We start from the raw sequence: 71,600 nt of genomic DNA on the forward strand, positions 1-71,600 counted from the left end.
CCCCCTTGGAAAATTCTTGGGAGACCTGCGGAAAAACCGTGCTGACACAAATTTCCGCGTTTTTCGACACCCTGCGCGGAATTTACGAACGGTTGCCGCGGCATCCGTGTTCGCCGGAATTGATTAGAAACGGGCTAAGGTGTTAACGTTCGAAATTAGAGCGAACGAGGGATGAACCGCGATGGTCGATACGATTATCTTCTGATTTTTAATATCTGTTCATTGTTGCTCTCTTTATTTCTTGCGTTAGGCAATGTTGCATCGCTGGTAAGATTTTTGCAATGACTTTGATATTGTGAGAATCTTCGGAGTCGATATTCGGCGCGAACAATTTAATATAATATAATTTAATAATTATAAAATGAAACAATTTTTGTCGCGCGTGCTTCACCTGGCATTCGTCCAAGGGGTGCGCCATCCCCCGCCGACACAGAAATTTTAGCTACAGTGGCGTGTTTCCAATAAGATCGAGAAAAATTAGGGACACGGTTCCTCCATCTCGAAACAACGGTCCCACCTTTTGTTAGGGTCGCGTCGAAGCGCGCCGGAAGCGCGGCGCGGTGAGCATCGCGGTCTCCCATCGGTCTGCATAATGCGTAGATTTGCCACCCGCCGCGACACACTTTTCCCCGCATTAGGGAAAGAGCATTCGCTCGTTTGCTCCGCGGAAAACGATTTGTACGAAACTCGGAAAGAGCGCTCGCTCTCGAGGCCTGTCGATTTTCGAGTGCCTCCCCAAGTGCCTGCGACGACGTCAAACAAACCTCTCGGTTACCGTCGTCTTTTACGCGTTAATTCCGACTAGTTAACCCATTTGCGCGGCTGCGAATGATACGTAACGATCATTCGTTTTCAACCAAATCAACGTCGATGTATTCGACGTTGTTGCAAAAGCGATATTTCGTTATTTTCGTCAGGCTATCTATTTGGAAAATCGAGATTACTTTTCAATATAATTCGATATTATATAATTATTACAGAAATCAAGCGAGGGTTAAATAAATCCAGTGTTGCCATTGTTATGAAACAATATATATTAATCGCTCGTTTGGAGCTCGACAGTTTTAGTTTTGAAATAAAGTATAAGAAATGTATTTCTGACGAGAAGAAAGAGCAAAATCGGAGGAATTCTAAAACTCTGCGAAATACATTCATTCATACAGTAGAGATAAATTAACCCTAGGATGCTTAGGGGAGGCTCGGTAACTGTCCACATAATTTGAAACATGTATTTTTCTTCTTACAATATTCATTCATAATTTTTGTATATCTTATTTTTGCAGATACTTGTATGTATTATTTAACAGTACTGCACAAATAAATAAACCATGAACCTACTAATACCATAAGCGTACTAGGATTAACAGATATTGCTCAAGTTATGCTACAATGCCAAGATATCTCAGCAACAAAGTATGCAAGAAACGAAGTGTCAAGAATGAAAGCCTGTTAAATCGCGAAGGGTTATCGAAGAAGAAGGAATCTGGACGATCATGGCGCACGATGTCCGCCTTGGATCGCCCGGAGGAACGATCCCGAGGCAATGATTCCGTGTGATGAGCATGGTATTCGATGATGCGGGCCGAAAGGATGCAGAGAGGGCACGGTGGACCGTGAAAATGGAGCGTTCGCGACTCGACGCGGAACAGGAGGAACGCGGAACGTCGAAGGGCGGAGATAGGGGGTGTCGAGGGTAAAAGTAGGAGGACGCGGGAGGCTCGGGGGCCGGCGAGGCGGGCAGAAGCGGATTCACGATTTCGCATGAATCGCTAGTTACTGAATAAAGTCCTTTCGGCCGGGTTGGCCGGAGCCTGGCGCGGTGGCTGACTTTACTTTATTATATGTATATTCGCTGCAGCCTCGGATGGAAGAGGGTTTTCGCGGAGTTGAAGGGACCGTCGGGAGGGCGGCAGGGGGGATGCACAGGGGGACAGGCAGGGGGATGGTCGACGGGGAGGCGGTGGGCGGAGGTAGTCATTCAACCGTGCGGTTCTATGAAATCAAAGGCCACATTGTCACCGGAATTACCTCCATTCGGAAACGACGTATTCAGGCTAGCAGGCGCACGTGGAATTAACCCTATTTGTTTGCCGCCTTCGAGTCGCGTGTAACGAAGCCACGATTTATTCGCGTGTGCTCGCGTGTGCACGCGCGAACACGCGAACGGGAGCGCGAGCATCAGCGCGACCTCGCCTCCGCTGAGGGACAACCGCGCGTATCCCCGTGGATGAGGATTCAGAATCGATAGGACGACGGCGGAGGGGGGGCGAGGGGGAGAGAGGCCAGAAGGAAAAGGAGTTTGTTCACCGGCAAGAATCCTGAATCGCGGCTAATGAGTCGTTACCAGTCGTTCGTTCAGCGCGCACGTTCCGCTCGTGAATAAAATACGCGCGCGCGTCGAACGGGACGGCGACGTGACGCCGAGCTACGTCGACGACGGCTACGCGACGATTAAGCGACGTTACGTCGTTATCGGAGATAACTCGCTGACACTGTTGCGTGGAATCGAGGACACGATCGGCACTTCCATGCGATTTTCAGCAGAAAATCCTGAGAACTTTGGTGCCAAATGCATTGCCAGATCGTCTTTGCACCCTTACCAAATCGATCGAGTCTTCCACTTTGTTTCGCGTCTATTCATCCCTTAATCCTATATAGCACGCAATCGGTGTAACTGTGAAGTCGTTGCAAGACTGCGTCTCTATAATCGAAAATCTCTGTCGCGGTTGCAACAAACGCGAGTGGAAGAAAAGTGTGAGTGTTTGATAAGACGAAAATAATTTAACCCTTGCATTTACTTGCATTCGAGACCCCGTGGTGCACCTTCTACAGCACCTTCTTCTTCTCCATGCAAATTGCAAATTTTATAAGCTATCTTTGTAGCAGGTCTTCAAATTTCTAACAGTAGATTAAAAAGCACAATTATCATTTCGTTGACGTCCGATTATTTCCTAAACTAGACTAGAGCTGACGTGTGACAAGAATTTCATCCGGAAGAAAAATGAGAAGACGTGCGTAATCCTCGTGACAAGAATTCGCAATTACAAGGTAACACGACGTTCGAAGGGTGTACACGGTGCTCTCTGTAAACGGCGGGGCTGGGACGGCTTTCAGAAATGTTCTAGCAGCCTAATCGATGGTTGTCCGCCGCCTGACGTATGTATATTCCGCGCGGCGATTTTATTTCGGCCGTGATCGGCGCCTGAATGGAAAACGCGGGGACATATATCGTTTTTCCGATGGAAAGGCGCCAGTCGAATCCCATTGATTAATTTGATCGACGATCCGTCAACGCGGTAGTTTGCCAATAGGGTTATTATAGGCTATCGCGCGTCGTCGAGCCTGTCAGCTGTTGGCGTTACGGTTAAACCCGGCCGAAATTTCACGCCTGCAGATGACACCGCCTAATTCACCGGCTATATATATCCCGCCGCGGTATCGGTTTAGAGATTCGACCGCCGAGTTCTCCCTCGGGAGAACCGGGGACCCGGTGGTGGGAGAACTAGGAGAGCCGGAGAGGCAGGTGTAAATTATAATTATTTCGGTAACATCTGCCTCGGGCTGGCTCCCGGATCTCGCGAGCATTCGGGAATCGGGCGAGTCAAATCGCCGATTAGTTCCCGCGTTAACTGACCCCTACGAAAATTAATTAACGGGAGAATCGACCGCGACTTTCGGCAGCGGGAGCTCACGGAAATTCGGACCCGGCACGGTTCTCCGGAGAAAACAATGAGAAAAGGGCTGCGCAACGATGCACCAGCCACGTGCGGCACGCTCACAGGTGGCTGCAGGACGTGCACGCACGCTCCTGGCGAAGGAGCCCGCAGGGGGAAACGTGCCGCATTATCCCGGCTGCTTTCAGGGGGGCTCGGTCTTGCGACCGCATCGAGAACCACCCCCGAAACCGCCGCCGCCGCCACCGTTCGTTCCAACAATGCGCGGTTTTAATACAGCCCCGCCGGCGAGATGGACGATGGACTGGCGCAGGTCGAAAAGCGTTCGACGTGCGTCGCGCGAACAAAAGTCGGCAGCCGTAGAAAAACCAAGGAAACGAGGACAGAGGCTATTAATCGAACAAGGTGCGAGAGTATCGAAGATGAAGAGCGAAAGGGAGGGAGGAGGGCTGACAACGATGGGGGTTCGACGAAAAGAGACAGACGGAGTCAGAGAGAGAGAATAGGGAAGAGAGAAAGAGAGAGAGAGAATAGGATAGAGAGAGCGACAGAGAGAGAGAGAGAGGGCTAGAATATAAGGGCAGAGGAGCGTGCAAAAAGCGCACGCAAAGAAAAACAAATGAACGCTGCCTAGCCGAAACAATTGAAGCCTGCGTGGAATAGGGGTTGCTGGCCTTTTATGTTGCCCACCCTCCGCGCTCGCCACCCCCGACCAACCACCGCCACCTTCCCCTCTGTGCCTAACCCGCAGCTATACCCGACGCCACCTCCATCGCCTGCTCTCTTCTTCCGTCAACCCCCTACCCCCATTTTTATTTCTCCCCCGCTTTTTGGCCCTCGCTAACCACCCCCTACCACCGGCGGCGCCCTCCGACGGGACTCGAACGAGGATATTCGAGCGATCGTTCTGATGAGGCCTTTATGCGATTCGCGGGAGCCTTTCAGCCGCGCACGCCTCGGATAAGAATTTCAATTTCTCTCTAGCGGCGCGCGATCGTATCGGCTCGCCGCTTATGCATCGCTGATCGCTTCCTCGTTTCCCTCCCTCCCCCCCAACCCTGCCGCCCTCGCGCCGGCAGGACCTCTTCGTTTATTTCTGCCTTCTGTTTCCTCCTGCTCCTGCTCGAATCTGTTTTTTCTCTCTCCTCTCTTTTTTTTTTTAACGGCCCCACCAAGTGGTTCGCAACGAAGTCACGGGACTCGCGGATCGAGGGCTTTCCACGGTCCCCCGGTGATCGGAAACAATGAGTCCGTGGGTTTTACCTGCCCACCCCCATCCCTCGTGCCTCGCGGACCCTCCATCGATCAATCGGAGCAACGACACGTGCGTTTTTTAACGTCCCCGGTCCAAGAGAGCCGCTTTTGTTCCGCGGATTTACCGTTTCGTTTTCGTAGGAACGGAGGTTCGAGGCTCGGCGCGAGCCCGATAGAAACGCAGTTCGCCGATCGCGAAAAATCCGCCGGAGGCAAACACCGGCCTGATAAGACAACGCAAATATACCGTTTCTCGCGGTTATCTAATCTGGATCGCGGGCGAGCCGCGATCGACGCCAACGGCGTAAGCAGATGGCCCACCCACGCATGCTGCAATATGCGTAATACCAGTCCTTCGGGCGCGTCTTAGACGATTTCTAATTCGGAAAACAGACCGACCGGATTACTCGGAAATCCGTTTGTGTCGCGACCATAAATTCTCTTTGACAATCGGCGAGCTTCGAACGCAACAAGGTCTGCAAGCAACAAAGATAAATTGATCGCGTTAACCTTGGTGATGAGGCGAAGTCGGGCCTCCAGTATCCGAACCTCCGCATTATCTATCACCGTGTACAAACCGTTCGAACGGTTCGACTCGATTCAATGATATACCTACACAACTCCGTTATCCGAACACTCGTGTTTCCCCGATCTGTTCGGACTTAGCGAGTGTCAACGGCTGAATTTAGCCTAGAAATAATTGCCATGGAATCGGGATAACGTAGGAAATTTCAAGCGTGCTGTTAACACCGTTTTTAGGATCTCTTCGCCGGTAAAAATTACGAAAGAGTCGTGCAACGTTGGCAAACCCAACGGTTAACGAAGGACCCAACGGTTAACCAATGCGTCAGCATTGTGCAACGTTGTCTAGAACCTTGTTTACCTGACGCGGGTCGTTGCAACTGCAGAAAGGTCGCAGGGAAGAGGACGCTTGACGAACAAGACGGCAAGGTGCACAAGGAAGAATTCGAACTTACCGCGGCCGGTCGCAGGCCGATCGCCGCGCAGCAACATAAATCGAATCCCAGGGTGGCCCTGGATCGAGGCACGGCACTTTAACCGACCACTCAGTCAAAGCCAAACGTCATGGCAATCCGCGAGCACTACATCGAGCCGCGTCGACGCGTGTCACTCGTCGAGGGAAAATTTCAAAACCGAAATTCCGAGCATTGTCCTCGCGTCAGCGGCGTCGTCACTCGCACGCGCAACGATTTCCTCGATCGAGTAACGGCGGATAGATTGTCGCGGCGACGATCCACGGGGCGGACGGGGCACGCGGGAACATCGAGGAACAACAGCTGCGAAACGGACACTATCGAGAAACGGACACCGACACGGGATTCCCGAGACCACACCGGACGAGACGCGCGCGCTCGATCATCGCGATCGAGGATCGACGCCGCCAAGTCCCGCCAATTTTCACGGCGGACACCTGGGCGAAGGGGATCCATGATCCAGCACGGCTCCCATCGGATGTCAGTTCGTTTTTGGAATTGTTTTCTCCCGAGAGAGCGGGCTCGACGACGACACTTGTCACTTCAGGAAACGCGCGGCACTTTGTTGCACTCCGGTACATCCAAACTGAAGAATTGCTGCGGGCACACTTGAAGGGCGCGTAGCGTCGACGATCGTCGATCGAAGCGGGTTTATTGTCACCGATAGATCCCGCGAAAGCACTACTGTTACGAGGAGGAAGGGACGGTCGCACGTGCGCTGTTCACCGTGTCGCGCGCCGCATGGAACTGATCGCTGGCTCCGCGGCCGTTGCGATCCCCACCGTGCTGCAGCCCCACTACCACCCCCGATCTGTTAACGCGCCGCGGTTCAGATATGCTATGGCCAGAGCAAATGGTTAAACAAGTGGGAAATCGTCCGCCTAGGATCCATGACAACCCTTGACACCCTTTACTCCATTTTTCGTTTCACCCCCTCGATCTTTAATATCTCCGATCGAGTTACATTTCTCTACCCTCTATACACGTTTTCCTACCCTCTTTGTCATCCATTTCGAGCATCTATTCGAGCACGAATCTTTTCGAGAAAATCTCGACTGTTCATTTTAACGTTTTCACGAAGGATACAGATTCAAAAGTGCGTCTGTGAATTCTTACGTTCGAATTCTCAAAATGAAAAAAATTACAGGGTCGATCGTTCGTAATACGAACGATTTAACTACAATTTTCTAAATTTATTAACAGAGGAAATGCATTTTTATTCTGTCTATCGCGATCGAAGTGGACGATTTTTATTTTCCGTAGAGATCCCCTGTCCGACGAACGCTATTAGTTTACAAAACATTAAATGTGTTTTCCACGAAAGTATATTTTCTAAAACGGTGACCATGACATCTCAGAATTTACTTAAGCAATCGCCTTCAAAATTTAGATGCACATTCGGTATAAAAGTAAGTAGAATGATCCTGTCTAGATCAGACACTGCCACCTCCAAGCAGAGTCCTCCGCGATAGCATTATTAAAACCGATTCATAATTAAAATTCAGATGCTGGTGGGTGTGCGAGCAATTTTTTATAAGTTCTTGAGACATAGGCGGCTCGGGGTCGGCAGCTACGGGATGCATCTCGGCTCGTATGCACCGTAGCCGACGGCCGGAATGCGATGGAACCGCCACGGGCATTGTCGCGGAATTCCGCGGACGTAATTTCGAGCGGCCTCGCGATAAATTGCTCGCGCGCGATGAAAGAACGTCTCCGAAGAAATACGAGGAGATCGGCGGATTGTCTCTGGCCGCGGAGGAGAGAGAAAGAGAGAGAGAGAGAGGAGGCGACCGGATGCGCCGATCTTCCGACGGAATCTGGGCATCGATCCGCGTTTCCTTGCTGCGAACCGATCGACCATTATCTCATCAAGGCGACGGATTGACGATTATTTCTGCGCAGGCGTTGCCCGGCCGCAGGAAACGGTTATTAAGGGGCCCGTTGTCTTCGCCTTCGAAACGAGACGCAATTTATAATCTGCCGGCGCTGTATCTAATTGCACTTGCCCCGGATATGCACCTAATTGTTCGTAGAACATCGGCCCGGTTCCCTTCCAGCGCGACGATTCCAATCGGGAGCACAAAATTACGGGACTGTTTATACATCGACGCCGAACCTATCGGTAAAAGTGACTGACGGGCAGAACTGATGCTGCATAAGAACGACAGGACTGATTTTACTCGGATATTTCGCGAGCTTTATTTATAACGCGTGCTCGAACGAAGAGATTTATCGAATAATTTGAGAGTAAATTAATGAGCAAATTAATAAGTAAATTAACAGGTAAAAGAGTCTTTATGATTTCAACAGTCCATGTTGCATTTATAGTATAGCATAGTATTATTCTACAATGTCTCAAAAAGTAGTAAATAGAACGAACACGCTTGCAGAAGCTTCCTATTCAATTTCCATTGAAAACAACGTTAAGGACATCGTGCATCGAGCAATTATTTCGAACGAAATAAAAGATTAACGGAAATTTTTGCGGAGCACGGAAATCTCCACTGTGCCGACGGAATTCTAAAACAATGCAGCTTAAATGCAGAGGGATTAAGCAAGTTATGCGAGCGAGGAGAGAGGATAGTCCCTTCGGTCCTGCGGCCAGGTCGATGGAAACTGCACAGCCTCGGCCATCATAAAATCATCATTCTATTTGCCTCAATCAATTGGCCCCGTCCCCCAGCGAGATATCGAGTTACCGTGTTCATTGGATCGTCAATAGAACCAATTGTTATCGGCACTACTTTCTCATGCGGTCCAGATGCAGCGACGAAACGAGCTCCCTTTCCGGTTCGGTTCCTTGCAGGACTTTAATGACTCGTACGACGGAGGACCGCATTTAGCCGGCGCGCTCCCGGAACGATCTATATCGATCATCCCCGGAATTCCTGCCCGCGTCCTTCACTCGTAGAAATGCGACGAGTGCATGGAAATCGTCTTCGTCGTTCTACCGGGAACAAAAGGGTCGCGATTCTTCTGGCGATCGAGCCGGGCCGCTTGTTTTCTTTCGACGGAGGAAATCGCAATTACAGCGCAGCTCGTATCGAGAGCAAGGTAGAGGAGGATTTTATGCACTTTCGAATTTCATTGTAAATCATAATTAGGTCCACTCGACTTAAAAATCAAAATTCGAATCGTAACCATCGGTGCGTGGACGATTATACTCTATAGAATCATATATTATTCGCGAATGTAAATATCAAAAAACGCGAACAACATTTATTCCGATTACGAACGAGCGTTATTGTAGCATCGATGCAATTTTTATTTCGCATAGAAATCCACGGAGAAATGACACACGACAATGCGAAGGGACCATCGACCGAATTAGTTGAAAGGGCAAAGGTCGCTTATTGTTTCCGGTGAAAGAGCTAATTGTCGCCGAAGGAGCCGAGCCCACGGCGCCGTGTGTCTAGTGTCCCGGTCGGCGGGCATCGATTCGCGATTTTTAATCGCCTCGCGGAAAAACGCGTCGCGGACGGCGCACGCGCGGGGCCCCCCGTATCGCCTTAAGAAGACAATTGCCGCGGGAAGAATGGCACCGTAAATGTGATAGCGGGATAAAAGAATACGGAATAAGAACGGCTCGGCTCGGCACGGCGACCAGAGTGTTGGTGCACGTGCACAAAGAGAGAGGCAAGTCGGCGGGGGCGGCGGGGACCGGCGAGAGAGGCCGAGGGGGGCCCTCCTCCTCGCTGGTGGCACCGTGGCACCTATACATTTAAATAAATAGCGTTTCATTATAACTTTTGTGCGCGCGTTACTGTCCGCCTGACAATGCCTGAAACAAAGCGCCCTTCCATTGTTTTCGAAATAAAAGAGCGCCGGCCCCACGGCATGGCCGCCGCCGCCGCCGCCGCCGACGCCAACGACGCCAACGACGACGACGACGAGCACCGACGCCCGAACCGTCTCCAACTTCGAATCTTCGACTTCGCGAGTCTTCCCTGATTTTGACAGCCTCCACGCGCATTTTTCTACTTTAGTAGAATAGTGTCGATGCACTAGAGTAGTGGAGCCGGTTATCGCAGGGTCGCCAATTTTTGTTCCTTTTGTTTAGAATCAGACGTGTGAAATTATTTTATGAAAATAAAGCAAGTAGTCGTCGTACGCCAGGAAATCCAGAGTGACGAGCACGATCGTATCGCATTTAACAATTAAATAAAAGATGGCCAATTGTGATCCCTGTGAAAGGGTTAATTGCAAAATGATTTGCTGAAGGATCAATAAAACCTGCAAAATGGTGGCCGTGAATTAATTTCGAGTCCAAAAAGGTGTGAGATCTACGAAAAGGATTAATTTTTGGTGTAGATTTCCTACGAAATCGCCTGTGTTCGGTTGGAATCACTGAAAATTGATTAATCGAAGCGAACATCCTTGCTCCTCTTTGCTTTCTGCGAGAGACTCGCAGTCGAGTACGAGCAGGTGCGCAAAGAGAATTGAAACTCGACACGTCGGAAATAATTGAGGCACAGCTAGAAAGACGTATGCGAGGAAGAAGCTGGGGATCGCGGATGGCTGGAAACTTAGGCGAACGACCTTGGCGGGGATCGAGGAACTGTGTCACACGCCGAAATGGGAATCCGGGAGTCGCGAGGCAATTTCGCGCGAGTTCCAGCCAGAGGGATATCGCGGGCGAATCCCGAAGCAATAAAAATCGCGGGCGCGCAGGCTCGGTGCATAAAGGCCCCGGCAAATATAGCCCACCCCCGCGATATTGTGCACGCGGGCCACGCTTTCTAAGGAGAGAGCGCAGCTGCCGTCTTAATATCGCGGGGAGGAAGGATTAACCGCGAGACCCGTCTAAGAATGGAAGGATCACGCTGGGATTCTAATTAAACGGAAAACAGCTTCATTAAGTTGGTAACTGCCTCGGGGCGGTGCTCCGTGGTTCCGTGGTTGCTCCGCCATGTTAAGGCGAACCCTTGGATGCATGGACTCTGTAACGATGAGTCATGTATCCCGCCCTAATTACGGAACTATCCTGCTCGTGCATACGTAACCCCGGTAGCCCGGGATCGGTTCGTTTAACCCCGCGTAGAACGCGACTAATCCGCGTCCTGGAAACTTCAACGATCCTTCCTGATCCACCGGTCCATGCCTTGGACGAACACCTGAGACACCCGCTAATCAGCCAGGTTGCAATGATAAATAATCTTGCCAATGCTAAACGATGAATCTTCTAATTTAACTATTCGGTCGGTGTTCGCGCAGTGCTCGTCGGTCTATAGTAAAACTTGCCGAGAGGTAGCTGAATGTTCCATGAATGTTTCTTCGTGGTACGAGATTCGAGCGGCCTTTGAAAATTCATGGAAAATTATTAGCAACGATAAGTAATTTCCATAGGTTTGTTTGACCGATGCTGGACGATCGACCCTCTAATTTAAGTTTGAACTCCGGCCCTATTAGTCGAGTATTAAACTCGACGAGGCGAAAGCGATAGATGAAGTTTCGAAAGATAAATTTTGTCCAAGGTTCGAGATTCGAGAGGCTTTTATAGCTTGATAAGAAAAGATCAACCAGTCTAGATATTAAATCATTTTCGAAGCTTAGAAATTGGATGTGTTTCTCTTTAATTTGCGACTTCGAGACCTACGCGGTGCCCATCGGTGCATCATGCACTGACTCGGCGAGACGACAACGACGGCCGAACTGTCGCGAAATAGCAATTGGTCTTGGCTGGAAAGTGATTCAAAGGTATAACAGAAATATGTTGGAGGAAGGAAGCGGGTGTCGGCGATGAAAGCGGCGCGGACAGAGCCGCCAGATAAATAATCAAGGGGATCGATGGTCCATTTTTAGCGAGCCGATTCAGGCGTCACATTTGAATACAATCCGCGTTCATCGACAGGGGTTTTGCGCAGCATCGATCAACGTCGTTAATTTCCTTTCGATTCAATCGGATCTAGTCGAGCTCATCAGACAGCGGGAGGATCGATACGGCAGGCAACATTCGCCGCGCTGAAACGAGGCTAACTTCGCTCGAGAGAATATCTGCGAAGTCGATGGTCCCTGTACATTCTGTGTTACCGCGATTTCGCGCGTCCACGGGGACTGGGAACAGAGAGAGAGAGCGAGAGAGAGAGGGAGAGAAATAAAGAGAATGAGAGAGAGAGAGAGAGAGAGAGAGAGAAAGTGAGAGAGAGGCGTGGCGGCGGCAGCAGGATCAAAAGCGGCGCGAAGTTGTCGCCCATGGACGCAGTTACAGTGGCTTCGTTACGTGTCGATTTGCCGGCCGGTTGAAAGACACCAATTTATAATTATTGCATTGAATAGACCGTGCACCGTGCGCGGCAACTCCCTACCATTCGATATTACCATCCATTGTGCAGTTTAGATTCTACGCGCCCGCCGCCTTCGCGCTCTCTTCCACCTTTCTCTCGCTCTCTCTCTCTCTCTCTCTCTCTTTCTCTCTCTGTTCCGAACGAGCTTCCCCGTTCCTGCTGCACTAATTCCTTTCAATTCGTTACATCGATATCTTTTCTCTGCTGCAAGTGTGCGGCGCAATAAACCCCGGCGAAACTAACAATGACCGCCGAGATTAAACCACCCCTGCGGATCACTGGACTCCAAACGAATTTCGTAGAAGGAAAGGGGTTCGAGATCGACGTCGAGACGCAGCTAAGAGAATTCGAGGATCGGTGGCATATGAATCGATTACAGCAGCCCTTGTCTTCCCGACGAGTTTAACTTGAGTCGAACAGATCCCACGGAAAGAAAGGGTTCAACGATCAATGGCGAGACGTAAGTGGCATTCCGAGGATCGTCGGCATATTAATTGATTAATCCTGGTTCCGCGCGGGTTTGTCACGGCGCACCTTGGGCAGGTGGGTCGACGGTCTGAATCTTAAAAAGTGTCGACCGCATGCTCGGGGTGCCCGCGTCGGGTCGCGGCCCCTCAATTAACGCTTTCCCGTTCCCGGATCGCGGTGCCAAGGCAGAGCGAAGGGGGCCGGGGAGAGAAGAAAAAAGGAGAACAGAGGAACGGGACAAAGGGCCGGCAGATTGGCGATTGCAATTTGCAGAATGGACCCGCGAGGACGGGCGCAGATCGTGGAGAAGAGGAGAAGAGCTGCGGTGTGTGCCTGGCGCGCGCGTGGCCGCAGAGAGGACGAGCGTAGGAGGCGGGAGGGCGCGAGGGGGTGCGAGCGGGCCGTGCAAGAGGGCGGTGTGCGAGAGGGCGGCGAAAGGCGGAAAGGCAGAGGCAGAATGCAACGAATTCGAAAAGAGCGAAGCCCTGTGCCTGCATACGTAATGCCATCGGGCCATTGTCAACCGGCGCCGGCCCCCTTTTGTCTACCGGCGGGGGGCGGCCGGGGGTTGGGGGCCAGAGGGCGGTGGGGCTGGCTCGAAGGGGCAGAGGGCTGCTGCCCCCGGTAGCGAGCCGCGGGAAAATTCTGATCGCAGAGCCAGGAACCGATATCGATCTTCGGCCGATCATTTGCATGCTCATTGTTCGAGCATCCGACGACGAAAATTCCGGCGACGACGCCCGGCGTCGCCGTCGAGAACAATATTCCCGCAGCCCCTTCCTTTTCACGCCGCGGACTCCCAAGGGTTAGGGGCTGGGCACAGGTGTCCGTGGCAATGAGCATTCGCCGCACCGTCCCCGCGATTGCTCGACAAGTCCCGATCACCCGTGGCCACCCCTCTTCCCGGAGGATACGCTGGATACGCTCTAACGTAAACGCAGACGCTGAGGACCGCTCCTCCCGGCGCCATTTCTGCCGTTTAGGCTTCCGAAACTCTCCGATCCTTTTGCTTCGTCCACTTACAGATCTCCCGTTCCTATTCTTGCGGGGGACAATAGGTAAGTGTCCCCCTGCGATTTTGTTCGCTCTCGCATTTATTTTTAATTTTCCAAAATCTAAGCGACGCGTTGTTCTTTTATATCGACGATAATTCAGTTTAAAGTCAACGAAGAATAAAGACTAAAATATTTGAAGTCAACTGAAACACGATTATCTCTTTGAGAATGGTTTTCAAAGTCACCTCATCGAGTGTCGTGTACCGATCCTACGCTATTTAACCGTTACTTAAGCAACTTTTTACACCGCCAAGGAACTGCTACTTCGTTTAAACAGTATTCTGCAAAACACCGGGCCGAAGAATAATCTATCGCGATACCGAGGCCGATCGTTTACGGCAGTAAACTGGAACCTCGACCGAAGACACCGCCAGGGTCCACGTTGCCCCGCGTCAACATGTTTTCCCCGCGAGCGGAAATCGCCGATCGCATTCGTCTCCTGACAAGCCGAATTAATTCCCGAAACGCCGACAGGCGTTGCCTCTGCCCGTCGAGCACAGAGGGAGGAAGAACGAGGAAGAGGAGCGAATGGCGTGCGAGGGGTTGCCGGAGATGGTAGAGGAGACAAGCGGAAAAGTAACAGATGGAGAGGGAGGCGGGGCCGGCGGAGAGAACCGGAGAAAGAGGGAGAGAGAGAGACGGAGAGAGACACCGGCGCACATATTTTTATGTCATCGCAGTAGAGGCGATGCATTGTTGTCGCGAGACAAAGGCAAATGTGGCGGAAAAATTGCGGAGGAAAGGCGAGGCGCGGGGAACGATGGGCGCTGGGATGGGTGTCGGGCGGCGAAAAAGAGCGGAAGAGGGACGGAGCAACCCCCGGAGGGTGGAGGAGGACGCTACACGCACGCGACAAAGCGGAATAGGTTAATGCCGGATCTCGCGCGATTGCATGACGATCCTTTTCCACGGAATGCTCCGCGAAATGCACGCTTTCTGAATAAATTCGAAGCGCAAACAGGAAGCCGTCCCCGCGCCCCGCCGCGATTGATCGTCCGCCGTGACGCGATTAAAATTTACCGCGCGACGCCTTGCCTGGCTAGTCCATACGAAATACTCTTTTCCAAACGTTATGTTCGACGACTGTAATGAAATCTAAGTACTTGAATCAGCGAATCATCTCCGCGTCTAAGAAACAATGTAATATATTAATTTTTATATTGGTAATTGTTAAATCTCGATATCATCTCCTTGCACAATTAAATTTTCCAAAGATGCTGTTTATGCTCGCAACTGATCTGACCACCTTTCGAGTTTTGTATGTATTTTGCACGATGGTGTGCCGATTAATTTTTGAACACTGAATCGAAGGACCTCTTCCAATAAAGGAGGAACAAAAAAGCTCTGCTTGTGAACAGTAACAATGTATTTAAAATAATAATAGTAAAGGTTGACCGCACCGAAAACTAGGTTGTGTCAAGTTTAGGTCAAGGTTATTTCCTTGCACAATTAAGCATCACAAGGTGCAGTAAAAATCCTTTAAGAAAGAAGGTTATATATTAATTTATACATTGACAATTCGTTGTTGTCCACTTTCGATATTATCTCCTTGCGCGATTAAGCTTTCCCCTATGCAATGGAAATGTTGTACAATGAAATTCTCAGACTCGCAACTTCGGATACGATCGAGAGAAAAATAAGGAACGCAGGGAGAGAGAGAGAGGTTGGGGGAAAGTTCCGAGAACATTTTCCCCAAGAAAGCAGGTCAGACTAGACCGAGCCACTAGAGCACAAATCATCTGTCTTAAATACACATAATTACGAACCACGGAAGATCTCGAATTTCTTCGACGTCCACGCAAAGAAATTCTCACCGAAATTTCTTTGCCGGGAAGGCGCGGAAAACGCCAGACGATTTTCCGAAACGCACGCCGGCCCGAAGAAAACGACCCCGCCGGCGGCGAGTGGGGAAGAGAGGAAAAAAAGCGCGGGATCGGGGCTGGCGGAGGTGGAGGAGGAGGAGGAGGAGGAGACGTAGCAACTACAATTAAGCCAGTCAGTCCGTGGCTGAGTTGTTCCATTGAGAGAATTGGCCTGCACAGGCAGCGAACTATCGAGCAGAATTGAGAGCCGGCGGGGAGATTTCGCAGATTATCAAGCATCAGTTGCCGGGAAGAATAAGCAACCGCCAACCGTCATTTAACTTTAACGCTCGAACTGCCCTCGTCCGCACCCCCGGCAGCCCCCGAGGGCCTCCGTTGGTCCATGCTAATTAAATCTGCCTACGTACCTACCCCCTCCGCGGTATTGCCCTCGACTAGACCTCCTCGACGTTCTTCCGCCCCCTGGCCACCCCTGCGAACCGTTACGATGATGCTACTTTGCGTATGCACCGATTCTGCCATCTTACGACCACCCTATCTCCGTCGTTTCCCTCTTCTCCGCAATCCCGGACGCGAACCAACAGATAAATCCCGTCCAAAAGATCATCGATTGTTCCAGGATCATATACTTCGAGCTTCAATTTCAAAAACAATTGCATACATTCCGCGAAAAGCAGTGGGCGCCTTCGATAATTAAGTAGCCTCAGTAATTAAGAATTAAAAATCTCACAGACAGAGAGAAAAACATTTCCTCGAAGACGGCTTTCCACACGCCAGTGTTCCGCCATGGTTAAGACGATTTTTAAACGCGCCTAGCGACGAGCACCGCGCGATTTTCGATATTTGAAATCGAAAGAATCAAAATCGTCGGCGAGCAACAACTTCGCGAAAGCACGAGCGACGCTGTTCGAAACTGTTCCGCGGAAGAAAATGTGTTCGGGACACCTGAGACGTCGGATTCGTCGGTGCTCCGTTCCCCTTCTGAAAGAGCAATCCCTCGGATGGTCCGAGTGCGTGGGCGGGATCCCCGTGATTAAAACAGTGCATTATCAGCGACGTCGCGGGAAGAATCGCAAAGGGATATCCGCGGAATCTGTGTCACGGAGCGGCGTCGAATAAAGGCCATTGAAACTTCCCCGGAAGAACCGCGCTGCATTCATATTCGTTATTTCCTGAAAACAGGGTGGGACGCGCGATGCCGTCTGACGCATAACCGACCGGAACTACTGTGTTACACGACACGGCATGGCATCCAGCGCAAGTTTCTTCGCGTGTTCCGAATATGCCCGCGATTCGTATGTGGAGCAACGCCGTGGGGGTCTTTGCACGCTATCGCCACCAACTTTCGCGATATCCTAAGTAAACTGTGCTTGTTATGGCGGTGGCCCGCGAGCCGGATCCTGCCGCGCGCCGCTTCCAAGCGTTCATCGATAATTTAACATCGTCGCGCCCCTTGGAAGCCGGCGACGCGTTTGATAACGTTTGAAACGGCCGATCTAGATGGGAATACTGATATAGTTCCGCGATAAGATCTGCGATCGCTCCATGTGGTTTTCCAGTCGGTGTGTTTAACGATTGGCGGTCTGTCGTGCTCCGTTTGCCTCGGTTTGCGCAACGTTTGCATTTCCGAGTTTCACTATTATTAATACCAAACTGACCTCGGCCGATACACATTTATTGTTCTAAAATCGTTGAAATTGTAAAGACTCTTTTGTAGAGAATTTTTAGTGCTCGGTAGATTCAGCGTTAATTGTACGTCGGCGATAGCGATAGAAATTTGATTGTGGCTTGTCTGTTTGAGACCACTGCTTAGACGTAAAAGTGGCATGTTTGCATACGTTTTAATACGTTTGCGACAGTACAGAGAACTCGATGAATATTCTAGACAGCGACAATTTAAAATTGAGGATGCGAGTAGACTTATCGGCACGTAGATTCCCGAAATGCCTGGTTTGCGGCCGTTCGAGCGCGTTCGAACGATCGATAACACCGAGAAATCCGGGGTAAATTTAGAAATTATTGATCGACGTCGTGGTCCCGGCGAATTTTTCCGAATCCGCGTGCAGCTGGAACCGTGTCTTAGCGATGGCACTCCCGTATTCATTTGATTCAGCTATGCAGCTTAGCCCCGACGAGGCGCAGGGTAAAGCGCGGGAGTATGTGTTATTCGTTTCCACAATAGCGTCATTGTTGGAGCATTGTGCTTCCACCCCATTCCGTAGATTCGTCGCGAACACTTTACCTCCTACTCTTTGCCGTTCGCGAGTACACATACACGGTGCTCTACACGCACGAGCACCCTCCTCCTTCGGCTTCGCCTCCGCCGTCTCCTCCGTTTCTCCTCCGAAGTCCTCCTCTTTCCGCTGCCATCGCCATTACCTCCTTACTGGTTCACAACTCGCGCATCTATTCCTCTTGTTATTACGAGGAACGAAGGTGGCGCGATCGATATCGATTCACCGTCGAGAACCCCCACCTCCCCCTCCGGGCCCCGTCTTATCGACGATCGTCTTCGGGCGTCGTCGTTTAAACGATTCTTGAGCGTTTCGAAATATAACTTCTATTATTGCTGACAAGTGGACCGTGCCGCGCGCGAAGATGCAAACGCGCGGGACTTTCATCCCGGCCGAAATTAAAACGGCGCCGGAGTCGATGGAGAAGCTCCGCCTCGCCGCGGCGCTTCCATTAAACCGATCTCGCAAATTTTTGCTCCGCCGGGAGCTCCGCAGCTTTTGTTCGACGGTATGGACCACCGTTTGGCCTTAACGGGGTTGACAGGTTTAAGTATAATTTCCTGCGACGAGTTCACAGATTTAGTGGTTGTATGGACGGTGTATCTTTCCTTACGCAATTATTTGAGGCATAATTTGGCTGTTTCTCGGCTTTCTTAGCTTTGCAACTTCGCATCCCTTCATTAGACAATCTAATTATCAACGTCATCTCCTGCGAGAGGAAACCCACCGCACCCTTTACGGTAAATATAATTGTATCGGCAGAATTATTAGAAACGTAAACTCTTATAACGACATAAATTTGTTCTGCAGTTCTCAAATCTTCCGACGCTATTTTTCCGACTGTACTTTAGCCCGTTCAATTAATTAAGAAACAATGTCCCGGATTGTCTTCGAAGTTTCGTACACGTCCGCGCGTTTTTGCCGCGCGAGTGTGCGCTGTTTGAAAAAAAAAGAAAACAGTGTAGCCAAAGTAACTTCACGGCTCAAGGTAGAAATCTATTAACAGGCAGGAAGGGGCGAGGAGGATCGGCACGAGAGGCGACCTAATGCGTTTTTAAGTGGACGTGGCCGATCGGTCGAGCAGATCCGTCGCGGATCCAGCAATTTTCCATGGAATCCGCCGTGGATAATGGGACGGCCGAGGGAACGGGTCGGCTGTCGCGCGACGAAAAAGTTAACAAACGCCCGGAACGCGGCCGTAAAGCGGCACAATGAGATTCCGAACGTCGAGGATCCGGAACGTCACTCGGACCGTTAAGCCCCGAGTCTATAACTAACGTTATCGAGTTTCCAGTATCGCGTCTAAGCCAGTATCGCCCCCACCCCCCCGCGCCATAGACCGGGCTGTGAATCTAAATGCGTGCTCCGCGAGCATAAACCTCCGCGAATTACTATGTGGCTCGTCCAGGAACGATGCCTGATTAACGACGGCACGATATTGTCCCGGGGTTGCTCGAAAAGGGGGACAAGGGACAGTAATGCGCTCATCTCCCGCGCACAATAGAACAATGCGTTCCATAAGTAAAGCGCCACCACTCCCGCGAAATATGTACACACGCGGCGCGGCCCGCTCCCGCTGTCCGTGTATATGCATCTTCGAATGAACCCCGCGCTTAAATGTCCCGGGCATTCACGGGGAAACCCGCCGCGCGGACAAACCGATCCGACGACCGACCATCGAAACCTTTCGCCGGAAGATACGCCAATGGAATCCCTAGACCGTCGCGAGGGTGCTGTTCCGATGGCTGAAGGATGATCACCGGCGAATTGCATTTGGTTGCTGCATACGAAACGGCGCGCCGCGGGGTCCATAAACCTGGCGGAAGCTCGAGACATGAACGGTCAAGAGTTCGTGATTATCCGTCAGTAAGTTGTAATTAAGAGTATGCTCTTGTAGAATCGGTAGAAAAGAACGATGTTGGAAGCACGAGTTCCAGTTCGAACGTCGCATTTATCTCGAACACTACTTTGACGTTTAACCGTTTGAGTCCCAGGGGTTATTCAGAAAACACTGTCGAAAAGTGGCGAACAGCGTAACAGCGCTTGACTTAATTGATTGCGAAGAGAACCAAGCGGCGCGATAGCGCTCGTCAAGATCGACAAACACAACGAAAAGGAAAGAAATGAGAAAAAGCAGCTATGCGATGTACGTGCGTCACTAAAGTTTGATCGCGACACAAGATCTGAACGGCGCGATCACGCTGCCTTGGACTCAAACGGTTAAATATTGATAAGAAATAGCGTTTGATCTCGACTCGGAAGACGCGAATTACGTCCACATTAATCGGATTGCGTTCAAAATCGTCGCAACGAGTCCTGACACGACATCGTCGGGCAAAGAATCAACGAATACCCCAGCTACGTCAGAAAATTGCAGGAGATCCCGTGCCAGCGGAGAGTTCAAAAGCAGTCCAGCGATCAGAATAGTCCCGTTTGCACGACGTCTTGTCCAGGAGACTGTAGTAAATTTGTTGACCGTGGTATAGCTTATCGGACAGGTATGTAGAGCGATCCGTGTCCCGTTCGACCGCAGTGGTGCAGCCGCAGGACTGGTCGGACACCGGGGAAACGCTTAATTTCCGAAAGTAAGAAACCAGCTCGGAAGTCGCCGGCTGAAGTTCACAATGATCAAGGTAAGAGAACGAAAAGACGGACGGACGCGCAACAACGAGGAAACAATGAGTCGCCGTCGGCCGAGGAGGACTGGCGAGCGAGCTGGCGAGCGAACGAGCGAGAGCGCGAGCCACCATCAAACAATGCGCCGAAACAATGCGGGGAAGGAGGATGCCACCGCGTAACAATGTGGACAATAGACAGATGGGCACAAAGAGCGACAAAGAGAGAGAGGGAGAACGGGAGGAGCGGATCGGGCAGAGAAAGCGAGGGAGAGAGACGGAGATAGGGGACATTTGCGAAAAGCCCGAGCGCAAGGTGGAAAGAAAGACACGGTCACCGACGTGCCAGAGAACCGGAGCGAGCGAGCGAGAGAGACAGAGAGAAAGAGAGAGAAAGAGAGAGAAAGAGAGACAGAGATAGGGAGACAGACGGAGGGAGAGAGAGAGACAGGAAGGTCGTGGCTACTGCGGAATCCGGACAACTAAAGCAGCTCCAACGCGACGTGATTTCGACGTCGGTCGCGATTCCTGGATCCGCGAAGATTAAAATCGATCCTCTTAATCTTGAAGCCGAGCTAGACATACCGGGCCGGTCAACAGCGTCGATAAATCGAATTCGAATCGGCCCATCCGCCTCTGGCTTTTTCTCCGAATTGGGCCAAACATTCGAGCCTGGCGAAGAAGTGCTGCGAATCGACGGCAAGCGGTGGGTGGTCATGTTCGAAAAGAGGACGAGAGAAGTCACGGTAACCCAGTTTGCCGTGAAAAAACGAGGATCGAGCGGCGCGATCGTCCGCGGGCCAGGGAAGACGGCCCTTAAGGCGTGTCCACAAGCGGAATCGCGACGCATGCCGGCCGGTTGCTGCGAGCTTTATGATCGAAAGAGGGGCCGAGGGCGCGGGGACGGCACGGGGATGGGATGGGTTAACAATGCGCGGGAGCGAGAAGGAGAATGTCAAGTGGACATTGTTGACGGTGACAATGCCGCTGAAATTGCCGGAGAACAAAGAGGTCTTATGATGACGCTGCTGGCGAGCGAGCGAGCGAGCGAACAAGCGAATTGAGCGAGTTGTTCGTGGACAGGGACTTCCCCTACACTCTCCTCCACGCTGGTCCGCTCTTCGCGCACCCCTTCGCCCCTCGTCGCTCTCTCTCTCTCACTCTCTCTCTCTCTCTCTCTCTCTCTCGCTCACTCTCCGTTCGACGAATGGTCGAGAGATCGCGTTCCGTCCTCGTCGAGCGAATTCACAGCGCGGCGCACCCCCTGTGTATCGCATGGCATTATAACCGCCGGCTCTATCGCGACGCCTGCGTCGATACTCGTGAATTAAGCACCTTGATCCATTAAGGACCGGTGCGCTCTCGCGTGTGTTCCAAGTTAACGGTGCTGTTTGGCGTTGTTTTAACGCCGCGGACCGACGGTATCTGCGCGTTAACGCGGCCGATGAATAACCCGCCCGTGCCGGCGCGATCCAGACGCTTAACGCGCCGATAAGCCGATGCAATAACCATGGGTTGACGCATTATCGAATCGAAGCCTTTCCACAGCCCCTTCAAATGTAATACACGCTGTCTCGTCTCCGCCATCGTTTCCACGAATTTCGAACATTGTCGTCCGAACGTTAACGATCGTAGAAATAGCAGGACACGATCGTCCGTAAAAAAAAAATAAGTCGAATGCGACGAATGAAATGTTTCCGTACGCGACATTGTCTTCGGAGAAATCAACTTTGTAGATTAGTCGTTCGCGGGAAGTGGATTCGGTCAGCCGTGATGGGACGTGCTTCGACGTCGTTTATCTCGGAAACTAGGCTACGTACAGAAAAACTGTATTCTACGTTTTTCCGTTCGACTCCGTTTCTCGCGTAGTTATGTCAAGTTTAGAGGAAGTAGATCGAGTCGGCCACGATCAGGCACGCTGCATAAATTCTTCCATTCGTCTCCGAAATGAAACGTCGTACGGTCGATTTTATCGTGCGCTTCTAATTCGATTTTTCGCGTAGTTGTCAAGCTTCGATTAAGTGGATTTAGTCGGTCATGATCAGACGTCTAGGAAACTCTTTCTTGATCACGAACACGAAGCCAGATTGCCAGGAGTACAGAAAAACTTCGTATCGTACGATTCTAAATCGGCTTACCCGCGCAGAATCGATCGGCTAATGGGAAACCCTGTGCGAAAGTTAATTTCAGAAGACAACAGCCGAACTTCCAGGGGGTAGCCACGAGAAAAGAAGTCTCCGAATTTTGCAAAAACAATTTTCGCCGATCAATCCTCCCTCCGAGACGGGCAAATATCGCCGAAAAGTTGTACGCGTGTGTGCGACACGCGCGCGCACACACACATTCGACTATACGTATACTTCCGACAGAGGCCGGTCAGGAGAGAGAGATAGAGAGAGAGAGAGAGAGAGAGCGGGAGAGGAGAGAGAGAGAGAGAAAGAGAGAAAGGGAGTTTTATATACGTACATACAGATGTATATACGTGCAGGTATACATCGCCATCGTTCCGTGCTTTCATTCGTTCGCGGAAAGAAGTAAAGAGCTTTGTCGCCGCGGCATCAAAAGCTTGAATGACGCGACGATGAAAGAAGGAAGTATCGGTACAAGAAACTGCACAGTGAATACTGAAAAGAATGTAGTCACGGGAAGAAGCAGAAGGAAGAGAGAGTAGGGGGAGCGAGCCGGGGAAGGAGTTAAAAAGGAAAGGAAAAGATAGCGAAAGCGGGGAAGGGAAAAGGGGGAGAGCGAGAAAGAAAGAGCGAGAGAGAGAGAGAAAGAATCGGGGAGGAGAAAGCCTTCGAGGGAAAGACCGATAAAAGTTTCTGCCTCGAGACGGATATTGGAAATACGTTGCTCGATCGGTCGCCGCGATTTATTAATTAATTCGTCCCCGGGAACCGCGGGCATCCCGCGAAGAAATTTGCTCGAAAATAATTCGGCGTTCCAATTAGAGCAACCCCCGGGCTACCCTCTTCGGGAGCTCGCGAAAACACTGTCCGCGGATTACAGGGTTCCCGGTGGCAGCGGAGTTCTAATAGCTAAGTCAGGTACGCCGGATTACGCGAAACTATTACGAGCCTTCGAAGCTGGACCGAGCCATGTACAGGGTGTCCCGTATCGCCGGCCCGTGGAATCACGGCGGAATGACGCGCAGTCTTTGGCAGAGGGAGGGGACGGGGGGTCCGTGGGGGAGGCCTGAAAAGCCGTACCCGCGGCAGCGTGTGCAGATAATCGGTACAAAGCCTTTCGTCGAATGACAAAGGAGAGCACTGGCCAGCCTCGTGGTTCTCCTGCGTCTATATACCAGCGCGTGCATACACGCTCGCATTCAGCCGGTATTATTATACCGGGTGGCGGCGTGCTACCGTCGCTCCGCGCCGCGACGAGAGAGGCCCAGTTTCGGCGGCTTTATTCCATTCGCGGAAACGAGACGCGGTCTCTCGCTTTGTCGCGAGACCGAACGGGAGGCTCTCTCGCCTCCTGAACCGAGTCTCTGCCCCCTTCGGAGGACGCGGTTCTCCTATTTCAAGGGAGAGATCGATCGGCCGCAGGGGTCGTCGATCGCCGGAAGCCCCCAATTCCGCTCGAAAACCGCGCCGCGAGTTAGAACCTGCAACATCTTACTCCGATAAAAGTCGCGGAAGTCTATTAATCACTGGGGCGCATTGTGACATTCAACCGAGCCGACGTTCGCTGCTCCAATATTATCGATACTCAACAGCGGGGTCGGCATCCGCGTCTATTGAAAGAGAGTTTATCAATAGGGCGCAGGACACTCTTGCTGTATCCGCCTGTAAAGCGTTCTAAGCTAGTCCGCTCCGAGAATAACCTTCCGCTACCGGTTCACGCCCCCGGGGCCGACGGATTTTTCATCCCCGGATCCGCTAATTCGACCGCCGAACAATCGGCGCCGAACCTTGACCCCGGCCGGATTTATCCGCGATCGCGTCCACCAGGATCAGAGCCACGGGCTTTCACTTTTGGGACTCTTTCGTCAACCGAGCACGTACCGAATAAGAGATCCTCCCTACCTCTCGGGAGGATAATGTGAAGATACTACAAGACAGCCTAAAAGCTACCCTTCCTTGCCATTCGCTTCGGTGAGATTAACGTTTCGATGCTAACAGCCGCCTCGAGTTCGTCTAATCTCGGTTAATCGATCGCCGAGCGAGATAGACGGCTGCGAAATTGGCGTAAACATTTTAATTCGGTATTACGCGGATAATCGCAGCGGCATAAAAATTTGACAAAACTGGACATCTTGTATGAAAATACTAGCTATACTACGTCCGACAGAATTCTAGATCTCGGCGATCCAGTTTCAAAAATATGCACGAGGTATAGTAAATTTTCCCCAATTTTCCTTCAGCTGATAATGGACGATTTGGTTTTTGCTTGGCAATTTGGACAAGTTGTGCAAGGCTCCAATAATCGTATCTCCTTTTGGGGGAAGGACAACTGGGAGAAGAAGACACTTTGCATCACTGGCTATTTATATAGTTCTGTCAAAGTCTCGTACTGCGGCCAGTGTTTTTCGTTAATAACTCGTAAACAAAACCGCAGATTGCATTTCCGCAAAGGAAAAAGTTACTTCAAATGACCTCAGCTACCCCTCATTTTCGGCTGTTAAAATAATTGTGGAACACCCTGTATGTTAGGTCGAGAATGAATTACCCTCAAAAATCTACAAAATACATAAAAATCGAATCGAAAATCTACAAAATATATAAAAATCGAATCAGCCCCCGCGGCGATATTCTACAGCTTTAAAATCGGCGCAGGCAGGTCCGCAGGAGATAAGGGCTCTCCTAGTCAGACGTACCTGTAAATTCCGATAGATTCCGTTCGGTGGAACGACTCCGCCTCTCGGATGTAATTAACGCGCCGGTTTCGCGGACAATGGATCAAACTAAGTTGCCGGGCCGTGCATCGACACGTTCGACGCTCTCGGCCCGTAAATCCCGCGCGCGGAAACAGCCGCGAGGTGGAAAAAGGCGACGCGGCCAGGAATTCGCGCAGCTCGGTTTCCTGGCCAACAGACGATTCCCTCCACGGTCCAGTTAGACGATACAGAATTAAGCCGGAACGCGCTCGTCGGGTGGTGCACGCGCGCGGGTGCGGGGGTGGCTGGCCGGGCCTACGGGAGCTATAAACAGCGACAAAAGGATACCGAGTGGTGCGACGAGCATTGAATGTACGAGAAAGGATTGTATGCCGGCGAACGGTGTTCCCGTTGACGATGGTGCAGCCCGACGTCGCTGTTGCTTTCGGCACGCTTCCCTTGTACGGGGCCGCGTGTGTGACGGCCCGCTTTGCCTGTCTGCGGCCTGCTTTTCGGTGTATCCGCGCGCGTGCTGGCGCGAGCGCGCTGCCGTGCCGCCAGAAAAGAGGAGTATTTTAGCCCGCGTCCATACGAACCCGGCGACGAAACAATGTGGCTTTTGTGCCAGAAAGAAACGGAAAAGCCGAGCCAAAGAGAGAGCCCTAAGAGCGATTGAAATGCCCGACCGTCTGTCTCTTGTTCTCCACCCTCCTTGCGCCTGCTCCGTCCCCCCCTGCCCCCCGTCTTTTTGCACTCGGCCCGTGTTGTTTCTGCCTTCGTGGTTCATACTCCGGCTTTGATCGCGGGGATCAACTTCTGAGACGTTCCCGCGGACCTAGATCCTCGCCGTTGATCCTAAAACGATCGGCCGTTCGGCGCGAATACGCTAGAAACGATTCTTCATCGAACTATGGTGTCTGCCGAATTTTTCCAGAGGATCCTCGGCTGATCCTAAAACGTTCGATCCTCGCACGAACCGCGAGGGATCCTCCTCCGAATACCGTCGTTGGCCGCGTTCGATCGCGCATCGGAAGTCCCGGCTTAAGACGACAGAAGTTGGTCCAGCGTCCGACTGAACCGCAATCCCCCCGGCCGCCACCCTCCCGTCGAAAGTCGTTCGATGACAAAGGGATTCTTTTTTCGGCAGAAGCGAGCTTGACAGAATGAGAAAGTAACGACGAGCGCCCGCGCGGCCGCTTCGAGCGGCAACAGAAGAGGGAGGGAGGGTGGTACGTGCAAGAAGGGCCGGAGTATTGGTAGACACAGATGCGCGCGAGGGTGGTTGCAGGTTGATAGTCAAGACTGCCTTCAGATTCCAGAGTGAAGCATTGTGTCCCGAACGCGCATTGTCCTCCCGTCACCGGGAACTCGACAATGCCGAGTCCGTAAGTTAGTAACCCTACCGTAAAAACTTATCTCCACCCCAAACCATCGACCTCCAGCCTCCGTGATTCCGTTCGATTCCCAACCACCCGCCTACTATTCCGCTCTGCCCCGCGACTTCTCTACGCTCTTGGCCCCCTCCCCCCTTCGATCGCGGCATTGGCTGACCCTAACCGGGGACCAGGTCCGACTATCGAGACTGCAACAGAACTTCGTTGGTCGGAGGTGCTACCGCGCTTCTGCTACCGCCGAAGAGAACCTGGCACCTTCTACAGCTGTAGAAAATAGTTTTACACCGAGGTGCTAACTGGAAACCATCAGAATGTTGCAAAACCGCGCTTATGCTACCAGTAAAGAAAACCGGTTATCTTCTACAACCGTAGAAGTCGTCAGTATTTTCCTATAAACTACTAGTTGCAATGAAATCAAGGATCACAATGATAAGAAGAATGGCTGGAAACGTTCGTCGATATTCGATCTCTGATAGACAATGTGGCCCAAACGTGACGCAACGGACACTCGGGATTTAATAGAGAACAGAATCTACAATTTAGTTCGACAGAATCCAGGAAATGAGAATTACGAAGCCGCCTAGCAAATTAACGACCAAAATTGTCGCGAATCAGCGACGTCGTTTCGTCGATTGAAATTAAAAGTAACAACGCTTCGAGGTTGGCTCGACGATCCAAGGGCCCGCCGTCGTTCAAGATGATCGTTAAACCCTCCCGGTTTGTTCCGAAATCGAATTCGAATTAGCTTCGATTGGAACCGTGAAACGTTGGGAGCAGACCGTGGACCGTTGAACGAGCCGAAGAAGTCGTTGGTCAGCAAGCGCAGAGGCACTCACCGGTCGGAAGTGAACGTCCTGGGGACCGGATACAAACATTAGGGGTTGGCGGGCGGTCCTCTCGTTGGGACTCAAGTTGCCGAGCAGCCGGACAACGCGTGGTCGCCGGACAAAGCTCTTCTAATTGTCCCCATCAACGACGAAGAATGGACCGCGGGCCTGCCGCTGACAATTTCATTTGTAATTTGCATAAGGCTTATTAAAATCACAATGGACGTGGACCCACCGGGGATGCTCGATCGAGGTGGCCGCGGGCTTCTTTTTTTGGCCCGCTCGATAGAGAATAATCAACGGTGACCGCTCTCTGCGCCGGTAATTCGTGCTTAATAAGGAGCAGGACTCGTTCGCAATCAATTGCCCGAACAGATTTAAATATCATTGGAAACTGTGTGGTGTACTCACTCATTCGCCGATCCAATAGTCAGTCAGTCTCTCTTTCTCTCTCGCTCGCTCTCTCTTTCTCTCGTATCCATGACAATAATCCACGGGCACACTCGCATTCACTCGCACTTCAAACAACCCGGATCAGAAATGTGAAACGCTCTCCGACGAATTATCCGCGAACGAAAACTGATACCGATGTCCACGGCGAACTAGAAAAGACAACGGGGATTCGTTAAAGAACAAAAAGAATCGGTGAAAGAAGCCGGCCGCGCCGATAAGGACCCCCGTGTTTCCCGAAATGTGTCGCGCACGTGAAAGACGGCGCGGGACTGAGCCATCTCAAAACGCTATCATATCGCGCGCCGCCACATTCCCCCTCCACTTTCTACCAAAATGCGTCTACGCATCTCGCAGGACCAGGATGGGAGTCGTCCTGGAGAACGCGTCGTTTCCGCGCAACGTTTTACAATCACCGAGCTGTTCTTTGCCAAGTGTTTTTATTGAACGCTAAAGAAATGCTACAATTACGGAAAAGAAACGGGAGGCGCGGTTAACGTTGTTGCTGCTTGCCATGGTCGTCGGTTCGGTGTCGGCTCGTCCGATCCTGATATCTTTCAGTGCCTGACCCTCGGACACCGGTTCGCCCAAACGCAAACGCGATTCGCGTCGCGGACGAACCCTTCGCCGCAGACGCATCCCGCGACGCAGTCCGCCCGATGGGTGCATGCGACGGAGTCCCATGTGTCGATGTTGTCGCAGCTCTTCACGCAATCCGGATTTCCGCCGCACGAACTGTAAACCTCGTTCTGACCGCATGTCTTGACGACGATCGCTTCGGGCTCTTCGAAAAAGATCAGAAAGTTGTACTTCGCCGTATCGTTCTGTCGTTTTTTTTCTTTCTTTCTTGGATTTTAAAAAGAAACTTACTGTAGAGAAAGGTCGCCGTGGTCTCCAGTCTCGCGACGATCGCGATGAAAGCGGCCGCGAAAGCGTAGCTCTTCATTTTTCTTGGACGAACGCGTACGAATGCGAATAGGCGAGCGCGGGACGTCCGTTTAAATAGTGGGACGCGAACGCGATATCCGAGTCGCCGACGATATCGATAAACCAGTTCAACACTTTGAAGGCAATGGTCTGGAAATGGCTCGCCGGGAGATAAAAGTCGAATTACAAACAGAACGATACACGCGACGAACGGTTTTTCCATTTCCTTTTTCCCCCCCGAGCGTCGAAGCGTTTCTTCAAAGACGAAGAGAAAAACTCTCTTTGGCTTTGTGGTTTCGTGTTTATGTATTTGCCGATCTCTTTGAATTTTACAGCAACTCGTTTACATACAACATATATAAGTGTCTTACTAGGTAAATTACTCGTATGATACCTTAAAATAAGTATTTGTAATAAACGTGGGAGGAGGGGGGACTTGGTGAACAAGTGTATTCCAGAACAAAACGTTGCGGGAGTAGAATCCGGTGGTGCTGTGGTCTCGTTATTCGATGGACCTGTTTCGTTTCATTTATTTCCCTCGGTTAATTAATGTTCTTCTCTCGAGCCGACGAGTCGCGACTCGAAACGGCTCGATAAATCAAGGTTAATTAAACACGCCTTTTATTCCGCTCGTTTTACTGGCTAGTGTGTCGCGAGGGTGTATCGAGACGGGGGATTCCCGACGAATTGATCGAAAAGGATCTTCACGGGGAAGGTAATTGTGTCCTTAAAAGAGCCATGTATTATCCACTAATCTTGATAATGAATGATAATGAAAAGCCACTCGTGTGTGCGTGAAAAGTCTACCGCAAACGAACGCTTCCCTTCGAAGCTTCTCTATCAATCTCTCACTCACTCTCTCTCTCTCTCTCTCTCTCATTCGTGTTCTATTCTTAATTATTTACGGGACAATCATTAACGTGTAAAAGAAAGAGAACGAGTCTAAGAGTAAGTACCAAGTAATATTCTTTCGCTAACGTTAAATAAAATGAAAAGGAAACGAAGGGTTTCACTGTCTCTCGTGTGGAGCGCACAGTGTCCCTAATGAATATTTACTATTTAACATAGATATTCGCGAGCATGACAATCGAGCGAAACGACGGCTCGTCAACGTATCAGCCTGCTAGATAAAAAGCTAAGGGGATCGTAAAGGAATAAGGTGCATTTCTCTCGACCGTCATGTCTACGGTGTTACAATGTTTCTGTTGTTTTATATGCAATGTTATTCACCTTCTCGTTAGATTCTCCATGTTCCGTTTCCGGCTCGTTTCGAAGTGTATCGAAGCAGTTTCGATATGGTCGCAATTTCAGAAAAGTGTCTCTCTCACGTGAATCCGATCGGTGTCTAAAGTCCGAGAAAAAGTTTGAACTATATCACAGACGAAGGAGAAGAATCGAAGAAGCAGCAACGGCAACCGGGAGGGAGTGTTTCTACCAAATCTTAGCGGCAAGGGCTCTCTGCATTAAAACATTCTTGCTTCGCTGCTTCATGCGCTCAATGAAGTACTCCTTGCCGTCCAGGTTCTCGTTGTCAGGTCCAACCTCCTCATTCTAGCAACAAACGAGAGTTAGTTGGCTCCTAGGTCGGTCGTTCCTTGCACGTGTGGCTCATCACCATCATCACCATCATTTCATCCTCATCTTATTATTCCAGATATCATCGTCATCCAGATTATCATGATCGTCATCACGGAGACAGGCTGTTCTTTCGCGAAAGTCTACGCGGAAGAGACCTAACCAACCTTGTTAGCTGTGTCGCCCCCCTCGCCCTCTCCCCACCTCTCGTAGTCATCGTCGTCCCTCTCTTCTCCCTCGCTCAAAGGTCCGTCTTGCCTCTTGCTCGGTGGTACGTTGGATCCTCCGCCGCCCTGTTGATGCTCCATCACGTCGTCACCGCCCTCGAGCATCTTGTTTATCTTCTCTTTCGCCTCGTCGACCTTCCTCATCGGATCAGGCGAGTAACTGCGATCGCTGTAACGATCGCGCGACGCGGCCCGCCGATCTCTGAAGTCCCGCCTGTCCCTGAAGTCGCGGAAGCCCTGTTTGCCGTGGAAAAATCTGCCGCCACGATTACCGCCGCGTCCCCTGCCGCCACCGCGGTTGTTGAACCCGCCGCCGCGCCTGTTGCCGAACCGATTGTTATGCTGATTGTTGTAGAACCGGTTTCGGTTCTGGAAATTGTTGCCACCGCCGCGATGGTTCGGATTGTTGAAGCTTTGGAAGCGGGGCTTGTAGTAAGTGCCGCGATTGTTGTATGGCCGGAACTGTCTCTTGCGGTAGTAGCTTCTGTCACCGGACCTGCTGCGACTACGACTCCTCGTGTACGATCTGGATCGTGACCTGGACCGGGATCTGCTGTACGTGCCCGACGGCGATCGACTGTATTTTCGTTCGTAACTACCCGATCTTCTGTTCGAGTACGATCGTGATCGACTTCTCCTGGGCGATCGAGATCTGGACGAGCCAGAGCTGGAGGCACTGCGCGATCTGCTGCGCGAACGCTTCGCTGGACGGTCCCTGCTCATTCTCTTGGTCACGCCGCCTCTGCCGGTCGACTCTCGTTTCTTAGGCGTCTGTCTATGCTGCCGTTCCGCTTCGCTATCCGAGTCCGTTCTGGGTCCTTTGGCTTGGTTCTGATTTTTCGTCGGCGGAGGCGGACGAGGTGGTTCGGGCGGATGGCCGCCGCCGCTGTTGCCGCTCTGGCCGATCGGTTGGAACTTGCCGCCCAAGTTATTGCTCGAGCTGAACTTCGTGGGCGTCGTCTGCGGCGCGGATAACGACGGGTCTTTGTACGATTGGAATTTGTTTTGTGGCTGAGGTGTCGGGTACTTCACCGGAGCTTGTTTCGGAATAGGCGGCTCTTTGGGCAACGGCGGAGGTGTAGGCGCGGACATCGGCTGAGCTTGCGCGGCCCTCTTCTCTGCTAGCTCTCGTTGCATCTGTTTGCGGATGTTCATCGACTTCTCCAGGGCGGCGCGCTGCAGCTTCTCCTCCAGCTCGTTATCGTCATCCTCTTCGCTGTCCACGTTCGCCTGCATCTTTTTACCCTCCGGAGGCACGTCTTGCCATTTCTGGGGCATCACGTCCTTTTGTCTAGACACACAAAATTATGGATAAGGTCCGGGTTTCCATAATGATCGTGTACCAGCCGACGATCAACTTACCTAGCAGCCTGCGCAGCCTTCCACTTTGCATTGAGTGCGGCTGTGTCAAGTGTAGGCAACTTTGGCTCCGGGTGTATCAACTGGGACTCTTGTTCGAATATATCGGTGAGAGGTTTCCTTTGAATCTCTGAAAGATCGAAGTCTGCATTAAGTGGAATGTAGCACGTACATTGCAGCCTGGTTCGCGTGGGAATTCATGGTGTTACCTTTACGCTGCTGTGCCGTCATCGGTATTCTAGACTCGCGCTCGTGATACGCCTTCGACGCCTCATCTCTCTCCCTTTCCCTCTCTCTGCGCAGCTCCTCCTCCCTCCGCGAACTCTCAGCGAGCTTCTCCGCGTTGCTAAGAGGGGAAGGTATGTCATTATACTGAGCTACATACCTAGTAAATATAAAAACATAAATAAAATACGACGCGTCAGGGACCGCGTATCCATTAATGTTTCTTTTAACAAAGCTAGACCAAGCGCCGGCGACTTGGCCGATAGCAGACAAACGAAATGCAAAGTATGCTCCTCGACTGAGAAATACGATCATGTAGTAACGAGACGAACAAGAACGAAACGTTTATCGTTAACTGGCTACGATTCCAACCTTTTTAAGACAGCGGTTTCTTTCTCAACCTTCGCGTAGTACGCGTTCAGTTTCGACTCGAGTTGTTCCAAGTCTGGCAACGAGGACTTTTTCAGAGCCTCCAAGTCCCGTTCCAGCTTATCCTTGTTCTTCCGCTTCTTTCTTTCCTCCTTCTTCTTCTTCTTTCGACTTTTCTTGTCCTCTTTCTCTTTGTCTTTCCCCTTCTTCTCTTTCTTCTTCTTTTTCTTCATTTTCTCGCTTTCCGAATGTTTCTTTTCCTTCTCCCTTTCGCGTTTCCATCTGGCGGTCTCTTCCAAGAACTTTCTTACCTGCGCACACACGAAAGACAAAGATCCACGATCGAAGTGAACGAAATAGATATGATCGATCGAACAATAGCGATAAGAATGTGTAACGTAACGGTGGGCTTACCTTATCTTCGTAATCGGAGTCGTCCTTTGTCTGTTCGAGAAACTTTCTCACTTTGATCTCGTAATCGTCCATTTTGTCGCGGGTATTCGACGTGTAAGAAACAGGAGCTATCACGTCGTGAGCTGCAGTCGTCGCTGCTGGTGGATTATTGTACTGAGCCATGCGCTTACTCAGAGGCGACAATGACCCACGATGATCCTTCTTATGTTTCCGCTTGCGACTAGGCGATCTGGACGCTGATCTGGAACTTCCAGAAGAAGAAGAACTGCTGGACTCCGAGCTAGAGGAGCTCGAGGACCCGCTCGACGACGAGCTGGAGCTGGAGCTCCACCTTTGTCTTTTCTTCGATCGCGATTTCCTCTCCTTCTTACGCTTCTTCTTCTCTTTCTTATTCTCACCGACATCGTTCTCTGCTTCGAAGCTTTTGAACGTATCCAATGGGTTCAAAGACGAGGTCAACGTCTTCGACTTTATGTACTCGATCGAATTCCTGGCCTCCTCGTGGAACGGAGCGATCGCTAGACAGTTCTCGTACGCTTTCTGCGCGTCCTCGTACTTTTTCTCGTCCTCGTAACTTCGTCCAAGAGCAACCAGAGTCTCCGCCATGTACTTGCGAGCGTTCGCATGAGTCTGATTTAGCTTCAACGCAGTCTCGAAGTCATCGATTGCTTTCTTGAAGCTGCCGCTATTCGCATACCTGTCGAAAACATCAAACGGGTTGTACGGCTTCAGTGGTAAAGTTGAATAACAAAATCCAATGAAATTCGCGGCTCTTAAGCCGTCGATACAGTTCGTTCGAATTTTTGCAACTTACAATGCTCCACGGGCTACCAATCCTTCGACGTTCCGTGGGTCTACGGTCAATGCTTTGTTGAGGCATTGGAAAGCCTCTGTGTGACGGCCGGCCTTGAAGTGGTCTATTCCTTCAGCCACGCTTCGGAACGCCCACTTACTGGCTTGCGCCTGCCTTAATTCAGACGCATATTCATTAGGTGGGAATCTCTCCCTGAAAAGTTGCATCGAAAGATTATAGAGAGATTGTCTTCTAGTCGGAGTCGAATCGGTACTCCCTCTCTCCCACACTATGGTGTACAGGTTTTATATTTAATGTCCCAGTTCGTCGGCGAACATACGCCGAGATCATTGGGTGAGTTTATCAAGAACTGTAGACCGCAATATGAGGCAGAGGGAATTAGAACAAAGGAAATCGGAGTGATAAGATTTGTTTACCTCAAACCAACCAAATTGGAATGGTTCTCTTGGCCGAGGCCCATCAAGTCGGATAGATATTTTATGTTGTTGGGGTTGTTGAAGCCAGTACTATTCTCCAACATCACTTCGTACGATTGTCCTTTGTTGTCCATCGCTTTCCTACACCACAAAGAGAGAGGAACGATTATTGAGATGCAAAAATCGTTCTTGACGACCTTTGCCAAAGAAAGGATACCAAAGCTACTTCGTTAACGGTAAAACTAAAGACTTGATAATCATGACGACCGAATTTCCTCGTTCTCGTTTTATAATGCATCCTGGGCTCGGTTATTGTTATCCTGGTAGAGGGTTTTTCTTTCGATTATCAATTGTAGGCTCTTCGGTTTTCGTTTTCGACGTCTCATCGTCTTTATCTATATAGCTATACGTATACATAAATAGTGTACAGATCCTTCGGCTTTGTTGTATCCCTTACACGTGTGCGCTTTAAAACGTAAGGTACACCAAATCGTTGCTCTCGTTTCGCCTCTGAGTATAATCAATCGTTTTCGTTCCTTCTGCCTCGATCTACATGAATTATTCAACGATACGACACTAATGCCAAAGATGCTTCAAGAGGAAACACGTGTAGGATTCCGTTTATTTCTTTTTTTTCCGTTCGGAACGAGAAACAAAGAATCAAGAAAAAAAAAGCAAGAGACAGGGAAAATGAAATAGAAGAGTGAGAAAGTACGGAAGAGTAAAGAAAGAGCGATTAATATCAGACACCTCGTGGTATTAGAGTCGATCAAAATCTACGTTTGTACCGTTAACAAGCAGCAGGGGTCCATAACAGGGATTAACATTGGCGGAAAAAGTTGGTAAATTTTTTCCTTTATTACCAGAGATTATTATTTCTTATTTATAAATTTACAAATGGTACACAACCTCATTATTATGTAAACTCGTCTCTCACCTTTCATGTACCGCTAAGACGTATATTTCTAGTATTTTGTATCATGTTTGTAATCAGAGGAGTTCTCAACACAAAAGCACACAGCCTATCATCGATCGACGGTGGTTTTTCGGTATTTTTTATACAAGTATGGTATAGTTTTTTTGGTGCGATAAAATAAATTGCATAGCCCTAGGATAGGTTGGGAGCCACGCCTGAGTATATTTTATCTTCCAAGTTGACCAAAAAAATTGTATTTTTTTAGATGCAGTAGCAGTACTGTCGTCTGTTTTTTTGCATTTTGTGGTGTCAATTCAAACATGACATCGTTTTTTTAGATTTTTTATTTGTCAATTTAAGCTGTAAGTTTAAATGAGGCATTATTATGACAAGGCGCGATTCTTTTGAGGCTTAAAGGTAAAGGTTCGGGCGATTAAGATTTTGGTTGTTTGGTCCCTGAATTCGAGCACCGATTCGCATTGCCGGAATATCGCTCGATTAGGCACAACACGGAGAACAACATATGCACAGACGGATTACGAAATGGAAGCAGCGCTGATTAAATTTTGTCAGTGTTAATATTATGGTATAGAAATAGGAAAGCATTTTAATGAAATGCTTCGAACAATCATTTTTGGAAAGGATGAGATATTACTTTGGTTCACGAATTCACTGCTTTGTCGTTAAAATATACCAGTAGAGACCAAACAACGGTAAATCATTATTATACCTACCGTCTGTAGCACTCACTCTGACCACCCAAGGCTCAACATCTCATACTGGAAATGCAACCTCAAAAGACATTGATGTCATTTGGCGCCATAGTTTGGCTGGTGCTTTGAGAGTAACATATCACAAACGTAGATAGAATATTGTGCGCAACAGAGCCATGTCAACCAATGCTCAAGGTTTGAATCATTTGTATCACATTAGAAATTCATCATCATACTGACTATCAACTTTTTACGTTACTGAGAGTGTCTGGCACCTAAATTCATAAAAACGTGTAAGAGGAATCAAATCTAATTTACCTTGTTTTGTTAGTATCACAGTGCGTCTGTTAAATCTCAACCTTCTTTCGGCCACCATACTATTTTCCTTACCTTTTCTCTTTTATATCGATTTTATTTTATCAACAATAAAACAGTTTTAGGAAAAGATTACTAAGGATACAACAAGTTTGAACTCTCACGTAATATGCAAATTAAAAACAGGCGTAACTATATACTCTCTGCCGATAGAGAATGTATTTCAAACACGATCGAGATTTATTATTATTACGATTATCGATCCTAAATCCAAGACTACCACTGACAGAGGAAGGTCTCTCTCCCTGCCTTCAGTTAGTGCAACAGTGCTCTCAAAATACATATCGCATTTATGCAAACGATCCTAGAAAACAACTTTTTCTCTTACTGTTTTGTATTCTTTCTCATTTTTCGTTCGAGTTTTAAAATAAAAACGTTCAGTAGCAAGTGCTATGGATGCACCACAAAACACTTTTTTTTACCAGTTCTATTGTGTATATGAAATTCCCTACAGTGATATGTTCATGTCAGTATACAAGAGTTAGTGAAGCGTTATTTGTAAAATACAAAAAAAAAGTCTAAATTGTACTTATCTTGGACGTCGGGTTACTTACTTATAAGCTTCCGGAAGATCATCCGAATGGATAAGTCCCATAGGTGGGTGTGGGGCTTGCCCTTCGCGGGCGGGTACGTTCATAACTGCAACGACTCGCTCGGCTTCAACGTTAACTTCACTGACTACGACGCAGATGAGATCATTTGCCATGTAGCTTCTTGTAACACCTTTCTTGTCCACCGCCGGCACTGTGGCCGTGTTCAATATCAGAGCCTAGATGATTACATAATGCCGCAATGAGTGAATGGAAGTTATTCGAAGCCTTATCTAGAACTACTTCTGATAAAAAAAAGACTATGTACCTTTACTCCTAAATCAGTAACAACCCTGGGGCAATCACTGCAGTTGCAGAGCACCTTCAGAAGAAGCCCAGCAGCACTTTTACCCATCACTTGCGCGTATATAACATCCCCAACCACCAAACTCTAAAGAGAAAAAAGAAAAGGAAATTATCAAATGCTATTTAAATTTTATTAATAAATTTTCAACATTAAATCACAGATTTTTAAACATTCGTAACTATTTCCTCGGGAAAAAAAACCTGTGTAAATTTAATGCATATTGCATAAATAATAAATAATTACCTCCAAAAAGTTCCGTATACGTTGTGACTTTTCCATGGTGACATAAGTGTCAAGGCCGGGCATTGTTGCGTAAAACTCTGGAAGTACAGAGGCAATCCATAAGTTGCGCAATATTGTGCAATCACCAGAAAAAAGCTATCTCAATGGTAGTATATTCTTACCTTCGTCTCCCAATTCCTGCTTGATAGGTTCAACAGTTTTGTCCAAATTTGACTTATCATAGAGGGCATCTGCCTTCTTTGCAAGGAATTGTTGCAGCTTTAACCTTTTGCCCCTATCACCGAAACTGCAGAAACAAGAAAAGGAACACCCAAGTTGTAATGCACGCGCGAAACAACAGTTAACAAAGCGATTCAAAGGTTACGCACCTAAGTGTTTTCTGCCGTTGTTGGTAAATCTCAAAATTAGGTTCCTTGAGATTGAGCATGGCCAGCTCATTTTCGTTGCGTTCTCCTTCCCACACTTTCTGCAACTGTTGGCCATGGTAGTTCAATGCTTGCGCGACAAGACGCGCATCCATTGATTCCATTTTGATTCAGAACTGCAAGCAACCTAGTCCTGCAATACTACGAAAATCGGCAGATTCGTAATGATTTTCCAATTTTCACCGTGCCAAGTACTATCTGAATCGACAAAGGAAAAGGACTTAAATAGCTGCCTCTCCGACCGATTGTCCGAAATTGGCATGCAAAAAAGGACCATCGTCCAACAGCCAAGAACACGTGTTTTTTTGTCTATACGTATATACATATATATATACATACATACACATATATATATATATATATACTTTTTGTCTATCTTATTTTGGAATAAATGAATCACTATCTCTCCACGATGTGATTGTCCAGATAAATGATATTCTGGGCACCGAAATTCGGCTTGGTCGAACCCTATAGAGCGAGAACGTATGTGGTCTCGTATAGCTTATCCGAGTATGTACCGTGAATCATAGCTCCAAAAAGGGGATGGTATTCTCTGCGCAAGAACGCGCCCAGACACAAGGAGAACTCTATTGAACAAGACCGGTTTCCCTCAAACGACATTTACCTGTGGCCGTTGATATTCCTCCAACGTATTGCAATCAACGACGATAAATCGAATCGATATCCGTGGAATATTCTTTATATGCGAAAGAAACGCTTACGCAGGAGGAAAGCCGCGTTATATTGATTTATCGATAACAAGATGGTCGTCGGGAAGCCGGATTGCGAAGGCCGACGTCGCCATGACGCTCCCAAATGGCCACCTCTCATTTAATCCGACGCTCATCCACGCTCGCTTTTTTTTCAAATCTGCCGCGTCAGATCGGCCAGAAAAGAACCCGGATTTTTACTCACCGTTGCTCCCGTATTATCTTCCCACGATCTGTTTATGCGCTTTCCAAAAATATCACGGTCCACTTTGCAACATCGTCGACGACCAAACAACTGCGTGTCCAACTTTCTCCATACACCGAACACAAATCACGATTGCGCCAGAATCGGAAACGAATAGGCCTGGACGCGTTTGCGCAGCGTCGTTCTCTCCGCACCCATGCTCGCAGCGCCACCACTTCCGGTTTGCCGAGAGATTCAAAATAGAAAGTTCGTACGATCTGGAAACGGTGTAATCGAATGATTTGTGGACGAATTATTTTGTAATTTTTGTAGTTCGTGGAGCGATCCCGTACAACTATCATTAAAAAATCGAATTATTTACAAGTAAGAAATTCGAGTTTCATAACATTTTTATTTGCATTTTACATAATACAAAAATGCGCGGGAAATTCAATGTAGAGTGGATTATCGTTTTGTCGATGGAACGATAATCTTTTGTCTAATTACATTAACGATTAAAATTTTACAGATATTTGTATTTTTTTCGTGAAAAGAAGCTTTTCACCTATCGTTAGCCCTGCGCCCGCTTGGTATTTTTCATTCGTTGCTCTACTTCGGATGCCGACACCATTAAAGTACGTATTATTTGACAACATTACTATTCAGCCTTCTTTGCTTTTTCTTTGGAAGATAATTTTACGTTCCAGTAGTATAAAATTTGGAATGCGATTACCGCATTTGCGAACGTGGAGCATGTATACATTACTATCATTGAGGTATCTCCTGTTTCTTGAACAGAAGTAAATATTCTTGCTAGAGATCCAAAGAACAGCATAAAACCAGTTACTGCTGATAACTGACCAGTGCTTCCATAGGAATAATTTGTGTAGGCTTGTATAAACTAAAATATAGCAAATTATATATTATATATAAACTACATATAAATTTTTAGATATCATACCTTACTAATAAGAACAATGGGTATGTTCATTGTTTGGCATCCCCAAAGTACGTTCGTTGGGGTCCTACCGCTCACAGCTTCAGCTACAATTGCTACATAAGCAATAAAAAATACGGCTGCATAAGTAGTATTACCATTAAAGTGTAACACTAAAACTGCAATTGCTAATGTTTGTAACCCTAAGAAAACTCCATCCCCCCAAGAACTGAAAACATATTGATTAACGAAAATGTATATATTTAAAAAGATCGGAAAATCATTTAACGTTAATCAGCATCCTGTGCATTATATTACCTGAATGGAAAGCCGCTGACAAAGCTGTAAGACACCATTGAAGTGATGGCAAGCAAGTCTAACAATACACTTACGAAATTAATGCCTTGTGCACTTTTGCTCTTTAAAATTTTTAAAACTTGTGGGACCTTGACTAAAACGATAATAGAATGTTAGGAAAACAGTAAAACATGCAATTATCATACAAAGTAGTTTCCAATTCTTAAAAACATTTTGTTTATTCAAATATCAAGAATCAGTAAACATACGAACCGAGAAAGGAGCCACAAATAATTGCGAGGCCTAGGCATTTGCTGAGGGTCGCCTTGAAACATCCCACTGAAACATTTCGACGATTTACAAATTTTATTTTATGTGGTTTATATCTTTCCCGAGAAAAAATACTCATTTTGAATTCCGCGGAAGTATATCTATATAAAATATCTCAAAGAAATGGCAATTTTAAATATGCCATCGGAAAAAAATGAATATCGTCGAGCGATCGTCGCGGAGGTATCTATTCGATTATTTGAAAATTTAATACTCCAAAAATAATTCGATATCAATACCGTTTAATGCTGAAAATTCGAAGAATATATATATGTATACATATGTAGAATATATATATGAATATATATATTGTATCCAGAAATAAATGGAATTAAAAAAGAGATTCCTATTTACAAAGACTTAAGTTTCCCCCGTTTTGAATGATTCTCACGGTGATTCACGCAATATCCGACGGTACAGTAGTTCCAAATAATAATTACATATCTGTTTTTTATGCAATCTATGCGACGTTTCAATTAAAAACAATGAACTAAACATAAAAAATATGAATGATCTTACCATCAAGAAAATTGTACTCTTCAAAGTATTCCTCCATACATTTTTCCGACAATATTAATAAAGCGACTTTCTTCAATGCTTCCGTCATCTTTGCCACGACATATAGTTCTTCCGATGGCTTCCTGAAATGTGGACTACACTTCGAACTACGTTTAGGTTATTGGCTAACAACTTTCAACAACCAAAACCTTCCATATCAATCGCTAAATTGTCACTAATTGTCACTGCAGTGCAATTCCTATTCGACTATAGCACCATAGACGAGGTATTGGAGTTGACTAGACACCATGTAGGGTTCCGTGTCACATGTTCTGGAATACCGACAATGCTAACAACAGTTCTGTGGCGCCCTCTGCAGCCGAGAAATTTGTAGCTGAAGATTCATAATAGATATTGTGTCTATAATTATCTGTAAGAAAACATTATTTTACAAAATCGACGAGCGCGACACGGGAATGGTAATGGTGCTTCTGAAACACCATTTCTGGGTAACAAAATTGGGTCTCAGGTCGATTTCTATACCTCATCTGTGATAATACATCGGCTCAAAGTCTCTTCCAATACTTCGTCGGTATTTTTACACCGCGATCTTCTCGTAGTTATTTGAATTCATTTTTGTACCGACTATAGCTACCTAAGGTCGAATTAAGATAACTCTTTCCGATTAGTGGCGCCATCCGTGGCGAAATGCTGAAACTTATCTCAATGGTCATCTTCTGACAACTCTTAATCGACTGTCGACAATTTGGCTAACAGTTTGAGCGTTTTGTCACTACCCCAATTGGCGCTGTACAGACCCCGAACGAAGCTTCATTTTTTCTCCAGAAGAGGCGCCACGATCGCCCGCTTGTCCATAATGCAGGATCGCCGAAGAAAATTAATTACGACGTAACTAGGATAAAAACAAGATAGCCGAGGGCACAAAAGCTGTTCGGGTGAAAAAACATACTTAACTAACATTATATAATCCATTAAACATCAAAATACAATGTAATGAATTAGAGCGGCACGGTCTTTAAATCTCCTATATTTTAAGAAATCATAACCAGACATGATTATACGATTTTAAGACGCACATTCAATGGGATGTATTGCTACGCGTATTTTGAGATCAAGAACATCAATTTCGAGCTATTAATTCTCGAGTTATTTATTTTGTTCTGTTTTCGAACTTCCTAGTTTCGCCGCTGGACGGCGCCACCGTTCAGTTTTCCGATCGCTTTCATTATTCCGTTAATTATTTAACTGTTGCGCGATTTTTACATTGATTTTTTGCATCGAGTAAATACCGCATATTCTGATTGATATTTCCGCGATGTCGAAATAGTTGTCGTTGCCGCGTAACGTTCATAATTCCAGTTTTTCTAAACCTACACAATTTCTATTTAGCAGCGGTTTAGCTCACTCGTTGTTTCGTTAATTGTTTAATCACTGAGCGATTTTTAACCCAAGTTCTTGGATCAGATCGATGCGGAAGACTCTTCTGAATATTCCCCTATCGCGGGAGTTCTTTTTCTCGCTGTAAATAAGCCGTGTATCGCGTTTCCCCAAACCCATGTATTCTCCCCATATAAGAATTTTAGTTCGGCGTCCGCCGCTATGTGGTGCTAGTGCGCCACGGCTCGTGAAATGCCCGTTTCCGAAGAAAACCCTGAATAGCAATAATTATCGAATTCCGAGATATACAATATGTTCGATGCATCGAATCACTGTCAGTATTTTGAAACCAAGTATTTCAATTTCCAGCGACTTCTGCTTTCGAGTTATTTAAGTTTTAATGATCATTATTCGCCAGGTTTCGCAACGTGTTGCGAACGGATTTCATATTTGATAAATTCGAAATACCAGTGGCGTTATCGTAATTACAAGTAACGACGCTAGTTTCGATTTAATCATCGAAACCGGTGGATGATTTCTATCAGCATTCAAGAAACGAACGGAAACATGTTTGTAATCAGTTGTAATGATGTTTACTTCTTCGTCGAGTGCTATCGAGTTACCTTGGAATTCCAAGGTAATAATTATTTATAATAATTATTATAAATGATAATAATAACGGATGAAATAATTTAACCATCGTTACGGTGTGCCGATGGGGCCCAATAAGTACGTCTTTATGCAAGTATACACAACAAACTGATCGAGCATTAATAATGAAACAAGATAACAGCCTTGTACTATAGAATATTAAAACGTGAAATTTAGAGAGGCCAACATCTCGTTGCCTATTTCCACGATTTACCGTAAGTTTCGTCGTTGGTTTTCAGATTGTAGCAAAAACAGTTAATCTTCGCCTTTATTTCATGACACACGAAATAAAAGATAATCGAGTCGAGCGAGATGGACAGAGAGATAGTGGTGCGATATGGGAAATAGACACGCGGAGGCTATTGAAATAATCGCCGATTGTAATATTCGGACAAAGATGACGCTGCATAATACAGTAATGTCTCCCTAATCGACGCTCAGATTGTGTACGAAAATGGACAATTTGGGAAGAGGAGATACGATTATTTGAGCCCTGCAGCTCGTTCTTATAATTATTTGTAAATGTCTGGCATTTTCAATGCTATTGAAAATGGATAATTTGTATGTTTTACGGCCTTGTCCGTTCTTTAGATAAGACGACCCTTGCGGCCCATCTGTAGGGCACGTGAGCGCTAAACGCGTGTCGACTCGAGTCGAGCAAATTTTGACTCGAAAGTCCGTTACACGGATTGGTTATTTATGACCAATAAAGATTTTTCGACCGATTCGATTTTTTTTGCGGGTCTTCCGCGTTTTTAGTCAGTCGTCGGTGAGCAGCTTACGAGTACACTCGTTGTCTCTAAGCTCTTACGAGCAAGTCTGTAGATTAGATCTTGTGTTTCCGCGTGTTCAATAAATATACTTTTACCTAAAACTCTGCCTTTAATTATTTGCAAGCAAATAATCAACATTATCGTCAATTCGTAACTATAAAATCGAACCGCAAGGCTCGAATAATCGTATCTCCTCTTCCCAAATTGTCCATTATTGCGGTCAATCCGAGCGTCAATTAGAGAGACATTACTGCACATCGTACGTAATATTTTCGAGCGAAAAATCGGCACACGGCCTTCTCGCGTTGCAAATCGATGAAGGCGCGTAAAGTTGTCGCGAACTGCGACAGATACGGAATAGTGTCGCGGAACGCGATGACACACGCCTGTGTGACACGCGCCGTTGTTTCGTGTACGGAGGAAATAGTTTACAATCAGGGATCGAGAAATCGAAATCCGTAATGATCCTTTCGCAGTCCTAAGGAGTAGACGTAATGTGCGTATATTTACTTTAGTACCCACCTGTTGCCGTAACCCAGTTTCTTACGTACACCAACTGGGAAGTTTTTCAACTTTCCAAGAATTCCTGAAATTCTGTGGACCTTTGTGCCGTATGCGAGCGGGAGAACGGTCGATCGGACCGTGCCGCATGTAAATTCTGGGAAACATTACGATTAATGTTACAGTCACGATTACGATTACGATTTCGGTAGTTACGGATCGTAGGGCAGCAACGTTGCTCCTTGCTGTTCGGACACGAAGCTAGGACAGAATCGACGAGATATTGACAATAAATCAATTCTTCGTTCGAATTACGATTATTCTTTGTCCGTTCGAATATTAACCCTTAGCGCTCCACGCGTTTGTCGAGTACTATCAGCAACTACGGCACATTTTTGGAGCAAAGCGCCCGAGCCAAAGGAAGTCTTATTTTGAGCGGAAAAGATTACACGTCCTTGTTGCGGGAACTGTGTAATTTCGAAGATCGAATTAGACAGCAAATTGAATTATTTGCAGCAAATGTCGCAACGTTCGAAACAAGTTTCGATAAACTGTTCATCTAAATCACCGACTCGCTGACTCTCTGTCAGCCTTAGCACGATCAGATTTTCTTCTGCATCGTAAAAATGGGCGCTTCCCGCATATATAAATAAATGAAACGAATACCGAACCTAGCGAGCCCTAAAAGCGATCGATATCCGTCGATACATAAAAACGACAAGATCGAGTTTATTTAACCCTTAGCGCTCCACGCGTTTCTCGAGTACTACCTACCAGCAACTCCGGCACATTTTTGGAGCAAAGAGCCTGGGATAAAGGATCTCGGTCTTATTTTGAGCGGAAAAGATTACACGTCCTTGCGAAAGCGTTTGATTTTATTCATTTTATCTTGCTAAGTATAAAAATGGGCAAACAATGTTTTGATCGTAATGGTACACAGGCTAAGCACGTTTTCACTACAAATAACAATTGCCAACGTCGACGAAAACACAGCATCTTCGGTGTAATCATGTTAAAAACATCGGGCTTCGCAGCAGAGCCTTCGGATTTACGGAACAAACGACGGATGTCTCCATAGCGGAGCCAACGGAGCGCTAAGGGTTGAACTTTCCGACATTTTTACTATATCGTATACTCGAACTGACAACATTTATTCAACTTTTTCCTACGAAAGAGTCGTCGTAATTTCGATAATTTTGAACTAGAATCTACGAAACCGTTCATTCGATCTGCCTGTAATTTGATCGGTAAATTCAGCGTTAAACGAAATTAAATATCGCGTCTGTCGAGTGTTCAGCTTGGAAGAAGGGAGTCGCGTTAAGTAGTTGCCTTAGGATTATTTATAAAAGATGGTCGTTCGATGACCGAGTAACGCGGCGGAGTGTGAAACGCGCAGGGCCTATTTTTCGCAGTCGCGCACGCACCGCCTAGCAGGCGGCAGAGGCGAACAGGCCCATTGCCAGACCTAGATCGACCGATCGACGCGACGGATAGCTAGATGGACAGATAGTGGTTAAAAGAGGAAGGAACAGAGGTATGGCGCGGCGGCGTCGCGTCATTGCACGTGCGACGTGCACGCACATTGATACCGATATTTATGCCCGCCAGTTAATCATGTCAAAGTCGTTTGATTTGTCGTTGGCTTTTATGGAGGGGAATTAAAACGTTCATTTTGCCGCAGACACTCGGTAACAGTGTGCTCGTCCTGTTAGCGTTGTTGTTGCCGGTGCCGTCGTAATTGTTCTATGAATTATTTTCTGGGTGACCCTTGTGTGACGTAACGAAACGGAAGGGAAAAGCTTTTTGGAGAATTACGTGTCTCGTTTACTTCCGCGCGCGTTTCTCACGCGCTTTCCACGCGCTATCCGCGCGTTTTCCATTCGTTTTCGTGCGCAGCGACGAATAATCGACGACCGAAGGAAAGTACGGTAATGTCTCCCTAACCGACGCTCAGATTGTGCAGAAAAATGGACAATTTGGGAAGAGAAGATACGATTGTTCGAGCCTTGCGACTCGTTCCTTATGGTTATCGGTTGTCAACGACTATGAAAACGAGCTGCAAAGCTCGAATAATCGTATCTCCTCCTCCCAAAATGGTCCATTTCTCTGGACAATCCGAGCGTCAATTAGAGAGACATTACTGTATGCCAGGGGTGTCAAATTCGCTGCCCGAGATGGACATTTTTGCGGCCCAGTCAATATATCCGACGCAAAGTAAAAATAAAATAGAAATGTAAATTAGAAATTTTGAAAGTAGTCTCGACCAATAAAATTTCTCCCGGAATAGGAAAGATAGCATCAGAGAGGAGATGTCAAGTATCAGGACGTAAACAATAATTTAACTTTATATACGTTTATTACAATGTACTGGTCGAAATAAAAATATTTGTTTCTATGAACATTGATTTTTTTTGCGGCCCACCTAAAGTTAAGCGTCGTTTATTTGGCCCAAGTTAGCTTTTGAGTTTGACACCCCTGCTGTACGCCGTTTACCCCGACAGATTTCAAAGGACACTTCACAAGATACGAAGAAGGCGCGGCGTACACCCGTAGCGATTTTTTAAGAACAATAGCCGCGGTCACGGAGGCTTTGAAAAACGGACGTCGAAAACGTCTTTGGGTGGGGTCCGATCAGCTTTGGCGAGAGACGAGGACCGCGCGGTAGGGTCCGCGCCGCGTCCGATACAAGGCGTATCGGTACACGGTCGGGCACCTGTAACGTACATCAACTTTTATTGTCTGCTATCCGTGGGTATTTTGGTTGATCGTATTGCCGGACGATAACCGTGCCCGTCGTTCTGCAATTTTCGAAGCGCATGCGACTCGACCTATTTATAATCCGTTCGGCGATACACCTACCCGCCATAATGCGTGCTACGCGTGGCCGCGTGTCGTTCGCTCGAGCGTGCAATTTCAAAATCGTCGGTTCGCTCGTAGAAGCTTTTTTCGTAGAAGCGGCGCCGGAATTTTAGAAATCGTAGCCGGGTACGTATGTATTGGGATCGCTCGTACGAACTCGAGCAAAGTTCGAACGAGACCGGGGGCCAGAAATCGGTACGAAGGCCAGACTGACCTGTCTCCGGATCGGTCTATCGAGGATTCGAGGCGAAGTGGCAAAGAGGATAAGAACGGAAAGGGGAGCTAGAAGGTGGAAGGTGGAAGGTGGAAAAGGAGGAGACGTCAGCTAGGACCGCTTCTAGCGCGCTTCTATCACGTTGGGCGAACGGGCGGACAGTTTCGAGGCGATTTGTCTTTCATTTCGGGTTAATTTATTGCGCTCAAGCAGCTACCTTCCCCCTCGTTCTCCCTCCCCACTGCTCGCGCTCGCCCTCCGCCTCTCCCTCGGTCTCCCCGTCGCCCTCCCTCGGCCCCTCGCGCCCTGTTCGTCTCCGTCTACCACGCTCGGCTCGCTCCCTCTCGCTCCCCGTCTCCTTTTCCTCTCTGTCCATCCCGCGGCTCTTGCTAGCCCTTAGCTATTCTCTCTCTATCTTCTCGGACCGTTTCTTATTCCCTTGCATTCTATCACCTAGTCCCTCTTTCTTTCTCCGTGTCTTCTCTCGTCTTTCTAGCGCTATTCTCGACTCTGCGCCATTCAACCACGCCCCACCCAACTAATGTCCCACATAAAACTTGGTATCAGCGATCCTCAAACGGGGATTTACAATCCCTTCAAGCACCGCTGTCACGATAAATCCTCGAAGGCGACGTCGATATATCTTGCGCGCGAATACTTCTGTCCCTAATGGATACCCCTCGGTACATACAACGAACGTCGAAGCCGACACCAGTCTAGATCTTTCGTACGTACACGTCCTTTCCAGTCGATTCGTCGTTCTAGCTGTCCTTTCCTTTGTTCGCCTTCCGCGATGCGTGCGCGTCGCTTTCGCGTTCGCGTTCAATCGCGTTCACTCGCGCTCGCGTGTGCGTGTACACGCGTGTTCTTCGAGCCTCCTTCGAATCTAGGCACCCGCGCGCGCGGACAAGGGCAATATGTAGATACATACTTTGTACTCACCCTCTCGCTTCGTTCCACCCCGCCGTCGAAGAAAATAAATTCTCCCGAATTGTCCGGGCAGTGGAGGATACGATTGTTCGAGCCTCGCGGCAGGCTTACTTTTTAGTTGCCGATTGTCAACGATTGTAATAACGAGGCTCGAGGTTCGAATAATCGTATCTTCTCTGCCGAAATTGTCCATTTTTGGGCGTAGTCTGTGCGCGAATTAGGGAGGAATTATTGTATTTTCAGGGCCAGTATGGTAATGTCTCTCTAATTGACGCTCAGAAAAATGGACAATTTAGGAAGAGGAGATACGATTATTCGAGCCTTGCAACTCGTTTTTATAGCTAAATTGTCTATTTCTTCTCTTATTATTATTATTATTTCTTCTCTACCTAAATTGTCCATTTTTGTAGACGATTGAGCGTCAATTAGGGAGACATTATTGTATATGTATACAGCGTACGCTGTTTATACGATGTACAGGGTGCTCCGAAATTATTGGAAATTCCGGGAAACGAGAGATTCCGAAGATCATTTGAAGTAACTTTCTCCTTGGCGCAAATGCAATCTGTCGCTTCGTTTGCGAGATATTAACGAAAAAACGGTGACCAATTAGAGGCGAGATCGGCTGGCGCGAGGCAGCCGTCCCAATGGACGGAACTGGGATATTTTTAGCAAGAGTAATCATAACATTTACAAAAAATCGATCTACACTCGCATCCCAATCTATGCAGAAAATACATCCTACTAGTCTCAGTAACTGGTCCAAAATTTTGCCATCGACCTAAGTGGACCAGTTACTAAGTGAAAAAAATTCATTTTAGTGTTTTGTAGAGATGAAGTTATCACATGCCTTCAGATTCCCAAAAAATCCGGAAAATGAATTCCACTAGTCTCAGTAACTGGTCCAAAATTTTGTTATCGATCTAGGTGGACCAGTTACTGAGACTAGTGGAATTGGTTTTCTGGATTTTTCCGATCTGTCCCAAAAATGAATTCCACTAGTCTCAGTAATTGGTCCACCTAGGTCGATGGCAAAATTTTGGATCAGTTACTGAGACTAGTAGAATTCATTTTCGGGATTTTTGTGATCTGTCCGGAAATCAATCCCACTAGTCTCAGTAATTGGTCCACCTAGGTCGATGGCAAAATTTTGGACCAGTTACTGAGACTAGTAGGATGGATTTCCTGATAGATTGGGATGCCAGTGTAGATCGATTTTTTGTAAATATTATAAATACCCTACAAGATTACTGTGTACAGCATACGCTGTATATACAGTAGTCTCCCTAATTCATGCTGTGATTGTCCACCAAATTGGATAATTTGGGAAGAGGAGATACGACTATTCGAGCCTCGCGGTTCGTTTTTATAATTGTGGACAATTTATAACTATAAAAATGAACCGCAAGGCTCGAGTAATCGTATCTCCTCTTCCCAAATAGTCCACTTATGTGCGCGATCAGTGCGCGAATTAGGGAGAAATTACCGTGTCTCGTACTGACCGCGTTTGTTCGCCGCGTTGTCGCACCCCTTTCCGTTCGTTTGTTCGTTCGTTCGTCACGTTTCTGTTGTTCTTCGTTGCCATGGCAATGGTTGGTGGTAGGAGAGGACAAGAAACGGCGGTAAAGATCCGCGGAAAACGCATTATCCAGGTTATAACGCCATCCTATTAGGACACTCGTCGCCGACAGTTAATAAGAGTAAAAGCGCGCGTTGGCGCAATTAAGAGCAGTAATAAGCGCCTTAAAGCCAATAAGATGTTTCCTAATGGAACTAGCTAACAACGCCGAGCCAATTATCTATGCGCGCGCGCATTAAAACGAACAGACCTGGGAGGGTGAGGAGGATTCGCACATACGACAGACCTTTACACGGTGGCCGAACGCGTTTGCGTCCGATCCGTTAACGTTAAGTATCCACCGTGTCGTTAAGATTCGTCGTCGTCGTCATCGATTCTTTCCGACGATTGTCTCGCGTTTCGTTTCGGTCGTTCGCTCGCTCCGATTAGATTCGCCGCGCGAAGATAAGCCGGGCAATACGTTCGATCGCGTTTTGGACGAAACGCGCCGCAATAATGTTTCCGGGCATGTTGCACGGAACAGGAGGGATGGGTTCATCGTGGTTGTTGCTACGGTCTTTGTATTAGACGGGGAAGAAATAGAACTGGATGCGGACGGAGCGACGGAGAAAGAGAAAGAGAGAGAGGGAGAGAAAGGAAGAGAGACGTAGAGACGGCGAAACGGTGAGACAGGGAGACCGGGACGAATAGATGCGAGGGGAGCGAAAGGGGTAGAGACGAGGAAAGCCCAACGGCTTCTTGTCGGAGGCTTTCGGCATAAGTCCTCGTTATGATTCAACGCGCTTTAAGCCGGCATTCACGGACCACGAGCTTCGAGCTTCGCTCGACCCTTTGCTTCGCCTTTCTCTCTGCCTCGCTAATTCTGCCCCGGCAAGTTGCCTCGTCCTTTTCCTATCTATATTTTCGAAACAACCTGCCAAAGAAGCGGAACACCGCGGCGCGAGCGGGTCTAACGGAAGTTTTACCGCGCGCGCAACGTGTTACGGAAATCGAACGTTTCTGTCGCCGGATCGGCTGCGAACCGTCCTATGGATTCCGATGGATTACAGCCGGTAATGTATAATGTATAATGTATAATGTACAATGCATTACGCGTAGTCTATAATGCACAATGTATCATGCGTATCCGAGCGTCGTCCGATAGTCCTGGCGATGGGTCCGCGTTGACCGTAACGATCATTAACTCGGTAATTGCACCTGTTCGCGCACGCGACGTCGCACTCGGGATAAAATTATGCGCGTTCGGAGGGGCGAGGGGGGAAAGAAAACACCGAGGAGGAATCGAAGAAGCGCGAAGTTCGCCGGTCGAACAGGCTCGAGAAGAAAATCGAGAACGGCGCGTATACTTGACTCGTGACGGGGACCGATGATCGGCGTTGGACGCAGTCGCGTCCAGTCGCGGTCCCAATCCGAATTCCAGTCCCAGTTCGCTAGTCCTAGTTCTCGTCGCGATCGCGATCGCAATCGCAATCGCAATCGCAATGGCAATCGCAATCGCAATCGCATTTGCAGTCGTAGTCGCAGTTGCAGCAGTTGCACGGTGCAAGCTGGACGGTGCAGCGGGAGAGAGCGAGCGAGTTGGCGTTGTTTTACCGTAAGGGGTTAATTGCATTGCCAATAACAGATAATGCAACAATCAATGATTTAAAGGAGGTGGGGTCGGGAACGAGGTCGGGGAGGGGGATGGGGAGACGGGGACGGGCGCAGGCAGGGGGACAGTGACGACGACGGGGATGGGAACGGGGACTGGGACGGGGACGCGGACGTGGCAGAGGGTGGCCTGGGAGAAGGGCGTAGAGGAGGAGGGGTAGGGGCGAGAATGGGAATGGGAACGGGAACGGGAACGCGGAAGGGGTTGGAGAACGGGACGTGGTCGAGAATGAGAATGAGAATGACGACAGGGGCGGTAGCCGGAGTAGATGAAGGTGGAAACGCCGAAGAGCGGTACGTGGAATAGGGATAACGAATGCAACGAAAAGACAGCGCGGATGGAGGGAAAACGATAGCGTATCGGCGCGACAAGAAGGAGAAGAGTATCCGACGCGACTTGTGCGTGAGAATCGATGGGCTACCGGCAACGAGCCGAAGATACCGTCGCGTTCCGCGCTCGTTCCGCGCTCGTTCCGCGCTCGTTCGGCCGACCAATCCGGCGCGTAATCTGCGCGCGTACGTCGCGTCGCGTCGCGTCCACTTCCCGATTTAAGTAGTCCCAAAAGGGTCGCACCGTCCCATCGATAACGGTCGATTCGCGACCGAGGCCGATCTAAATCGGCGGTCCGAAACGCGACGTCGCGTCGAGCCTGCAGTCGAACCCGGTATCTCGCTGTATCGTCGATCTCGCGCGCGTATCCAACGATAAGGATTAACGCGCGGCCGAAATTAGTATGAACGCGGACGAGATTCCTTGTTATCGCGGCACAGAACGGAAAGAGAAGGACGGAAACGCGAGGGCCGAGTCGAGGCCGAGCCGAGGCTTTCTCAGGGTAGAGAGCAAACCCATTACTTACTATAACTGCCGGCAACGGGGTAGGAGGCTGACCGAGGTAGGAGTTGCTGTCAAGCATCCATCATCGCGACTAATGGTTCCACTCTCCTGCCAATAACATCCGGGGGCGCACCTCCGACCAGAAACCCCCCACGATTTAGTCGCTTTGTTCGATCTTATGTCCGGCTTTTCTTCGAGCGCGCGGCGTTCCCCGTTTTCGGCAGCACGGCTGATTCCGCCGCGATGATACGCGCCGCGCCGTTACGGTGCATCATATTTCGGTTATTCGGGGTGCGCTTGGAGCCTCCGGTGCGCTCCGAAGCTTAAACCGCCAAACGGAATTCATAGGTCGTCAACGGGGAATTTTGATAATCGGTCCCGAACAGTTGCTCGCGGAGAGACGATTCGATTGCTGGTAAGCCGGGACCGGTGCCACGGGTTTCAAGCTGGCCCGCTATACAGGCGCGTACGTACGCGCGTATAGTATACCAGCGACGCTCGGATAGTTATTGCTGAGCGATTTGATAGCTGGATAATGACGAGTAATGACACGCCGCGGTGGGAATCGAAGCTATACTCTCCCGCTTTGTCCGGCTTCGCTCCCGATGCGACTGTTGTTGATTCGAGCAACGCTCGATGCAACGCGGCGTTCGCTGTGTGCGCTGCGTCTACGATGTCGACGATGTCGACGATGTCGACGGTGTTCCACGTCCACGGTGTCCACGGTGTCCACGTTGCGCACGGGGTCCACGGTGCGGCATTCGGGAGTTTGCCGGCGTTGGCGGCATTCGCGCGCGTCGCGTCCCGGACTCTCGTTCTCTCGTCCTCTCGCGGTCTCGTGCTCTCATCCTCTCTCGTCCTCTCGTTCCCTCGTTCTCTCGTTCGCGCTTGTTTGTTCCCGCTCCCTTTCACTCCCGTCCCGTCCGGCGTCCGTGCGCTACTGACCCCCGCACCTCCGGCGTCCACCCTCGCTTCTGTGTCGCGCACGGGCTTGCGGATGTGGATACGAGATTGCGTCATGCATATGCAGCTGCATTTGGCATCAGACTATGCTCGTCCGTGCAATCACTGCCGTGAAACTTGATTGTCGCCGATTAGCCCCCGTCGATCGACCTAATAAAACTGCGAATATTTCGCAACGTTGCGGACCCGCGCGCGCGCGCGCGCAATCATCTTTGCGACTTTCGGATCTCGAACTTTACTCGCGTTTCCGCCGAGGACCGCCGATTTCGTTCGTCGCGCCGCATTATACGTTTCGAGCGGGCCTCGCGACGAATTGCAAATTATAAAGCAGAGGTGCGCGACCCGATACGTCGACCCTGTTCCGGCCGTTCCGACGCGAGCATCGCCGATAAAAAGAGCGGCGAACACGGGATCCAGTGAAATCGCGAATCCTTCGCGACTGCTCGATACCGTTCGGATGCGGCGCGAGGATTCGGAGCGGTTGTTATCGGTTCGCGAACGGAAGAAAGCAGTACCTGTTGCATACGTCAGTGATTCTTTTCGCGAAGCGAGAAATTCTTCCGCGAACAGCGAAATCTTCGGTTATTCGATGAAAACTGTCTTCCTCGGTGCAGCGCGATACGCAGCGACTCGGCTCGTGTCGGCTTGATAAGGAAACGACGCGCTCTCGTCCAACGCGGTGTATTGTATTTTCGGAAACGGATAACGAGCGAGCGGAGGTTCGCTCTCTCGGCAAACTCTCGCGCGAGTTTCGCGGAGAAAGAATGAAGAAGCATCGCCGAGACACGGTTTCGCCGTGCTTCGACGCCATGCATTGTGCAATGCGCGTCGTTGTTTGCTTAGAAAATGGTATGGCCGCGCGCGCGGTTGGTTGTTAGCGAACGATGCCGCGCGGTAAGGTGGACCAGGAATATTGGTGGTGCGCGCCGTCGAAGCACCGGTTATCTTGGCAATTAATATGATTGAGGAGACATCTCTCACGTCTCCGTAATATCCAGCAATGGCCCAAGTTCTGATTGCTTTCCCCGTTCCACCTACGCTTTGCTTCGCTATCTCGAATACCATAACCCTAGCGCGTTTCCTGGCTCCTTCCACGATGTACCGAGTTAACGAAACTGAGTTACGGCATCTTACACCTCGCCCCGTAATCGCAGCTCTGCCGTGTCACCGCGCGATTCTCACCTTCGACTGTTTCTCTTTTTCTTTTCTTCGACCGCCTCGGTGGTGGTCGCCGGCTATAGGAACGTCGGGATTTAAGCGCGGCGTCAGCCCCCTGGGACTGACAGCGGACTTTCCGTTTCGACGGTTTCAGTCCTCTTGGAATGTGGCGGTGTACTTTTTTTGGGCGGCGTCAGTTCTCAGGGACTGACGACGAACCTATCGTTTGGACGGCATCGGCGGTACAGTAATTTCTGTCCAATTCGTGGTCAAATTGCGCACAAAAGTGGACAATTTGGGAAGAGGAGGCTCTCTTGGGGGATCTTCTTGCGAAGGGGAGGGATTTGCGGCTCGTTTTTATAGTTGCTGACAATCGGTAATTATAGAAACGAGCCGCGAGGCTCGAACAATCGTAGCTCCTCTTTCCAAATTGCCCATTTTTGTGCGCGATTTCAGCGCGAGTTAGGGAGACGCTACTGTACTGGGCCAGAAAATACAATAATTTCGCCCTAATTCGCGCACAGACTACGCACAAAAATGGACGATTTCGGAAGAGAAGATACGACAATCGGCAACTAAAAAAAGCGCACTGTATATGCAAAGAGTGGACGTACAGACACGCGTGCGAATTCACTGCACAAATTGCAGTAAAGTTCTCCCGAATTTTCCTCTAGCTTATAAGCAAAAATAGATAATTCGGGAAGAAGAGATACGATGATTCGAGCATCGCGCCTCGTTCTTATAATTATTGACTATCGGCAACTATGAAAATGAGCCGCGAGGCACGGACAATCGTGTCTCCTCTTCCGAAAAATCGACGGCGCGCTAAACGTGTTAAAGATTTCGCAAATCGAAGCTGCGCTTCGAAAAGAAGAACGAGAGATGGAAGGCGAAAGCAGAGGCGAACGGCGGAGGCCGAAAGATATAGATAGCCGTGAGATGCACTCGTACGGTAGAGGCGAGGGCGAAGGGACGCGGACGAGCTCGCGAGGGTGCGAGCGAACATCACGCTGAAAACGGTACGTGACAAACCGGTACCAGTTCTTATCTACCGGTTCCGTTTCGCGTCCCCGCGACCCCGCGCCGCGGATGCTACGGTGTAACCGCGATAATTCGAACATTCCACCCTTGCTCGACGTTCGCCAGCCATCCCCGAACTCCCCTTTCTTCTTTTCTCTCTGTTGTGGAAGCGACGACGATGGCAGCGCGGTAGCATCGGTGATATTGCCAGCAGGAGTAACGGCGCTGCGCGCCGCCGCTGGTAGCGGCGGCGTTGGCAACGACCGGAGACCGGAGAGCAAAGAGCAAAGAGCAACGAGCGACGAGCGACGGCACCTTTGTCTCCTCCTCCGTTAGCCAGGCGCTAGGTGCACCGAGCTCAGCCTCCGGCTGGCGTCGGTTTCTCTACCTTATAACCGGTATGTGACGTTATAATCGCGATCGTGCGGCTACCTACCCTCGCCTCGATCATCCCTCTTGCTTGCACCCAGCACCCCCGACCCCGCGACACCTCCGTCTACCGCGTCGCCTCTCTGTTTTCCGCGGTCGTGCCCTCGCACTCGCATCCGCGCTCGCTCTCACAGACACACATATACACATATACATATATACACACACACACATGTACACACACAAGCAGCCGTACCATCGCCGACCACAGAGGGGGCGGAACGAAAGGAAGAGACGTAGAACGTGCTCGTCTGTACCCTTAGCTCAAACCGTAGCCGCCCCTTATGAACGAGTGCGCTCCTGCGACCGCGTTCGTATGCAAGTATCGCAGCTTCAGACTATGTCACGATCACCTCGTAAACTCGCCAGCTTGGAATCAAACGCCTCCCGGAACTCCCGGAACGCTCCGATCGTGCGGCTGTATCGCGAACCTTGCCGGGAACTCGGCACCTTCTTTGAGCAATATCTAATCCTTCCTGTATCAACCCTTTTTTGGACGCGAACGGTGATTCCGAGGCGACGCGAAAAATTGTTGTCCCGCGTTCCAAAGTGTATCGTCGACTATGTTCATATTTTAAAAAAAAAGAAGAAAAAGCCGTGAAATTGTAACTGTTGCGCGTGTCGCAAGATTCGACTTCGTTGCGCATGAAATGCGCCAACTTCGATGCTCATTCGCGATTTGCTGCGTCAACGCTGGCCCTTTAGAACATCGTTCTACTCGTCACGATTTAGTGCACATTTTTACAGGATACTCGAAATTATTGACGACGATAGCGACAAAGTAGACATATTTGCAGCCGATATCGCAGAATTCTATCCGGAAATCCATCCTACTAGTCTCAGTAACTGGTCCAAAATTTTGCTATCGACCTAGGTGGACCAGTTACTGAGACTAGTAGAATTCATTTTCGGGATTTTTGTCATCTGTCCAGAAATCAATCCCACTAGTCTCAGTAACTGGTCCACCTAGGTCGATGGCAAAATTTTGGACCAGTTACTGAGACTAGTAGAATTCATTTTCGGGATTTTTGTGAATTGTCCGAAAATCAATCCCACTAGTCTCAGTAATTGGTCCATCTAGGTCGATGGCAAAATTTTGTGTGGACCAGTTACTGAGACTAGTAGAATTGATTTTCGGGATTTTTGGGATCTGTTCGGAAATCCATCCTACTAGTCTCAGTAACTGGTCCACCTAGGTCGATAGCAAAATTTTTGACCAGTTACTGAGACTAGTAGGATGGATTTCCTGATAGATTGGGATGCCAGTGTAGATCGATTTTTTGTAAATGTTATACATACGCTACAACGCTACGAGATAAACGGGTTCTTACCTGTATATATAAACAAATGTAGATGGTAAAATCCATTTAAAATTTATAATTTAAGCGAGCTTCGACTGCGAACGATTGATACGATACAGAGTAATCGAGAGCGATCCTCGCGAAACGTTTCGGAACCGAGCCGTCCACAGGACATCTGTCCGCGATAAGAAAAGAAAAGCTCCTCTTGTTTGCGTCTCTGTTCGACGCTAAATAGCGAAGCACGCCGTTGGACATCCCTACGGCACGAACGCGGTGCGCTACATGTATATATCGGCACGTATACATTCCTCCCTTTGATTAACCTCGGGAGAAACGAGGGAAATCAAAGACGGCGACGATCCTTTGTGCCGTACTTTGTGCCATCGAACCAAGATACGAACGAACGAGCAAACGCGGAGGACGTTAAGATTTCTTCTCCGTTCTCCTTTATTTGGTGCCTCGGATTGGAATTTTCGCCGCGGGTGTGCCCGATGATACCGGCAGAAGAAATGGAAGTCTGCTCGTCGACGCGAGGCGACGCGACGCGATTCCCGACGAGCATCGACGAGACCGTGTGCGTCGTATTCGCGCGTCGGCCAGAATCGAATTGGCCAGAAAAAAATTACGGTTCCGGGCCTGTAATTAGAAGGCGAGAGGTGCGCGGGGCTCGCACGATCAACGAACGAATCGTCCGCGGACGCGGCTTGTTCCTGTGGTGCTAGCGAAGCCGGCTCGTCGAGTGTATAAAACGATAAATAGCCGCGTCACGAGCGCGATAGAGAAAAAGGAGAAAGACGGAAAGTTTGTATTGGCGACAGAACGGGAGAACGAGAAGGACGGTAGAACGGGAGAACGGGAGAACGAGGTATACAGAGAGATAGAGAGATAGAGGGAACGAGAGAATGAGAGAACGAACACATGTCTGTGTCACCGTCGTCTCTCCTCCCTGAATCCTAGAATTTATGTCGGTCAGTGAATCACGTCAAAATTTGATTTGTCGATGGCTTTTATAGCGGCAAGTTATTGCGCGCGCGTTAGGTACAAATTCGGTACGGTATACGTCGACGATGTTTCAAACATTTCCACTTTGTCGGTGATGTTGCGTTTTCCAAGGAAGAGAGGAACGCGGGCCGAAGCGAGTCGCGCGGCTCGGGTTCCCGCGAGTCGTCGCGCTCGCGCGCTTTCGCAAGCTTTTCGCTCGCTCGTCGATCGATTCGCGACGCGCGATCGAGCACGCGGCGCGACTCGATCGTCGGGTTTATTCGACGCGAATTAGATCCGGCGCGACCCGACTAAACAGTTCCGAAACGGTCGTCGTCGTCCGTTCGAGCGCACCCTCGCCGGGACATTCGTGGGAATTTTTCGCGTCGCCGGACGAGGATCGAACCGTCGCGCATCGACGCGATCGAAGAAACGAATTTTGAGCTAGTGAACGAGTATTTACCTGGAAAGTACCAGCGGATTTTCGAAACGTTGCCGCGACTGCAGTCAGGCGGCACCGACGGGAGATACGCATATATCAAGCGAGCACAACGAATATATCATTCATAATTTGTTCGGAACGGTTGATTTGTAGCCCGCGACGTGTGGCGTCGAGCTGTCCCCCCATACGTGTGCTTTCTCTCTCTTTCTCTCTCTCTCTCTCTCCTCTCTCTCTCTCTCCCGCTCTCTCTCTCTCTCTTTCTCGCACGCGCGCTCTCTTCCTCTCTGCCCCTCCTTTTCCCGTCCTCTCGTCGGCAAAACTATTCTCTCCTGATCTCGCTCTCTCCCCCTCCCAATCTCTATCCCCCCTCCCGCCGCCCCTTCGGCACTCTCTCTTTGTCTGTCTTTGCGAGCTATTCGTTCGCGTACATTTCCTCTTCGCCACTCTACGCTCTCTTCCTCTCGCGGATTTTGAATACCCCGGATCCGCGCGTTCTCTGTCTCTGGCACACTACCGATGCCCGCCGAGCTCCCTCCTCCAAACCCCCCTCCGCCCCCCGAACGTTTTGATATATCCACGTCGGGTCACGTCACGCGGCATTCTATCCCCCCTGAGTGTAGATTGAAATTAATACCCAATAATGCTTGTAAATCATTAGGGAAATGCACGAGCCGTGTTAAAACCGCGCCTCCATATCCACGGCTGACGGCGGACGTTCTATATTTATTCAACGTTGCTTTCGTCGATCGGGGCGAGAGCGCGAGCTCGGGCGACGAAAGTCGACGATCGGGCGTTCGCGCGTTCGTGCTTGCGCTGACGATTCGATGTTCGACGGCTAAGTAGCAGCCGACCGAGGATAGACGGAACGGGGGTCGGGATTATACGTACTTAATCCGATGTTCTCCGTAGAAGCAGTAAGACCGTGGGTGCTCCGCTGGCTCGGCTTTGCTAGGCGGAAGGCGAGAGAACGCGAACGCGCGCGCGATCTTGGGCACCGAGTAGGTATATTAGACTCGGTGCTGCAGAAGCGATACCAAGCCAATGGGCAAACACGAGTAAATCAAGATTGCCGGTGATTTGTAGCGGTCTGAACGTCTCTGCGAATTCGGGTTCTAAGTTTCGTCGATCTTCGTTGCGGTTGTTTCGTTCCGAGGTTAAAGGCGACGTCGCCCCGGCTTCTCGCTCGAAGTGGGAAAAATATCTGTGCGCGAACGGCGATCACCCGTTCCGGCAACGATCGTTCCTTTCGCCGGTGTTCCAAGCGTCGCGAGAGACCGGCGCTGTCGTTGGAACTCGCGGCGACCGGCTGTTTTTTTCTTTCCGGATCGAACGCGGCCAACAGATTCGGCAACGATCTCGGCGACCGTGTTTTCTTGCGGATCCAAATGCAAAGACTAAAAGTTCGACCAGGAGACGCGCGTACATGCAACAGGTGGCCTATAAAGCGTGGACGTCCGTTTATCAAGAACGAACGAGTGCATTCGCATTGACTGATGGATGTTCGGGTTCATTGTCACAGGTAATGGTGACACGTGGCTCGCACGTATCGCCTTTAAATACGGGCAACGTCGTGCGCCGGATTCGTCTCGACTCGACTCGTCTCGTCTCGTCTCCAAGATCCGAATCCGTCGGATTCGTTGACCGTGTTCGCGGCGTCGCGTCGTTCCGACGGTGTCGTTTCTTCGTCGCGAGTGCGAACGTCGACGAGACGCGAGGCAAGATCGAGACAAGAACGGGACAAAAGGAGGAGGAGAACCGAGGCGGAGCGGGGCGACGAACGCGCGACGCATCGACGGTCAGGTTAAAGCCCACGGCACGCGAAGGTGCCCTAACTTACGAAACGTTGCATTCGGCAGAATTTACAGACGAGGTGGGACCATCGAGGCTCTGCATCATGGTCCCGCGTCTGGCTTGTCCCACGGCGATAGTAAAAACTTTTACGCTCCTTATAATTATGGGTAATTCGCGGTAATTAACGAGGCTGCTCAGAGTCACGGTGGCAATTTTCTGAGTAATATTTCTACAACGATAATATCGCGTTTTCCTACGCCACCGGTTCCCTAGGCAAAAGAACCTGCTTCGGGGATCTACGTCTCGCCCAGCCACGCCGTATCTTTCCGATCTTTTGTCGGCCGGCGTTACAGTTACGTTCGATCAACTTCTATTTTCGGAATTAACTGGCGGCAACCGGCTCCCTATCTATATCTAACGAGAGAGAGACACACACGTTCGCCAGATTTGCCAACGATTATGCAGCAAATTCCGTGGACGCGCGGACGACGAACTTCAAAGGATCTTCTCCTTGAATTCATTCCTTCGCTCTCGCTGGAAACGCCGGTCCTTCGCGAGATATCAGCTCCAACGACCACGCGGTATACAAAATCGTGTACGATGCAAGAAAGATGATGAAATCCAACCGAGCAGTCGCCATTGTTGCGGGAACTGTGTAATTTCGAAGATCGAATTAGACAGCAAATTGAATTATTTGCAGCAAATGTCGCAACGTTCGGAACAAGTTTCGATAAACTGATCATCTAAATCGCAGACTCGCTGACTCTCTGTCAGCCTTAGCACGATCAGATTTTCTTCTGCATCGTAAAAATGGGCGCTTCTCGCATATATAAATTAATGAAACGAATACCGAATCTGCCGAGCCCTAAAAGCGATCGATATCCGTCGATACATAAAAACGACAAGACCGAGTTTATTTAACCCTTAGCGCTCCACGCGTTTCTCGAGTACTACCTACCAGCAACTCCGGCACATTTTTGGAGCAAAGAGCCTGGGATAAAGAATCTCGGTCTTATTTTGAGCGGAAAAGATTACACGTCCTTGCGAAAGCGTTTGATTTTATTCATTTTATCTTGCTAAGTATAAAAATGGGCAAACAATGTTTTGATCGTAATGGTACACAGGCTAAGCACGTTTTCACTACAAATAACAATTGTCAACGTCGACGAAAACACAGCATCTTCGGTGTAATCATGCTAAAAACATTGAGCTCCGCAGCAGAGCCTTCGAATTTACGGAACAAACGACGGATGTCTCCATAGCGGAGCCAACGGAGCGCTAAGGGTTGAACGTTCCGACATTTTTACTATATCGTATACTCGAACTGACAAAATTTATTCAACTTTTTCCTACGAAAGAGTCGTCGTAATTCCGATAATTTTGAACTAAAATCTACGAAACCGTTCATTCGATCTGCCTGTAATTTGATCTGTAAATTCAGCGTTAAACGAAATTAAATATCGCGACTGTCGAGTGTTCAGCTTGGAAGAAGAGAGTCGCGGTATGCTACGTTTCAGCCGGAAACGCGTCGACGTCTGTGCCAGTGATGGCGTCAGCGTCGATGTCGACGTCGGCATCGGCGTCGTCGTCGGCGTCGGGTCGAAACGAACCGCGCGTTACCTTTATCTGTTTTGGTCGTTTGGGATCGCGGCTCATCTCGGTTCGATCGCGTAATAAACGCACGTGCTGAGCTGAATTCGGTTCTCGTGGGATCCGGTTTCTCTCTCTCTCTCTCTCTCTCTCTCTCTCCCTTTTCCTCTCTTCCTCATCGTGTGTCTCTCTTTCGATAGCGTCACGCTTGCGTTCATGCTCATACGTGCAGGAATAAATACAGACGCTGAACGGAACAGGTAGAAGAGGTCGAATGCAGACACGCGCGTACAAATACGGAGAGAGGGAGACCGATGCTCGTGTGCTCGTGCACACTCGTGTGCTCTCGTAGAGAGACCGGTGTACAGGATCGTCGGTGTGGCGGAGGAGAGTTTACGTAGGGATGGAACGGTGGTTGAGTCGAGTGTAGGGACCACCACCCAGCCATTGAGCAGGGTGGAAGCGTGGCTTGCGGGGGTGGCTGCCGGCAGTGTCGGTGGTGCCGGTGGAGCCGCTGGTGCCGGTGGTGCCGGTGGTGCCGGTGCTGCCGGTGCTGCTCGGTATAAGCCAGTGCGCGTCAATAACCGTCCATCAGATGTAATAGCTCCCCGAGACACATCGGTTGCATTTAAATGGCTGCTTAGCCGACTCTGTCTCGACGCCGACGTGGATCTATGGAATTCCATCAAGCTCTACGGGATCCCTTATCGTCCTAGCCGGGTCGTCGCGTCTCGGTCCAAGCGTTCCCGGACTCGCATTATTTTCTTTGCGTCTTCCAATGGAGTGCGCTTTCGCGGTTACTTCCTTTCCCCCCTGCCGCGTAGACGGCAATTCGAAAGTCCCATCGACGCGGGGCGAGACGAATGCCAAAATTGATCGCTTCTCTTTTCTATATTTTTTCTTTCTTTCTTTCTTTCTTTCTTTTTCGTTTTCTTCTTTCGAAACGTGCCGAGGCGACTGCGCGGCCGAGGTGAGAAACGTAACAGGAAACGATTACCGGGTCTCGCCCGGGCCGCTCTCTGTCCGGACTAGAATAGTCACGAAGTAAAACGGGAGAGGATCCCGGCTAACAACCCACGACATGGTCGAAATCCGCTGACTGGAAGATTTCCCGATTGCCTCCATCGACGATCCTACGTGCTCGTCACAACACTGTTCGTTCGAGCCGAGCCGAGCCCTGCTCTAACCGATCCACGTCCTTGTCCTCAGCTCTTCCGCCCCTTGTTTCTTGTCCGTGTTGTCCACGCTCGGTGCTCTCCTTGCGTTATCGTCCTTGCGACCGTCGTGGCGATCGTCTCGACTTTCGAGTAATCTGTTTCGCTGGCCGCGTCGGAAAATGTTCGACTCGCAATCCGATCGGCGACGTGCTGGGTGAAACGGTCCGGTCCGGTTTGGGTCGCATCGCCCTTACTTCTTTCCTTTCTTTTCGAGTTAGCTGCATCACCATGCGCGTATATACACATATACGTGTACATGTACATATATATATGTATATATGTATATGCGTGTAGCGGCGTTCTCCCGGTCGGTTCCTTTTAGGCGTTGACTTAATCCCTCGCGGGCGTCGGGGCTGCGGGGGTTAGGCGCTCGTTCTGCCCGCGGGATTGCCGTGGAAGCGTACAGAGAGCACAGTGGAGCGTACAGTAGACCGTACAGTAGACGAAGGTGGCAGCGACGGTGGCGATAGCGGCTTGCCGGAGGGACGCGAGGGTTACGGGGGCTGCGTGGTCTGCGGGGGTTGCGAGGACAGCGCGGGGGTCGCGCGGGGGCTAGCAGGGACGAGAGAGGGACGAGTGGGACGAGTGGGACGAGAGGGTCGAGAGGGACGCGAGGGGGCAGTTACAGGCAAAAGGATCTGCATGGCGGCTCTACCGCGTCGCAAATCACTTAAACTGCGGCTGGTGGAGCTACGCGAGGGCAAGCTCGACTCTCGGGAGGGAGGGGTGTTGGATAGTCGAGGGTGCGCAGAAAGAGGACGGGGGTGCTGGATGGAGGACGGAGGATAGAGGATGGAGGAAGTGTACGAGGAACAGGGGCAAGAGGAGAAGAAGGCGGAGGTGGAGGGTGATTATAAGACCGCTCGGGGTTGCTGGCTAGCGAGGTAGTACCATCCGTTATGACTATAAATCTAAGATAACAATAACGTCCCCCTCACCTCCGAACAGTGTTCCCTCTCTCTTTCTTTCTCTCTCTCTCACTCTCTCTCTCTCTCTTTCTCTCTCTCTCTCTCTCTCTCGGTTCCTCCCCCGGCACCCTCGCCGCTCCGTCCCCCTCCCTGTGCCCACGTTTCCCTCAGATTTCTCTGTCTCTACCTCTTGCTCCGTTGCTCCCTCTTCTTTCCTATCCGACGATTCTCTCTGTTTCGCGTTCGTTCCTTCCGCGCGATTCGGAGATTCTTTCCTTTCCCGTGTCGTCCGCTTAACCAACGCAACGACCCCGTCGCGGCTCGACCGACCGGCGAGCGTCGAACAGCCGGATCACCGTCGTCGCGCGTCTCCGACGCGTTCTTACAGAAGCTTCAACAAAAATTTGCCGGCTCGCGTCGAGCTTGCCGGTCGAGCAAGCATGCAATTTGCATCGTACGTACAGCAAGTGGAGTTGTATCGGGTTGCGTGGTCCTTTATATAACGTGCACACGCGCGTACGGTTAGGCCGAAGGGAATGAAATCGTGTGCAGGACGGCCGGGTAGGGGCGGACAGGGGCAGAGGGAATCGAGCGCGCGTGTATGTTTTCGTCCACGTTAAGCTCTTCGAAATTGATGCACACCGGCCGCTCGACGCGCATTTGTGCAGCGCACCTGTGAATTTATCGATATTAGCTGGAACGGCCGATACAGCTGGCGCAAACCAAATGGAACCGAATCCTGACCATTATTTTGGAACGCGTTCGAAGGAAAAGGGAGAGACGCGAGCGAGCGCGTTGCGACGCGACGCGACGTCGAGGCGACGTCGAAGCGGCCGATCCACCGTTTTCGCCGGCCAGTGCATTTATCCGGTCGACCCGCGTCGGTTTCTTCTCGAGCGCGTTGCTACCGGCGCGGAAATCGCGCTTCGAGACTCGAACTTGTCCCTCCGTCTCGCCGTCTCGCAACGACGCAGTCGGCGCAACGACACCGCGGCGCAACGGGTGAACGGCTGAACGCCGTTAGAGCGTTGATAGGCGCAACGAGATAACGGTTTGGCTTTAACGTTTGTACCGGCTACGCTTTTAATTGGGCTTAATGCCGTAAACAGCGAGCGCGTTAATGAAAAGTACCTCGACGCGGCATTACTATTCGGTACATTAAGTCGCAAAATGAAATTCACAATCGATGACCACGCTGGACCGTCGGCGAAAGAGTAATAATGCATCGCGATAAATATGTATACCAGTTTATCGTAATAATGAGTTCGCCGTTTCCTGGGATAGAGGGAGAGAAACGCCGGGTACACACAGGGAATGACGAAAGCAGACCGTGGCCGTACCGTCCGCGGTTCACCATCGGAGTATCCGAATAGGGTGCAAGAGGGACGAGAGCAGAGCGGTGCGTTCGCGTGTGCACGGAAAATAGGCTGTTGCTGTTGCTGGACGAGGGATGCGCGTGCAGGAGAGTGGCAGCATCGGTGGGCCAACGGGCAACGGCCAACGGGCAACGAGCAACGAGCAACGAGCAACCGGCCGCGTTCAGCTCGACGGAGGCGGCAGGGGTGGTGACCAAAGTTCGTTATTTTATTGGAAATTTTGGCGAGTCCCCGGTCGAATTTTGTGAATCGCGACTGTTCGATTGCTTTCAAAGGTAAATTAATATCGCGCCATGAACACGTGCCCATCCGATGCACTGATGAGCTTAATGAGAACGGAAGTAAAGAGCCGTGGATAAATGCTACTTTGATCAGCAACTAATTGGACTCCCGGGCAAAACACTAATTGTCGATGAGCTCGAAAGCTAGGGATAAACCTTAATTCGTCGAATTGATTTTACTAGAAACAACGCCGGTGACGATTCGGAACGATTCGGGACGGTTCGTGGCCGATCGTGTCGCGATTAGAACCAACGTTCGCCCATGGAAATAGGAAGCAGAAGCAGAAACCGAAATAGAAGCAGTAACCGAAGCAACAACAGCAACAACGGTAGCAGAAGCAGGAACAGAAACAACGTTAACGGGAACAGAGACAACGGGAACGGGAGCAGAAGCAGAAACAGTAGCAGAGGGTGCGAAACGTAACGCGGCGAAGACAATGCGGGGCGAGGCGAGACGAGGCGTGGCGAGGGTCTGGGAATAGCAGGCGCTGCGCTCCGGTTGCAACGCGTGTCCGTTCAGCAATAAGGGAAATCGAGGAATGAAGAGCCGTTTGGGTACATCTGCTGCTGCGTCGTCTATCACATCCGCAACAGGGCCGGCTAATACACGTATAATTACTCGCGTCTAAGATTTATTTTAATTAGCCTCTATAACTTCTCCTAACGAGCCTGGCTCCGATTCGCGGTTCGGTAAACCGTTTTCATCCGGCTCGAAAAGATGACAAAAGGTGAAAGGGAGAATGGATACGGAGGAAAGAGGGCGGGTGGGAAGGACAAGAGGGGAGAGAGAGAGAGAGAGACAGAGAGAGAAGCGAGGAGATTTCCTTGGTTAGGATAGTTGTTCGGCGGTGCAATTCATTCGCTCCATTAACTCGTTCATAGGCGATCCAACGTCGTGGCGTTGTCTCACACCCAATAAGCCGGCAGTAAATCAGTTCTAGTATCCGCCTTACCATCTTCCACCCTTGTGCCTCGCTGTACGAGGTTCTCGAGGTTGGAAAGGTGGCGCGGCAAACCCGAAACTCAAGCCAAACGAACGAACCATGGGCGAATCTGGCGAATCGGAAGGGTGGTAGCTACGAGATGGCGAGGAGCGCTGGTGTAAGATCGCTAGCGAACCCGTAATCGGCGTAAACCCGGGGACTTGGACGGGTAGGATGGTTAGGCGGATCCTTTATCGTGCTTGCGTGCCACGGAAAGAGACGGAGAAAGAGAGAAAGATGGAGGAGAGGATCGAGAGAGCGAGAGAGAGGGAGAGGGGAACGTACTGTCTATAGGTGCGCGAAGCAATCCGTATTAGATTTCTCGCGTAGCCGGAGTAATCGTACCTAAAGAGGGGAAATCGGCGGTCGCCTCCAGCCTAAATCTATATTTCCATCTCCCATAACCCGTATCTGTTCATCTGGTACCACCGACGTAAACGATGGTGAGAGCGTTTCGCGTAACCTTCCGCTTCCTAACATTTCCTTCCCCTTTCCCCATCGTCTTTCCGTTACGACCCCCCCCCCCCCCCCCCTCGCCTCGCCGCGCCGCTGTTCCTCCGCCTGTATCCGCATCTGTATCTGTATCTGTATCCGTCGCTCCCAACCCTCTTGCACGCAACACGTACAACGCGTATACGTACAGCACGTAGACAATATACGCGTATGGGCATACATATATAGGCTACACAGCGGTATATACGTATACCAGTAGTTTGGTATCTTGCCGGTCGCGTCTCGCATCTAGCTCGCGCTCGACCTCCGACGATTCGAACTCGCCTCCCCCATCCGCATCCGCTCGGCTCTGTGCCGCGACAAATCCTCGCGCGGTGTTCTTGCAGACCAGCCCAGCGCGACGGCTCGAGCACATTTTCTTGAAATACGACGTCCCTGGGAGCATAAACGCCGTTACTATTCCCACAAATTGTAACTGGTGTTAATTATTGACTCGATACGCACGCCTGTCCCTGTATGCGTGCTCGTCTTCGCGTGCGAGGGGCCACCCTTGTACATGTGCACCACGCGGCACCCTGCGCGAGCCGGCTACGAGCCGAACGAACCGGGGAAAGGAACTGTCGAAGAAGCGTACCGCGCAACGTTTATCGAACACCGAATACGACCGAGCCACGGAAACAATGAAATTCCGCGTTATAATTGCGACGCGTATCCGGGCACACGCGGAGCACCGCCCAGGTTCATAGCGCATCGCGGAGTCTATTGTCTGGACGTTTAGTTTCGTAATATGCCGATACCGAAACATTCTATCATCCAAAAAATTTATTTGATTTCTCTACCGGGGGATTATGCATCTAAATAGTACAATGCTTAGATAATACAGTAATGTCCCCCTAACTGACGCTTAGATTGTGCAGAAAAATGGACAATTTCGGAACAGGAGATACGATTATTCCGGCTTTGCACCATGTTTTTATAATCGTTGACAATTGGTAACTATAAAAACAAGTCGCAAGGCTCGAATTCGCAAGGCTCCTCTTCCCAAATTGTCCATTTTTGTGGACAATCTGAGCGTCAATTAGGGAGACATTACTGTAGATCGTTTGGATGCCAGAATATTGTGGAAATAAATGTTCGGATAAGCGAATCTCCACTTTATCCTACAATCTACAATCTACGAGAAGCCCTGGGTTGCCCTAAGACATCATTCTTTGTCAAGGCAAGAGTTTCGTGGAACTAACTATCGCAATCTTTTTCAATAGAATTTTCGTTTCTGTAAATAAATGATGCGGGTCGCTGAAATTCTTTCGTACACTTTCAAAATTTAACTGTAACCCTTTACAAGCATTACGATCCTATAATCGTACTCTACAAATTTCTCAATGTTGTCGTGCAATTTTTCATATTTTTGCTCCACCAAAGGGTCAAAAAGGACCAGTATACGTAAAATATCCTGAACTCTGAATTCCAAGTGAAATCGGTAGGTCATGATCAGACGCTCCAATTCGCTATTCGCCGAATTTTCGGACTCTCTTTTCCGTGCGTAGCTAGCGAGATCCACTCGCCTAATCTCGAGGAAGATGCCAAAACTCGATGACGAACGAAACGAAATGAAACGAGACGAAAAAACAAACGCAGGCCTTTTTGTGTCCGCGTTTGCGTCTCGTGTCGGTGTGTCTGTCTCTACGTGTGTCCGTGGTCGTCGCGTGTGTGTGGCTGGGTGCGTGTCGGTGTCGGTGTCGGCGTCGGCGTCGGCGTCGGTGTCGTTTCGATTCGTTTCATCCGAAAGGAAACTCCTAAGCAGACGGACGGCGTACATATATGGAACAGGCACGGTTACGCGTTCTCCTCCTATCGTACGAAGCATCCGACCAAATTGAAAGTTTCGTCTGAGAGGGAAATACATTTGTAAATGAAACAGTCGCGAACGTATGGCCCGACAGCCTGCGGCTATTCAATCTAACCGGGGGTACAAAGCTAATAGAAATTCTACGTCTCTCGCATAAAGGAAACCGTGAAATAAAATCGAATGTGGATCCTCTTGCACGGATTACCCATAAGTTACATATCCGATTGCCGGACATTTACCGAACGTTGCGCCGGTATTAGTGAAATCAAGTTTCGATTCGCGACTTTGCCCCGGCGCGCTGCGTCGCCGCGCGGCGTCGTCTCTTTTGTCGCCGCGCGGACCGCCGCTACCGGCGGCGGTGGGCGCTTTATCCCGCAGACCCGCCGTTTCGCGCTTGTCTCGTCAAAGTAATAAACGATTAACGATTAACGGTCAACGATTAACGATTTACGATACGCGCACGGCGATCGGAAAGAGGGTCGCGAGGAACGAAAGAACGTTCAGCGTGGAACCACGGCTGTCGACGGCGGGCGTTCGGTACGCATACAAGGTTCAATAATGTCTCCCTAACCGATGCTCAGATTGTGCACAAAAATCGACAATTTGGGAAGAGGAGATACGATTATTCGAGCCTTGCGGTTTATTTTTATAGTTATAAATTGTCCGACCTAAATGCATCAGTTACTGAGTCAAGAAAACTTCATTTTAGTCTTATGTGAGCATGAAGTTATGACATGCCTTCTGACTACCAAAAATCCCGAAAATGAATTCCACTGGTCTCAGTAACTGGTCCAAAATTTTGCTATTCACCTAGGGGGATCAGTTACTGAGTGAAAAAATTCATTTTAGTGTTCTATAGAGATGAAGTTATCACATGCCCTCAGACTCTCAAAAATTCGGAAAATGAATTCCACTAGTCTCAGTAACTGGTCCAAAATTTTGCTATCCACTTAGGTGGACCAGTTACTGAGACTAGTAGGATGGATTTCTGGACAGATCCCAAAAATCCGGAAAATCAATTCCACTAGTCTCAGTAACTGGTCCACTTAGGTCGATAGCAAAATTTTGGACCAGTTACTGAGACTAGTAGGATGGATTTTCCGGATAGATTGGGATGCGAGTGTAGACCGATTTTTTGTAAATGTTATGATTACTTTTGCTAAAAATATCCCAGTTCCGCCCATTGGCACGGCTGCCTCGCGCCAGCCGATCTCGCCTCTAATTGGCCACCGTTTTTTCGTTAATATCTCGCAAACGAAGCGGCAGATTACATCTGCCCCAAGGAGAAAGTTACTTCAAATGATCTTCGGAATCTCTCATTTCCCGGAATTTCCCATAATTTCGGAGCACTCTGTTTCGAGCCTTGCGAATAGTTATAAATTTCTATAGTTATAAATTGTCCACAATTATAAAAACGAGCCGCAAGGCTCGAATAATATCCCCTCTTCCCAAATTATCCAATTTAGTGGACGATCTGAGCGTCAGTAAGGGAGACATTACTGTACGTGGATCTGTAACGGACGAAAGCTCTCGGATACGAATAAAGAGTTGATAATTCGATGGTGTCGAGACAGCAGTCTCTGCGCGAGGTAGCAGGGTCGGGACAATAATGCGATGCTCGCTCCCAGGATTGTGGCGTCGAATTAAGATTCCGTGGAGGAAGCACCGGAGAATCCTCGTGGTAAAGTAACATGGGCTTAAGTCCTCAAGATAATTTACCGTTCAAACGTTAACCCGAAGCCAGTTCGGTTCGCCAATCCGGAGTGTTTCTACGGGAATTCGGAGGATGGGTTGCGGGAGTAGAGTTTGGGTGCGGAGGAGTACAAAAGGGAAGAGGGACACAGAAGCGACTCGTCGCAGCCAGAGAGGAAGAGAGAGATAGAGGAGAGAGAGAGAGAGAGGGCGGGGGAGTGAGAGAGACGAGAAAGGGAGAAAGACGGAGAGGGTGAGCGGGAGAAAGGGAGGCAGAGAGGGCGGCAGAAAGAGAATTGGAGCAGGCGAAAGACGGTGAGTCTAGGCTCAGGAACCGCGGGACGAGAACAGTGAACAGAGACGAAAAGAGCGAGGAGAGTAACGTTTTCCTGGCCATGACACTGCGACGACGGCGCTCGGTTCCCGACCTTTTTACCCTCGCTGCCGGTGACACATTTCTTGATTTTCAGAACAATGCGACCATAAAGCAACGAAGGCGTGTAAGAATGCGTGGCAAGCAAAGTATATTTACCTACCGTGTTGTAAATACCGAGAGATACGCGGCAGGAGGAGCGATCGGTTCGTTTCAAATGCTTGCCGCGTACAAACGTGTTTAGACGTTTCTCGGTAGAAGCCGAAGTCGGGATCCGAATCGCAATCGGAAACGGAAACGAAATCGGACCACGGAATCGGACGCCGAATCGGTTGACAACAACGGGTCACCGTTTCTGAATCGATGAAATCGTATATTATACGGAAAATTCGAAATCGTTCTCGCTCGCGTCGTTCTCTTTGACGCGCCGCTTTTCGAGAATAAGCTAGGAACGTTCAACTTTGCGCGTTCGCTTTGCAAAAGCGGCAAACGCGGTAGTCTCATTTTTCCTTACTTCTGAATAGAAAAATTTAATATAGATGAATATAGAGAGCACGTTACCGGCGTCACGCATTTGCGAGACGACCACCATTTTGTATTCCGCTTAAAGAACATCAGAAAAATGTTGCTAATATAATTGTTTAAAATTGCGAGGCA

At 49.4% G+C, this 71,600-nt stretch overlaps 2 protein-coding genes across 6 annotated transcripts; both read right to left on the bottom strand.

Annotated features, from left to right (window-relative positions):
- Positions 1-29,109: 29,109 nt before the first annotated feature.
- LOC117222566 (uncharacterized) lies at positions 29,110-38,865 on the bottom strand. Of its 5 annotated transcripts, none has more exons than XM_033474330.2 (13): positions 38,706-38,865; positions 37,734-37,931; positions 37,527-37,651; positions 37,366-37,442; positions 37,084-37,206; positions 36,780-36,994; positions 34,222-34,362; positions 33,806-33,997; positions 32,992-33,688; positions 32,581-32,888; positions 32,193-32,329; positions 31,987-32,128; positions 29,110-31,915 (listed from the first exon to the last, which is right to left on the bottom strand). In XM_033474330.2, the coding sequence occupies exons 2-13, from the start codon at positions 37,892-37,894 to the stop codon at positions 30,556-30,558; spliced, it is 3,678 nt and encodes a 1,225-aa protein (XP_033330221.1). In that variant the 5' UTR covers positions 37,895-37,931; positions 38,706-38,865; the 3' UTR covers positions 29,110-30,555. The 5 variants fall into 5 exon arrangements, with proteins under 5 accessions (XP_033330221.1, XP_033330220.1, XP_076377283.1 ...); XM_033474329.2 differs by having other exon boundaries at positions 32,193-32,368; XM_076521168.1 differs by having other exon boundaries at positions 31,987-32,113; positions 32,193-32,368; positions 38,706-38,864.
- Positions 38,866-39,076: 211 nt separating this feature from the next.
- On the bottom strand, positions 39,077-41,000 carry LOC117222569 (mannose-P-dolichol utilization defect 1 protein homolog). Its single transcript, XM_033474334.2, has 5 exons — positions 40,768-41,000; positions 40,192-40,257; positions 39,940-40,072; positions 39,646-39,850; positions 39,077-39,585 (listed from the first exon to the last, which is right to left on the bottom strand). The coding sequence occupies exons 1-5, from the start codon at positions 40,853-40,855 to the stop codon at positions 39,343-39,345; spliced, it is 735 nt and encodes a 244-aa protein (XP_033330225.1). The 5' UTR covers positions 40,856-41,000; the 3' UTR covers positions 39,077-39,342.
- Between the last annotated feature and the right edge of the window lie 30,600 nt (positions 41,001-71,600).

Source organism: Megalopta genalis, chromosome 4 (assembly GCF_051020955.1).
Source record: "Megalopta genalis isolate 19385.01 chromosome 4, iyMegGena1_principal, whole genome shotgun sequence".
NCBI classification, from domain to species: domain Eukaryota; kingdom Metazoa; phylum Arthropoda; class Insecta; order Hymenoptera; family Halictidae; genus Megalopta; species Megalopta genalis.

Bases quoted from the DNA above. Each gene is read 5' to 3' on its own strand.
- LOC117222566 (XM_033474329.2), bottom strand. From the start codon at position 37,894: ATGGAATCAATGGATGCGCGTCTTGTCGCGCAAGCATTGAACTACCAT. The intron at 33,998-34,221 runs GTAAACAAATCT...GCAACTTTTCAG, and splicing joins TCCAATTTGGTTGGTTTGAG to GGAGAGATTCCCACCTAATG. The intron at 32,369-32,580 runs GTTGGAATCGTA...TATATTTACTAG, and splicing joins GAAACCGCTGTCTTAAAAAG to GTATGTAGCTCAGTATAATG.
- LOC117222569 (XM_033474334.2), bottom strand. From the start codon at position 40,855: ATGACGGAAGCATTGAAGAAAGTCGCTTTATTAATATTGTCGGAAAAA. The intron at 40,258-40,767 runs GTAAGATCATTC...GAAATGTTTCAG, and splicing joins AGAGTACAATTTTCTTGATG to TGGGATGTTTCAAGGCGACC. The intron at 39,586-39,645 runs GTATGATATCTA...GCTATATTTTAG, and splicing joins CCATTGTTCTTATTAGTAAG to TTTATACAAGCCTACACAAA.